The 72,089-nt window shown below is 40.9% G+C and overlaps 1 protein-coding gene across 1 annotated transcript; it reads right to left on the bottom strand.

Moving 5' to 3' along the window:
• Positions 1 to 34,760: 34,760 nt before the first annotated feature.
• Positions 34,761 to 71,290, bottom strand: Acbd3 (acyl-CoA binding domain containing 3). The gene is made up of 8 exons (XM_076831748.1): positions 70,960 to 71,290; positions 53,090 to 53,231; positions 52,354 to 52,494; positions 49,797 to 49,955; positions 47,833 to 48,007; positions 43,497 to 43,680; positions 40,796 to 41,080; positions 34,761 to 36,844 (listed from the first exon to the last, which is right to left on the bottom strand). Exons 1-8 carry the CDS (start codon positions 71,243 to 71,245, stop codon positions 36,633 to 36,635), a joined length of 1,584 nt encoding a protein of 527 aa, XP_076687863.1. The 5' UTR covers positions 71,246 to 71,290; the 3' UTR covers positions 34,761 to 36,632.
• Between the last annotated feature and the right edge of the window lie 799 nt (positions 71,291 to 72,089).

Genomic DNA, 72,089 nt, shown 5'->3' with positions numbered 1-72,089 from the left:
CCCTCGGGAGCGACGCGCTGGGGGAGACAAGTGGACACCCAGGCTGCGACGAACCTGAGAGGGGGGCAGCCAGCTCGGAGCTTCCCGCAGAGGGCAGAGGAGGCAGCCTTGTGGAGAGGGGCTTTCGGCCACCCCAGATGTCGGGGCGCGGGGAGGCAGGAAAGGTGCATCCCGGCGAGGAACGAGCATCCTGGGAGCAGCGGGGAAGGGTGAGGCCAGGCCCCTAAAGTCAGAACGCTGGTTCTGACCTTGCTCCAGCCACACAACCAAAGGGCGCTGCAACAGAAACTCGGCATTTGAAAGTTTGCTCCTTACCACCACCTTGCAAGGCTGATATATCTCCAAACGACAGAAGCGGGAAACGAAGCTCAGAGAAGTTAAGTAACCTACTCAGGTCATAGTGCTGCTACCCGACAAGTCACTCAGTTCTGACAAACATCCTGCAAGAAAGGGTCCCTTGGAAGAAAATGCAACTGTATTCATCTTGCAGTATCAGCCAAAAGAAGGATCCCCTGAGGGAAATCACAAAAACATATGGAATTGGAGACCTGGGAGCCTGCCAGAATTTCATAATCCCCTTCATTCCCCAGCAGAAGTGCCGGCTCAGGCTTTCTAGTCCAGTCACATCTGGAACATCAATCATTTTGCCAAAGCTCTTGCATTTTTCACACCCCTCAGGTGCATATTTTGATAAAGATATTTGAAGCAGTTGACATAGCCACATCTGGAATGTTGGCTCTTGACTAGGGTGCTTCAAACCATTACTGTCCCCAGGGTATAAATTGGAGTCATCACACACAGACACCTCACACTGTCTCTTCTCTAGTATTCTAGTTGATTGTAGACACTATGGCAACCTTCCTGCTCAGGATTATCAGCCCAACTCTGCTCAGGGACTCTGTCCAGCTCTGCATGGAGGTCATTGGCACCAGGTCACTGGCACCAGGTCACTGGCATCAAAGCCAAGACTTGGAAAGGAAAAGGAAAAGTTTGTCCCATAAACCTTCCCCTCTGGCCCCCAGGGTCCACTCCACTCTTGGCCCTTCCCCATTCTACCCTCTTACCCCTTCCCTAGGTACATGTGTTCCTCCCAGGAGACCTGCACCACACTGGCCAGTGGGCTAGAGGGAGGTTACGACAGAATCTGACATTTTAAGGTAGGATTTGCCAACTAGAAAGTCTACCCCAACACCATCTCCAGGGGGAAAATGCTCAAAGGAAAGTCCCTAAAGGACTGTGAGGAGAGCTGGCCAGGGCATGTCTGCCTGGGATGCCAGGCATGGCCATCTAGTGCAGGAATTTCAGCTTTCCACCAGCTACAGTCAGCAGGAGATGATTTTGAAGGCTTAAGTCTTCGAGCATGGCGACCTCCTCTGAGTTTTCCCAGTCTCTGAGCCTTACCCAAAGCACCCTGCTTCTGTTCACATTCACGCCCAGGAGGGTTCAGTGAGGGGGGTCCATGAAATAAATGCCTGCTGCTCCGCTTGGGTGGGCCAGGCCCTGCCAGCTGCCTTCACTTTTAGCTGCAGAAAGCCTGCCAGGCTGCAGTGTGCAAGGGCCTGGAACAATGACTGGTAGCATCAGCTATTTTAATGCAGAGTTAGGCACACAATCCTTGCTAAAAATAAATACAAAGGAAAACCCCAAAGTAGCTAAGCCTATTTTAATACCTTTTATTTTTCTTGTTCCTGGTTCTTTTGTCTTCTCCTTGCAACTTTGGAGCTGTGTTTCACACAGGGCCCACCCTGAGTGTTGTCAGGGCTCCCATCCATGTCCTGGTCATATAGCCCCATCTTGATCCTGGGCAGAAACCGAGTAATAGGGAATAAAAGGGGAAAGCCAATGACCATTTCTTTGAGTGTAATTTACATTAAATAGAATGCTGGCACCACTTCTGAGACAGGGCAACTAAAGGGGAGCTTAGAGACTAGGAGCCCTCTTCCACCCTCACCCGCCGGCCCCCCCCCCACTCTACACAGCCCCCTTGGGTGGGGAGGAATTTTGCAAAGCACCAGCTTAAGAAATGGCTATAGAATGATGCCTTCCTCCTGATAAGAGAGAAGAAATCTGAGTACCCTGGAGTTCCTGGGGCCATCATTGTTTGTCTTTTCAGAAACAAATAGGGGTGACAACTTTTGGGGATGTCTACCTAGACTGGAACCAATCTCTTCTGTGGGGACTGATCTATATCCATCAAAGTTCGAAGCGGTAGATTCCGCCTGGTATGGTATTTCAAATGTTCTCTGCTAAGTCCCACCCCACCTCCCCCACAGTTGATAAGATCAGGGACAGGCCCCTGGTCCAATCAGAGTCTCTTCCCAGGAAACTGGAACAGGAGAGAGTCAAAGTCCAACATGTAGCCCCCGACAGTGAGTTTCTACTGACTGCTTTTTTCCAGAGTATGGGCCACACTTTCCCATTTTGTTGTTGTTGTTGAAAATTGGGCATTTTAAATAATATCTCGTAGCACCTTTGATTCCCTCCCTGCTACATGGTTTTTGTTGTATTTTGCTTTTTCAGTGGCTTCCTTGAACAAATTCTATGGAGTCTGTCTCCCACTCCTCACAATGTACAGCTGCTCATAACCCTGCTCAGTTTTTATCCTTCTAGTGCTTATTTTTGTTTCTTTCTTTTCTTTTTCTTTTGGTTCCAGGAATGGAACCCAGGGGCGCTTAACCACTGAACCACATCCCCAGCCCTTTTTCTATTTTTATTCAGAGACAGGGTCTCACTGAGTTGCCTAGGGCCTCAGTAAATTGCTGAGGCTGGCTTTGAACTCACAATCCTCCTGCCTCAGCCTCCCAAACCGCTGGGATTACAGGCCTGTGTCACCACGCCCAGCTTCTAGTGTTTATTTTTAAACCTGCCTTTCTAGGAGCTGTCTCTGAGTCAGTGACTGGTTGGAAGTTGAGCAGAAACATTTTGAGCTAGTAAGGTCTGCACTCTTTGTGAATATGTCTGTGTGTAGATTGGGGGAAAATCTAGGCAGTTTTACAAGTGTGACCCAGCTTTTGCTTTCCGCTGGGCTCTTTTGTGTCTCCTCAGCAAGTGTGCAGGGCATGAGGATGCCTGCAGAGCCAGGGCCTTCTCTGTCTCTCCTGAGTGTGGTGCAGACTTGTGCATATGTGCAGCCCTCCAGACCCCTGAGGATGGGAAGGAGTTTAACTTCTCATAAACCTCTTATCACTGGCCAGAGAGCAAGGTCATTGATCACCAGTATGTGGTTCCTTATTATCAGGGCCAAGAAAGATGCCTGTGTTTGGACCTCAGGCACAGCCCAGGAACCTGAGCCCCACAGCTAAGGTACTGAGGGGAATGTGGAGGTCTTCCTGCTCCCAGGCCAATCCTACATAGCCTTCTTCCCACCCCATCCCCCCAAGTTACTTAAAAGTGCATTGGTATGGGACTGGGGAAAGGAGAAGAAAAGACTCAGTTCAAAACTGCAAGAACCAGGTAGGGGACAGGAGCCTGGTAGATGGTTAACTCTGGCAATATCCTAGCCACCCTGAGAAGGGCAGGAGGTTGATTGGGAACAGAGGCCTCAGTCAGGGGCAGGGATGATGGTGGACAGAGCCTGGGCCCTGAAGGATGGAGGCGCACCCCAGTTTTCCCTTGTGTGCCCCCCAATTCTGTCCCCCAGTGAAGCCAGTGGCGGGCTCACTGCGGAACCCCACCTGGACATTCACACGTTGGTCCTTTCATTGGTGGATTTTCTAAAAGATTTGTATGTTACTCTGTTGTGATTCCCCCCCCTTTATGTTTATAAAGCATTTTCTTAGGTATGTGTTGGGTAGAGGACATATTCACACGGGTCACATTTCTTTTTTTTTTTTTTTTTCTTTGTAGTTCTGGGAATGGAACCCAGGGTCACACATGCTGGGCAGGCACTCTACCCCCTGAGCTATATCCAAGGGGAGTCAGGCAGAGTGGTGCATCCCTATAGTCCCAGCTAGGTGAGAGGCGGAGGCAGGAGGATGACTTGAGCCTAGGAGTTCAAGGCCAGCCTAGGCAACACAGTGAGACCCTCTCTCCTAAGTAAATAAATAAAAGGGGAAAAGGGTATTCAAGGACAAAGGCCCTCCCCTCCGAGCCCCCAGCACTCTGACTCAGCTTGGTCTGTGGAGCCAGGTACTGTTCTGTGTTCCAGTTGAGCGGTTTTAACTCCCAGGTATGTGGCAGAATTTCCCTGAGGTGGGATAATGGGGCACCTCCATCCCCAGCCCTGGAGGCAGGATGTGCAGATGATAATAATGCCAAGGCCAGAGGAGAGCAGAGCCAGAGTGGGCCCAAGGGCCTGGGAGAGGCCAGGAACAAAGGGTGAGTCTCTTGGCTCTGGCTGAGCTGGTGGGACAGGTGTTTGCTGCTTCTTGCTCAACTGTCTCCCTGAGAGCAGAGAAACTGCTTGCCTTTCTTGGGCCTTGAGGGGTTTTGAACCTCATCCTGCAGGAGAGCCCCACAGCTCTGCTCAGCCTCCCCTCAGGGTGATCAGGCACCTCAGGTACTGGGAAATCTGCACTTGGTCTGACTCCCCCACCATGTAGGACCTGGACCTGTCCCGTGTTGTAGGGTCCTTTCTTGCCTTTTGGGTTGGGAGCAGTTGTACTATAGCACTGTTGGTGCGTGGGGGAATTAGGTCAGGAAGGGGAGTTGGGTGAGGATTCTCCCTTATTAGGTGACCTATTCCAGCAGACATATGTCCCTTCTTGAGGGTAGCAGCAGCTGTTAGCTACAAGATTCATTAAGGAAACCCCTGGCACTAATGGAGAGGTGAATCGTGGCAATGAATGTGGTTCAGTGAGCCAGATATCTCCTGGTGCAGTGCCTGATCCAGCTGCTTGCCTGGGGTGCCCTCTGTTCATTGGTTCAGTGGTTATGATTGCCCTGGCTATATAGGGTATTTGTGGTGTCCACCTCCCTTCTGACCTTGGGTGCTGTCCATTGGATGGAGGAGGAGAGGAGAAGAGGGAGGATGGAGAGGTAAAGAGTTGGATAATTGGCTTTTACTTAAAGGACAAAACATTTTTGGGGGGGTACTAGAGATTGAACCCAGGGGTACCACTGAGCTATATCCCCAATGCTTTTTATTTTTTATTTTGAGACAGGGTCTCACTAAGTTGCTGAGGTTCTTGCCAAGTTGCTGAGGCTGGCCTGCAACTCATGTTCCTTCTTTCGGAGTTGCTGAGATTATAGGCATGCACTGCTATACCCAGCCAAAGAGCCTGAGTCCCTGGCTACTGATTGAGCTACTTTGGTAGGTAGGTGGTCCAGGGGATGGGTATAGTTAGAGCCTCCTGGTGTGAAAGGGCATTTATGTAAGGCTTCCTGGGCATATTTCTAAAGGAGGAAATTTAGGACCTGGAGATAAAACATAGTAAGTTCTGCTGACTGCAAGGAAGTGTGAGGAGGCCTGAGACTCCTTCTAGAACAGGCCCTCATGTATGGGATGAGGAGGTAGCAGGGGAAAAGGCAGAGCCAGAATATAGATGGCGCCTCCTCCTTTGGGTGGCCAAGAGAGCTTCCTCCCCTCATGGGATATCTGTTCCTAGCCCAGAAAGGAGTCCTCAGTGGAGCCTCAATACTCAGTCAGTTACCAATCATGCAGGAACATGTGACATTGCCAGGCAGTGAGGAAGCCCAGAGCACTAAAAAGAGTCCCAGGTGGATGAGGGAGTGGAGGAGAGACCAACTGCTTCAGGGCAGAGGGTCTGCACTATCCCCATAGTCCCGTGAGTCTAAGTTATCTTTGGATTATGGTCAGAAAAAGTTCCCCTGGAATCCTTCTCAGCGTTATGGCCAAGAATTGCAGGGGAGATCTCTAGGTGAGTCACCCTTGGTCCCACTTCATAGATGAGGACACTGAATCTCAGAGAGGTTCAGCGACTTCCCTCAGTTCCCACAGCTCATACATGGTGAAGTCAGAGGAGTCTTTTACCCCACTATTAGGAAGTTAGAAGCACTATAAAAAAATCCTAGCTGGGAACAGTTGCAGGCATCCCTATAATTCTAGCTACTTGGGAGGCTGAGGCAGCAGGATCACAAGCTCAAGGCCAGCCTGGGCAACTTGGGGAACTCTGTCTCAAAAAATAAAAAGGGCTGGGGATGGAGCTTAGTTATGTAGAGCCCCTGAGTTCAATCCCCACTACCAAAAAATATAAGGTCCTATAAAATGTCACCAGCTGAACGTACCCCTACTGCACAACCTGATTCAAAATAAGTGTCAGGGACTATAGATGGAACAAATGAAAAATACATAGAAAACAATGAAGAAATATGTTGCATGAGGGCCTTTCTGCCCATGCGCACAGTGGATAGGATCCATCTCAATGTGCTCTGAGCCTCCCAGGTTGCCGGGATCTGGGGTGGTGGGGAGGACATGTGGGGACTTGAGTTGAAGACAGTTGGGTGGTTCCCCCTGAGGCCCCAGGGTTGGCAGCCCTCCTTACTGGCTTCCCAGGTTCTACCCCCACTGTCTTCCAGGTGGGCCTGGGCATCATTCCAGGGGAGGCTGGGGCACTGGGGAGGGGGAGCTGTCCTAAATGAGGGTGAAGAGGGCCCTGCCAAACGTCAACACTGACTTCTAACTCTTCTTCAGCCAAGACCAGGTAAGCCTGTGTATGTTTCGCTAGCTTTTTGGATTGAATGAAAAATTCACAAAATTTAGAGATTTAAAAGCAGTGAGTGAGCAGTAGTATGGACTAACAGATTCCTACCCAGTACCAAGGGACCCAGAGAAGGGCAAGGCTTGAGTGGTTATATTGGGCTCAGGCTGGTGAGCCAAGATGCCATCCAGATGTCCCATGGAATCCTGGAGCTAGAGATGTTATCTTATCTATCCCCCAGTGCCCAGAGAGATATTGTGCTGAATTCAGTAATGCCGTGAGCATGTGTGGGTGAGAGTAAGAAATGGGATGGTGTCCCCAAGCCAGGCAGGATGAGCAAAGCCAGAGCCCTCACGAGGAACACCCATTCTGGCCAGAGACAATCTGGAAGGCCCAGTACACCTAGGCTGTCCAACTGAAACGTGCAAAGCAGCCAAAGAATCCGCCTTAGGAGGTGGGGGGGGTGTAAGAGGGGAAACTGAGGCAGAAAGGGGCCCAGATGAAGGTCACCAGGCCTGAATCTGACTCTGTGCTGAGGTGGATGCAGAAGGAATGGGAAAGATCAAAGTTCAGAGGGTCTTTCCATACAGAATATTCTATGTACCTACCAGCTAAGTCTGGAGCAACCATGTCTACCCTTGACCCATGTGTTAGTCAGCCTTCCATTATTATAATAAATACCTAAAATAATCATCTTATTACAAAAAAGAGGTTTATTTTGGCTCATACTGTTAGAGGTTTCAGTCTAGATCCTTAGTCCCATTACTTGAGGTTTCTGCACCTCCCAGTGGGAAATCAAAAGAGAAAGAAAGTGGGGGTTGGGTCCCTCTTAAAGGACATATCCTCTTAAAGGACATTCCCCAGTCATCTAAGGTTCTCCCAGTAGGCCCCACCTCTTTTTGTTTGTTTTTGGTACTGGGAATTGCACCCAGGGGCCCTTTACCACTTTGAGTTATATTCCCAACTCTTTTTTTTTTTTTTTTTTTTGAGACAGGATCTCACTAAGTTGATGCTGGCATCCAGCTTGGAATCCTCCTGCCTCAGTTTCCTGAGTCCCTGGGATTACAGGCATGGGGTCATTGCCTCTGGCTACCTCCCACCTCTTAAAAGTTCCCCTACCTTTCTGTGGTCCCAAGCTGGGGACCAAGTGTTTAATACATGAGCCTTTAGGGGACCCTTAGACAAGTCATAGCAGCCCCATAGCCATTTTTTACCAAGGAAGAATTTATTTTACAAAAGGATTCATGTCCAAATCATCTGGCCTATTATAAATATTCTAGTTACAAAAGGGATTTGCCTACAACTTATTCATTGAGAAAAATCCCCTTTTCAAATTATCCTATTTTCACGTAGACCATCAGCTTCTGCATGTCTCCTGGGTGGAACAGATCTTTTACTGAAAGCTTAAAGGAAAGTTTTTCATGGTTGTTTCAAATAGTGACAAAAATCAATGTGGGGGAGACGTGCACCTGGGAATTCTAGGCTCTAAGTTTTACCCGGGCTTCCAAAGGTGGTAGAGCCGCTTTCTCCCTCGTCGCCAGCCCGAAGGGCGGGCGGGGAAGCCTCGGAATTTGACCCCTCGTACTGGAAGTGCTCACTGTCGGGACGATAGGCGGGAAACCGAGACAGGAGGAGGGCCACCAAATGCCCTAAAGTCATACAGTGTCCCAATTCGTTTTCCAGGCTGGTGGCCTGTTGACTCACGTCCTGAAGAGGGACGCACGACCGTTTACCTATCCTACCAGGGCAGCAGGTGACCCGCTGGCCGCTGACCTCCGCGTCTGACTTGGGTCCCGCGCTCTGCAGGGTAGCAGCGGGCTGGGGCGCGGGAGGGCCAAGGTGACGGCGCTCGCGCGCCCTCCGGTGGCCGCCGCGCGCGGCAGCCAGGAGCGCGAAATCTCTGGCCCCGCAGCGGGTGGGGGTGATCGCGGTTTGGGGACCCTGCGCGCTGGGGCTAGTGGGGCTCGCTGTCGCCTTTCCTTATTTACAAAAAGGAAGTGAATGTTTAGTAAAACCTAACTTCTGTGAAACCAGCAGGGACACCTGGCCCTTTGTGGGAGGGGCGCGCTCGTGGCCCGTGGCCCGGGCAGGAGCGGCTGGGGACAGCCGTGCGGAACGGAAATGGTGGCTATTGTTGTGGCGTCGTGTCGCGGTGCTCCCGAGGAGCTCGTGGGTTGGCAGCGCGGCCTCCGGATTCCACCAGCCTGAAGGGACGAGTACCGCCCCCTGGCCCCGGGCGCCGAGGCTCCCCAGCCCCGCGCGCCGCTTTGTTCAGCCGCCTCGCCCCGCCCGAGGGCCCTGGGGGAGCGCCCGGCCGCGACCCCGCGCAGCTTCGCAGGGTCGGTCCCCGCGGAGAATAGCGGCTGGCGCCAGTGGCCCAGGAGTTGAAGGAACTGGCTGAAAGTGACAGCAAGGACCCAACTCAGATCTGCTGGGCCCCAGCGGGCACCCCAGGCCTCTCCAGACCTCCCGGGCTTCCTGCGCCCTCCCGCAGCCTCCGCGCCGCTCCTGGGAAGGCCCAAGGCGGGAGGTCAGGGAAGAGCCAACCCAGTCGCTCCAAGCTCTGGCGGATGAACGCCCTGGTTTTTCAGATCGCCCTTGTTTATAAAATTCATCAGAGGCGCCGCTTCCTGGACTGTATAATCCGAAGACAGAGTCACTTGTAGTGCCCCTTCTTAGGTGTCCGTCCCAGCTCCTAGCTGTTGGCCAGGCACTTCTGTGCGGCCAGCGGCTCCCCAGAGGGAGGATTCGCGCAGGCGCACAGCTTGGGCCTTGCTCAGCAGACCAGACAGCAACTCTAGCGGGCAGCCGCAGGAAGTAGCTATAAAGGGTGCTGAGCAAATGCTCCTGGGAGACCTCACAGGTAGGGGAGCTGGCCCTGGCACTGAGGAGCCCTTAGCAGGGCCTGCACTCTCCAGAAGCTGGCACACGTAGGTACTCAGAAAATATCTTAAGTATCTTCTTGCGTGATGGAGAGGGACCTGACTGTGTAGGTGCTGGTGGGGCAGAGAGAATGAAAAAGATCCGATGGGATGGTTAGAGCCTTCAGGAGCTCAGAGGGTTACAGGGCAAGAGAACCTGCTGCAGGATCAGGGGCTCTGGATTTTGTGGTTGGAAAGGAAGTTGGCCGAATGGAGATGAAATTGAGGAGGACTTAAGGGCTGGCAGAGGGGCTGCCTTTGTTTGCGCTGTTGTAACAAAATGGGTAATTTATAAACAACAGAAATTTATTTTCACGGTTTTGGAGGCTGGTAAATCCAACATTAAGATATTGCGGGTTTAGTGTCTGGGAGAACCCATTTCCCACTTCCAAGGTGGCACTTTGTTGCTGCATGCAGAAGGGAGGAGTGCTGTGTCCTCGGGCTGGGGGTGTGGCCCAGGAGTAGAGCACTTGGGCCCTGGGTTTCATCCCCAGCAATGCAAAAAAACAAATAAATAAATAAACAATCGTATCCTACAATGTTGAAAGAAAGAAGGAAAGAAATTTCCCCTTTCAACCTAGAGCTCTTTTATGAAGTTGCTAATCCGTTCATTAGGACTCTCAAAAGCCTCACCTCTTAATCATTGCATTGGGGATTAAGTTTCCACATGAATTTTGGAGGAGACACCATCATTCAAAGCATAGCAGGGTCCCAGAAAGTGTAAGGACACCTGTAAAGTGGACCCTCTGAGGGTGGAGTAGAGAGAGGCTGGATGAAATAAGCACTGGTACTTACAGCTAAAAGTGACGGTCAACTGGGGGCCCATGGTTCACACCTGTAATCCCAGCAGCTCAGGAGGGTGAGGCAGCAAGTCTCAGCAAAAGCAAGCCACTAAGCAACTCAGTGAGACCCTGTCTCTAAATAAAAAATAAAACAGGGCTGAGGATGTGACTCGGTGGTCCAGTGCCCCTGAGTCCAATCCCTGGTATCCCCCCGCCAAATGAAAGGCCCACCTGGCTGGGATGATGATGTGGGGAGAGGCTGCAGAGAGCTGAGAAGGACACCCAAGGATGAGAGACAGCTTGGTGGGTGTGGGAGAAGACCAGGGTTGCTCATCCTTGAAGCATCTTCGAGAGCAACAGGGACTCAGATCTCAGATACTGGCAACAGAACTTGTTTATTTACCTTTGTCTTGATTTAAAAAGATATCATAAGGGGCTGGGGATGTGGCTCAAGCGGTAGCGCGCTCGCCTGGCATGCGTGCGGCCCGGGTTCGATCCTCAGCACCACATACAAACAAAGATGTTGTATCCGCCGATAACTAAAAAAAAATAAATATTAAAAATTCTCTCTCTCTCTCCTCTCTCACTCTCTCTTTAAAAAAAAAAAAGATATCGTAAGGGCATGTGAAATGATAGGCCTCCTTCACCCCTCCCCAGTTAAAAATTCTCTCTCTCTCTCCTCTCTCACTCTCTCTTTAAAAAAAAAAAGATATCGTAAGGGCATGTGAAATGATAGGCCTCCTTCACCCCTCCCCAGTTCACCCCCTAAGGAGTAACCATTATTAATTTGCCATGTGTTCTGGCCAGTCCTATTTCCACTCAACCCCTGTGGTTCTGAACCCAGGGATTCATGCATGCGAGAGACAAGCACTCTAACACTGAGGTGCACCCCCTACTCTACACTTTTTTTTTTTTTTTGTACCAAAGATTGAACACAGAGTAATTTACCACTGAGTCACATCCCCAACCCTTTTTTAATTTTTTATTTTGAGACAGGCTCTCACTAAATTGCTTAGGATCTTGCTAAATTGCTGAGGCTGGCTTTAAACTTGCAATCCTCATGCCTTGGCCTCCGGAGTCGCTGGGATTACAGGTGTGAACCACCCTCAGCTGCACTGTTCTTTTTTTTTTTTTTTTTTTTTTTTGGTATGAGGAATTGAACTCAGAGGCAGTGGACCACTGAGCCATATCCCCAGCTCTATTTTGTATTTTATTTAGAGACAGGGTCTCACTGAGTCACTTAGTGTCTCGCCTTTGCTTAGGCTGGCTTTGAACTCTCGATCCTCCTGCCTTAGCCTCCCTGGCCGCTGGGATTACAGGCGAGCGCCATGGCACCCGGCTGCACTGTTCTTTAATAGATGTGTTGCAGGTCTCCAGTCTAGCACCTCCTTTCACCCGTAGCACATTATTCCACAGAATACGTGCTCCCCATCTCCGTGGACTTCTGCTTTGTTTCTCTCTGCTCCATTATGACTGTCCACCTTTGCACATATATTTGAGTTCAGTGCTAGAATCTGAGGGGAAGTCTCAGTTTGAGGCCCTGTTGGCGTGAGCTTTAAGCGTGGTGACTTGGATGGGCAGGGAGCTGGCAGTGCACACTGAACAGGCGGGAAATGTGGGCTGGGGATTTGGGACTCAAAGTTCTAAAGGCACAAAGTGTTAAGTCCCTGGGTTTGTTTCTGGGCTATAGAAAAGGCTGAGATCATGTAGGCCCAGGTGAGTCCACTAGATGGCGCCAAAACCAGTAATATGAGGCTCTGGCTACCCAGGCTCAGACTCATTGCCGAAATGAATCCTGGGTGTGACCCCTTGGCTCCTAGAAGGCTGGTAAAGCTTCTCTCTTAAGCCACCACTGACTACCTGACCTGAATACTTGGGAGGTTGGGAGCGGAGAGTGGGTTAAACAGGTTATGCCCTGGGGCTGGAATTGAGGCTCTGGGATAGGCTGTGACAGCCCAGACAAGCTGCTTCTAATTTGCACAAGTTCTCCCAGTACAGATGGAGGTTAAAACATGGGGCCTGTACTGTGTATTGCTGGTACCTGCATAGGAGCCAGCAGCTGCAGATGGGGAGGGAGCTCCCTTTGCTGGAAGGTTTAATGATGATGCTAGGAGAGCCCGGGGCCCCCAGAGATGCTCCCTGTCACAGGGAAGAAACAGACACTGGACCACCCTTTGTGTTGTGGGGATTGCTCTAAACTCAATTTGGAATCAAACAGGACGATGAGAGGGAAACACCTAAATCCCTCACCCAGGTAAGGAGAGTTGTGGTTCTTGTCACCATTTATCCAGGAAAGCTTCAAAGCAGCAGCAGCAGCAGAAACTCTCCCTTCTTCCCTCCTGTCACTTTCCTACCTGGTCCCTGAGTTCAGACACTCATAACAGCCACCAGACCTTTCTTCCAGAGCTGCAAGCTGCTTAGGCTCCCAGTGCTAGAGCTCAGACTTTTATTTATTTTTAACTGGGGATTGAACCCAGGAAATTTCCACTGAGATACACCCCCACTCCTATCCCCCCCACTTTTAAGTTTGAGATAGGGTCTCACTAAGTTGCTGAGGCTGGCCTCAAACTTGTGATCCTCCTGCCTCAGCCTCCCCAAGTTACTGGAATTATAAGTATGAACCACCGCACCTGGCTTCAGATCTAAAAAATGGATGATTTATAGCTAGGGGCTATTAACCCCTAGCCCCAGGTCTAGCACAATAACTCCATGGAATAAGAAGAAGAAAGGGAGGAGAAAGAATCGTTTCTTATTGTGCTAGGGCAATAGCTAAGGTGTGGTTGAATGGATTTCCCAAAAATGGCACCACCATCTAGTAGTAAGCATCTCCCAACCACACATCCTTTTTGCAATGTGAGGTTAACAGTTGATCATGGACAGGGGGATCTGTTTCTTCTTTTGGGATCCAGATGCCGGTGACTGCTTTGGTAGTGATGTTCCATGATGGTAGAGCTTCCACCACCTGTCATTCTCTGTCTTGCGAATCTACCCAGCACCCATACTGGAGGTATTCCATAGAGCTTGAGATGCCTGAGACCAGTTTTTCTGTCTCCAGCTGGTTGAGTCATCTTAGAACAGAAGCCAGATGTGAAACTAAGCAAACCTTCCAATGATTCCACACCCAGACTTGGAGCCACATGCAGTGGAGCAGAGATGAGCTAGTCCTGTCCAAATAACAGATTCAGGAGCAAAACAATATTTAGTGGCTATATTTTGACAAGCGGTATTTTTTTTTCACCGTATTGAATAATGAAACACAAGACCTGAATGAAGCTAGGGGTGACCAAACCAATCCCATCCCAGTTTGCTTTCAGGACACAAGATTGAACAAGTCTGGGGATGTGAGTCAGTTGTGGAGTTCCTATCATGTATGATGACTCCTGCATCCCATCTCCAGCACCAGGAAAAAAACAACAACCACACAACTTTTGGTGCTAAAACTGACAGAGAGCTGGGTGCAGTGGCACCACCTATGATCCCAGCAACTTGGGAGGCTGAGACAGGAGGATTGCAAATTTGAGGCCAGCCTCAGCAATTTAGCAAGGCCCTAAGCCACTTACCCAGACTCTGTCTCAAAATAAAAATGATTGGGGATGCTGGGATGTAACTCAGTGGTAAAGCACTTGCCTAGCCTATGTGAGGTCCTGGGCTCAATCCCAGTCCTGCACCAGAAACACCTGGGAACTTATTAAAACACAGATGGCTGGGCCCCACCCTGTTTCCAAGTTAGTTGGTCAAGGGTGGAGTCCAGTACTTTGCATTTCTAAAGCTTCCTGATACTTCTGCTGTTGCTGCTAATTGGAGCCCAAACTTCCAGAAGGACGGGTCTGAATGAAGAGTCAGGGCTGGGACCTGCAAATCTGTTTATTGCATGTCTCAGTATCTTCTTCTCCTGTGTCTGGCCTAGCCATATGGCAGGAAATAGAGTGGTCAAGGTCTTCTTGCTGTCAAGCAGAAGAAACCCTGGGCCTTCCTGGCAGAGTGGTGCTATGGCAACAAGGCTCAGCCCAGAAGTTTCCCAGAAGGAACCTGAGCCCCAGGGAGCAATGAAGTGAACAAACAAACCCAGAGGGTAGAGCTCAGCCTCTGGGGGTGGGGATGGACCCCACCCCTCAGAGAACAGCCCTGAACACCTTGAGGACCCAGCCTTCTGGGAAAGGAAACAGTCATCTCCCAGGTCTTCAATTTTGTTTGTTTGCAGTGCTAGGGATGAAGAAACCCAGGGCTTTCTGCCTGCTAGGCCAGGGCTCTACCCCTGAGCCACGCCCCCAGCCCCAACCTCCTTTTCCAGCTGGGGAGGCAGCTGGCTGTGACAGGACTTGTCAACTTTGCCTATTGATAATGAGGTACCCCCAAGGTTCCCTCTCCCAACCACCTTCCCCATAGTCCTCCTTTCCATCTCAAACTCTGCCCCCCACCTCAGCCTGGGCTGCCCACAGTGCTTTTTTCACCATTCTTAACTCCACGTGGTTCCCTAAAGCTGTGAGCCCATGCTCCCCCTCCCTCAGCCATTTAGCATGTCCCCCTCATGAGCCCCTGTCATTTTGGATTTCTTGACCTACACCCACACCAGCAAACATGACCCACAGACCTTGGCAGGAAAAAGGTGCTGTGGCTGTCACCTGACATCCTCACCAAACAGTCATACCCATAGTCAGGGCTAACGTAGCTGATTCCCGGAACCCACAACCAGAGAGTTTTCAGACTTGGAGGATGGCACATTTTCAACAAAAGCCCAATGTGGCATTGCCTTCATGCTGAGAAAAGTCTCTCTAACATCATCTTGCACAGAAGGCCACCCAGGAAGAGGTGATGAAATGATAGAAACCCAACTCAAATGGGCATGGCAGGAAGGGGAAATGCATTGGTTCTAGACAATGGACAAGGAGAGCAAAGTTGTCACTGGCCTCATGCACAATGGCAGCGGAGACACGGAATGCCTTCTCCTGCATCTCCTGGCTGATCTCCCCGTCCAGCTGGAAAAATCACCCACAGGCTACAACTGCCAACAGAGAAGCATCTAAGATCCCAAATTTTAAAATCCCGAGGGGACTGATGACTTAGGTCAGGGGCTTCTCCCAGGACCAATGAACTATGATCTGCAGAGTGAGGTCCACACGGGCCCTGGGTTAGTGCCACTCAGGGTCTACGGGAAAAAAAGTGTGATAGAGAAGGAGAAAGCCCTGGATGTTTTTTCTTTTTAATTGAAAAATAAAAGTTGTTCATATTTATAGTGTACAAGGATGTTTTGACACGTGTACATTGTGGAATGGCTAAATCCAACTAATTAACAAATCCATTTTACATCTCCAGAATTTCTTTTTTTTAATTAATTCTGTCAGTTTTTTTAAAAATGCTTTTTAGTTAGTGATAGATCTTTATTTTATTTATTAATATGTGGTCCTGAGAATCGAACCCAGTGCCTCACACATGCCAGGCAAGTGCTCTACCGCTGAGTCCCAGCCCAAGTCCCTCCAGAATTTATTTCTAACTCAAGTTTTATATCTAACATCTCCCCAGTTCCCCCTTTATCTTTACTGGATTCTTGATTCCAATGTGTGGCGGTTGCTCCCAGTCACTGAGTCTCTGGGCTAGAGTCTTGATGTATAGCGGGCCTCCAAGATGGCCCCATGATGACTCCTGTTGTGTGTACCCCTTCCACACTGGGCAGGGTTGAACTGTGTAACTAGTAGGACATTGCAGAAGTGACAGTGTATCTTCCAAAGCCACAAAACATATTCCAGTTTCTTCCTTGCTCTCTCTCAGATCAACTAGCTCTAGGGGATACCAACTGCCATATTGTGGGGACAACTAAGCAGCCCTTGAGGAGGACTAGGATGACGCTGAGCAAAGCACTTACCTCACACCCAAATTTTTAGGGAAGCCAAGAAAATCAGTAATTGAACTAGATATTTTAAAAATAAAAAATGCAAATAAAATATCAAATTTTTAAATAAAGAATAACTCAGTCACAATACCAGCCTGAGGCATATTGGAGCTTGAAGCAATAGGAAAAATCAGTAATATTGATTCTGAAATTGGATAGTTTCTGTTTGGGAGGTCACAATCCTAGGACCAAGGTGACTCTTGCTCACTCCCCTAACATGTGACCAAACAAGAAGAATCATTACCTCCTGGCTCCAGTAAGGCAAATCCAGTCATGCTTCTGACTGAGGGCTCAGCCAATCAGGACAAGAAGAGTGTTGAGCTGGGTGTCCACTAAGCCCAGCTTCCTTCCAGAAGAAACTCAGGAGGCCAGTTCCAGTCTACAGTCCATCATGATCATAAATAATAGCCCAGTTCCAGAATGCTGATCACATGCCAGGCCCTCTGCCAAGCACCTGCTGGGTATTAACTCCTCACTCCTTAGAACAACTTTTAGAGTCCATTTTTAATTTTATTTAGTAGTAGTTGGACACGATACATTTTATTTATTATTATTATTATTTTTATGTGGTGCTGAGGATCAAACCCAGTGTCTCGCACATGCACATGCCAGACAAGTGCTTTACTGCTGAGCCTCAGCCCCAGCCCACTCTTAGAACAACTTTTGAGATAGGTCCTGTTGGTATCACCATTTTACAAATACAGAGCCTCAAGTAATTTGTCCAGGTTTCCTCAGTGATTGACTGAGGCTGAATAAAGATGAAGGAACAAAGGCTGCTGATGGGATACCGGCTAGTAGGGTGAAGGAACCACCTCTGCCCCTTCCTTCCCCAACATCCTGCCCAGATTCATATTAAGAGAGCAGCTTTGTGGGCACAGGCTGAGGGCACTGACCCTGCACCACTGGAGGGCAGGCCACAGGTGAGCGGGGAAGCTATTCCAGGTGGCTCCTGCTCCTGATCCATTGTAGTCAGCCCCTTCGACCACTGCTACCCAACACACCTTCTCAAGAGTCTGTCAAGGATCAGATTGGCCGTTTGCCTCCTTTCTTGAGAAGGGAATGGTGTTCACTTCATTATGTATCCCCATCACTGTGGCAGGAACTGTATGAGATCCAGATGAAGGCGGCATCCCTGCCCTCCGGGTCCTCTCTGTTCTTGGTGGAGGAGGGGCAGATAAGAATGACTGTGGTTCCAAAGTCAGGGTGACGGTGTGAGGCAGAGTGAAGACAGGGACAGAAGAGGGGGTTCTGAAGCTGTTATGGAGGGAGGACAGAGTTCTGAAGGTCAAGAGGAGTTAGCCAGGGGAGAGAGGCATTCCCTTAAGGAAAGGCCCAGAGGGTTTCTGGTGGACTCTGGGGGTACATCCTGGAGGCCAGTGGGGAGTAGTAAGAGAGGAGGCAGGAAGGAAGTGGAGCTGGATGTCGCTGAACTTTGGAATTAGCTCTGTTTGCCTTTGTCTAAAAATCTCTGAGGACCCAAAAGCCTTTAAACTGAGAAGGGACATGATTAGGCCAACCTATCGGGAAGCTCTCTGGCTGTGCTGCAGCATGGATAGGGGCCCAGGCAGCACCACAGCAGAGACACAGTAACCGGTAACTAGTGGTGCTCTGCAGAGGGAGAGGCTCATTTGAAGTTCCACAGGGCTGGCTTCAGACATCAGCACCAAGATGTGGGTGCAGATAAGGGAGAATCTAAAGAGAACAGAGGTCACCAACATGGGGGTTCAAGCTATTGAGATGTCAAATTGAGATGTCAGTGGAGCCTCCTCAACCACCAGCTTCACAGTGGAATCCAGGAGGAACCTGGACGTCTGAGTGTAACTGGGGCATCTGCCTTTACTTCTGTGAGCAAGAGTGGCAGTCCCCACCCCCATTATTTTTAAGGACCTCACTTAACCTCCTTCCCACTAGTGTCAGCAGTCTTCTTCCATATGACATGACTCCCAAACCTACTCAGTGTAAACAGTGGGTGTTGTAAAGGGTGCAGTCATCAGTCTCAAGCCCCAAAGGCCTTGCTAGCACAGCTCAGGCTCCCACATCAGTATGAATCATGGCCCTGTAGTCCTGACCATATTAGGACATCATGTCACCTGCCAGCTCTGACTCCAGAACGTATCCTACAACTCCCTTGTCTTACCACACCCCCTGTCCAAGCTACCATTGAGCCTCCTCAACCACCAGCTCAGCCTCCTAACAGGGCTCCTTGCTCTACTCTTACGCCCCCACTACCAGTATGGCAACCAGAAAAATCTCTTCAAGATACAAACCAGATCACTTCTCTGCCCTGTGAGCCCCCACTGCACCTGCAGTGGAATGGCTACTCCTTTCCCTAGTCAACAGAGTACCCTGCCTTCCCTGATCTCATCCTTTCCATTCTTCCAATGCCTACCTCTGCCTGTGGCCTTTCTTTACGCACCCAATTGCTTTCCTATCATATGGCCTTCGCACCAGCTGTTTTCTTCCTCAAAGGCTCTGACCTCCATCTTCTGACCTGGCACTCAACCTGACAAAATAGCCCCTTCTCAGAGAACCTGTCCTGAACTCGCAAGCTAAGGTGGGGACCCCTGTCTCAGTATTGCTTCACCTTTTACTCTCAACACTCATCATCTGACATCACTTTGACTTGATGGTCTCTGCGCAACAGGTATCAGTTATCTAACAGCAGGTCCCATGCTGGGCTCCCCCACATCCTGGTGTCTCACACTGGGACAGCAGGTGCTCAAGTGGTATGTGTTCAACAAACTGTTCTAGAATGCAGCAGAGAACTTGGTCCACAATGCTTCTAAACCCTGGCATTTGGACAGCTTGGTGACATCCTTGTCCCTGAGGCAGCACTTAGTGGGTGAGGAGGGAGTTGGTTTCTATTACACAGGCTGATTAGGATGCTGCAGCTCTGAGCACCCAGCTGACCTCCTCCCATGCAGCCCAATGCTAGGCCAGGCTATACTGTCACTGCCACCTCTGTGCCAAGCTTGGCCTTTTGCCAATGCCTTTCTCCTTACCCAGTGCCAAAGTCCATCCCACTTCCTGCTTTGGGGAAATGATTCTCTTTATAGGAGAACCACCCTCTCCTTAATCCTGTTTGAAGTTGGGCCTAGGAGCTGGTGGGAGTGGAGGAGGGGAGAGACCACGGAGTGTGCAAGCCAGCAACCTCTTTGTCTATAGTCCTTTGGGAACAGGTTGATCACTGAGAAAAAGCCCACATGTACACCCTGCATACAGGTTTCTAAGGGGTTGTAGGGTACATGACCCCCATCTATGGAGTCCAAAGGCCAAATGAGGTGCCCTCCTTCCCCCACTCTCTAAACTGCTCCGACTGTTTATTGCTCCCTGGTGTTTTACGCACAAGACCTTAATCCTGTAAGGTTTTGTAGGATGAGCTCTTATTTCCTGAGCACAAAAGAGGAAGCCCATAGACCAGAGAACCATGAGACATAGTGGAGGGAGAAGAGGGCTGTGTCAGAATCCCAGGACTCTGGCCTTTCTAGAGACAGATGGAGAAGTCAGAGCCAGGAAGAAGGTGGTTGAGAGCCCAGAGAAGCAGCAGGAAACCAAAAAGTTACTGGAAGCCAGTAGAGCAAAGACTTTCAAGGAGGAAGGAACAGCAGCCAGAGTCAAATACTGCACAGGCCCAGGATGTGAAGGTGTTCTTCCATAGAGACTGTTGGTGGTATTCGGGGGGCAGAAGCCAGCTTGAAGGACAGGCAAGAAGTCCAAGACTCCTTCTGAGTAGCCTGCATTGTGTGATGGAAAGATGGGGCAAACGCTGGTGGGCACCAGGCTCCAGAAACATTAGCATTTTTTCCAAGATGAAATTGGAACATGCTTATATGCTGAAGTCTGAAGGCAGCATACTAGGAGCAGGACTTAGGGCAGGGAGGACTCTGAGGGGGCATGGGATGGGACGTAAGGAAGCAAGGTAGGCCAAAAAAGCAAGAAGGCGTGGGGCAGGGTGGAGAGGAAGGCCTTCTCCCCTGTAGGTAGAGGCCAGCTTACTTGCTGGAGGGGCTGAAGGAGGTTACCAGGGAACCAGGGAGTGCAAGGCTGGTGAAGGGGACTGCAGAGCTCAACACAGCCCAGACCAACACCCCCTCATGCCCAAAAGAAAGTAGGAGACTTCCTCTAGAGCAGCCCTTGAAAACCCAAGTGTCCAAAGTGACTGCAGGGGTTTTCTCCTCCTAAAAATTCTCCTTTCTCAGAGGTAGCAGCTGTTCTAACCTTACTTTTTTGTTAATGGGACAGCTCTAAGATCAACAAGACACACCGATGGTGGGCATGTGTTATAGACAGGAAAACTGTCTATCACAGAGCTAGCAGACAAACAAAAAGTGGGGGTCACAGGCTATTATCTATAGGAAAAAATAGTTTAATCCCATGAAGGCACCTATTAAGGCCCCACAAAATGACTGGGAAAAATAATTAAAAAAAAGAGAAAAGTTTCTATGCAAGATGGCTTAAAATCTAGTAGTGCTGCAAATGATTACATGCTACCTATTAGGTAAATGTGGTAATTCATTTTTTTAAAAAAATTTATTAAAGAGGATGAAAACAAATAACTGCAGACTTCCTGGGTGTGAGGCTTTGAGCCTGAGAAGTTTCTGTAAGTCAGCAACCACTGGAATGGCCACAAGAGGCTCAGCCTGATGAGTCTGACCTTGACCCCAATGGTGGCAGTGAGCGTTCCTGGGTATGGCTGCCAAATTCTGGGGATTGTGATTGTTGCTACAGTTGGCTTTAGCAAGACACTCTTCCTTCAAATTTAACCTTGTCTCTGGAATTTGGGTCTGTTTTTGGCCAAGGTGGAGAATCTTCTTAGTAGGGGTACCAGAAGGAATGATGTCTTGCCCAGCATGTGAGAATGGCCTAGAGGAAGATACTGTCATAGACGCCTGAGAGATCAGTGCATCTGGTCACAGCAAAGAAACCCAAGTCTGGCCCAGACAAGTGGAGTGGCTTATCAGCCTCACAGTTGGTGTCAGTATGCACCCTACACATTAAGGGTTGGGGCAGGGGGATGTCTGTCCTAGGGGAATCTGAGAACAGAAGGAGGCAGCCTGTTCAGACACTAGCAATTGGTAGGTGATGCATGAAAGTATTACAGGAACTCTGTGGCACAACCTTTTGGGGCCAGAAGAAACAAAAATCTCCACTTTCATTTCACATAATCTTTCAGGATTGGCTGTCAGTATGTATACTCAAGATTTTCCCAAGACTCCAGATACAGGCCATAAAGAGATATTAACAGATGGAATATAGAGACAGCATTTGCCACAGGACTTTTATTATTTTAAAAGGATTTAATTATACCAAAGAGCTAAATAATTCTTTTGCAGAAAAGATTCTGTACTCCTCTCCCAGCCAGCTTACTGTGAAAGGTCTATGGAGATGGGAATCTGCCTCCAGAGACAACTAAGGCTTCCAGCTATTGCTGGCTATCTTATATAGCACAGTATGAACCCAGAGGAGTTCCTGGCAATCACTGTTAGGGACAATGCAGAACTATATCCCCCATATTCCAAACAATTCCTTGGTCTCCACATAGGTTTCAAGAAAAGGAGCGTTAAAGAAGAAAAGTATGTGTGGGGGGGCATATAGAACCCCAGAAGATTTAGGTAAATGGGGTCTCTGAGACCACCATGGAGACACCTCTGTGAATGCACACTTCAAGGTATAATAACTAACTGAATATGACAATACTTTGTCCTCACCAGACCCTGACTGTGAAGCAGATTCTCAGTATAATCCTGAAGCCCCAAGGGGTAAATATACAGAATATTATCCACCTTATTCTCTCTACCTCTAGCTCCTCCACATTTATTGTTTAACAAGCTCAGCAATCCTGCTCATGCTGCTAGGTAGAAAAGCAGCAGGCTTAAGAGGAAACAAAAACAGGGGCTGGGGATATAGCTCAGTTGGTAGAGTGCTTGCCTTGCGCGCACAAGGCCCTGGGTTCAATCCCCAGCACCATACGCAAAAATAAAAGAAGAAACAAAAACAGGGCTGGGAATGTAGCTCAGGGATACAGCACTTGCCTAGCATGGTTCCATCTCCAGAACCGCAAAACAAAAACAACAATCTATTCAACCTGTAAGAATGGAAGAAAAGATTTGCAAGTCATATTTCTGTTCAGGAAGTAATATTCAACATATACGAAAAACGAATAGATGCTCAACATCATTAAGGAAATGGAAACCCAAACCACAATACCACATCACACCCATTAGGATGGGATGCATGCACAGGGACACGCACAGAAGTGGAGGGATGTAGGGAGGTCTGAACACTTGTATACTCTTGAAGGAATGTAAAACCACAACACTGTGGAAAACAGCATGGGAGTTCCTTGAAAAATTAAAAATAGTACTATCGTATGATCCAGCAATCCCACTTCTAGGTATATCCAAAAAAACTTGGCTAGGGGTGAAGCTCAGTGGTAAAGTGCTTGCTTAGCTTATGCCAGGCCCTGGGTTCAATTCCCAGCAAAGTAAAAATAGAAGACAAAAATAAACCCCTGCAGGGTATACCTCTAATGTCAGTGACAAAAACAGAAAAACAAAACAAAACAAAAAACAACTGCAGGACACACCTGTAATCTCAGTAACTTAGAAAGCTGAGGCAAGAGGATCTCAAGTTCAAAGCCAGCCTCAGTAATTTGGTGAGGCCCTTGAGCAACTTATCGAGGGTCTGTCTCAAAATAAAAAAAAATTTTAAAAAGAGCTGAGGATGTGGCTCAGTGGTTAAGCACCCCTGGGTTCAATATCTGATTTAAAAAAAAAAAAGTGAAAAGCAACTTGTCATCAGATTGGTACAATTGATTTCACCATCATCATCACTAAATATTGCCAGGTGTCAATGCTAGTGTCAAAAGGTAAAATCCTTCCAGGATGGAATAATTTATTCTAAAATACCTAGGGGTAGAAGATCAATATGAAAAACAATTATCAACAAACTACAACACAAGGTATTTCATCTAGATCACACTTCTGCTTAAGTTGTAGAAAAGTGCAAGAGAATGTTGCTTCTCGATTAATGAAGAAAAAAAAAGCACACTATTCAAAATTATAACATTTCTTTGGCCCATCTGTGAGCTGTAGCAAAGCAACCAAACTGAATTCCATAGGGCAAAAATCCCATCTGAACAGGGAAGGGATGCACTGAGCATACCTTGTTACGATGGGCAAGGATGAAGAAGGATTCTGTTACTAGAGATATGGAAAAAAGGAGTGAAATTTTAATAAGTTCTTAAAGGCCAACTGTGTATTAGTGTGTCAGCTGAGAGGCCAGACAAGGTAAACTCATGCTCCCAAATTCTTTTCTAAAATGAACCTCCATAGGGAACAGGACAGGAGGCTGAAGAGATCCATGCTTGGCAGCACAGGACTGCAGGAGTCCCTGGGGAAAGGCATAAAAACCCAACTACTTCTCTGGAATGCTTCTCTCCTATAAAACAGAAACCTAAGTTGCTGGAGAGGAGAAGCAAAACTTCCACTTCCAAAGACTAGGTAAAAATATCTTTAGCCACTAGAGAGACAATGGAAAGTATAGTGTTGTAATGTTTTCAAACTGTACATCAAATGGCATAATATATTTGAAAGCAGTCTACACTGATAGGACTGTACATTGTGAATCCCAACACAACCACTAAACAAACAAAACCCTGAAAATAATAATAACTAATAAGTCAATGGTAGAGATAAAACGGAATAAAAAATATTCAATTAAAAGAAAGGAGTAGGGCTGGGGTTGTGGTCAGTGGTAGAGTACTTGCCTAGCATGTGTGGTGAGGCACTGGGTTCGATTCTCAGCACCACATATAAATATTTGAATAAAATAAAGGTCGATCAATATCTAAAAAGTAAATTTAAAAAAAAAGGAGTAAAATGGGGGGATATCCCAAAGAACAGATGGGTCAGAGAAAATAGGAAGCTGTATACTGAATCCAACCCTACTAAAAAGTCCAATAAATAAATGCAAACTGTGTAAACACACTAATAAAGAAAGAAATCCACTAATACATAGACATAAACGAGCCCTGAGCAGGGTGGCACATGCCTGTAAGCCTGCCATCATGGGAGGCTGAGGCAGGAGGTTTGCAGCAGAATCACAGGTTTGAAGCCAGCCTCAGCAATTTAATGAGGCCTCAAGAAACTTAATCAAGAAAGTGTCTCAAATTTTTTAAAATTAAAAGGGATGGAGATGTAGCTCAGTGGTAAAGTATCCCTGGGTTCAATCCCTGATACCAAAGGAGGGGGGTAAGAGGGAGAAAGACACAAATGGGCTAAAGCAAAAAGAATGTGATATACCATGTAAACTTTAATAAAAAGAAAGCTGGAGGCTGAGGATACAGCTCAGTGGTAGAGCACTAGACTAGCAGGCACATGGCCCTGGGTTACATCCCCAGTTTACCTCCCGACAAAAAAAGCTGAAGTGGTGATATTAATAACAAATGAAATAAGTCAGGCATGGTGGTACGTGCCTCTAAATGAATCCCAGCAATTCCAGTGGATTTCCTTTTATTTTTCTTTTAAACAAAGGTCTGATTTATGAGAAAGCAGAGGCACATTCAAGAAAGAATGTGGGCTATCTTAAGAGTAAGAAGCTTTTGGGGGGTAAAACAAGAAATAAACAAGGGGCAGTAGAGGCCATCTCCAGAAAAAGAGAGCCAGAAGAGAGTAAACTTCTGATAGCAAAACCGAACTAAGGTATTACGGGAAAACAAAACTACATACTGATTGATCTCTGTTATGAATGAACACGTAAAAATCCTTAATAAGATATTAACAAGCAAAATCTAGCATATGTAAAAAGGATCATTATCAGGGATTTATCTGTGAAATGTGAAGTCAGTTCAACATCAGAAAACCAACTTATGTCATTCACCATATCACAAACCAGAGCAGGGTGTGCTGGTGTTCCCAGCTACTGAGGAGGTTGAGGCAGGACCACTGGAGTCCAGGAATTTAAGGCTAGCCTGGGCAATACAGTAAGACCCTGTTTCAAAAACTCAGCAAATTTAGAAGAGAATTTCCTCAAGCTGACAAAAGGCATTTATAAAAAACCTATACCTATTATTATCACTCTTAATAGATAATGTCTTTACACTCTTTTTAAGAAGAAATAAAATACAAATGTCCTCTCTCTCTCTCTCTCTCTTTTGCATTGCTGAGGATCAAATTCAGACACACCCCCAGGCCTTGCTGATGTCCACTCTTACTACTCTTTTTAACACTGCACTAGAGGGCCTACCCAGTGTGATAAGGCAACAAAGAGAAATGAAAAGCATACAAATTGGAAAAGAAAAAATTAATAGGGGTCTGGGGATGTGGCTCAAGCAGTAGCGCGCTCCCCTGGCACGCGCAGGGTGCTGGGTTCGATCCTCAGCACCACATAAAAATTAAAAAAAAATAAAGATGTTGTGTCCACCGAAAACTAAAAAATAAATATTAAAAAATTAAAAAAAAATTAACAGGACATGACCTTCTACATAGATAATCTTAAAGACTACAAAAAAGCCATTCCAAGTAACAAAAGTTTAGCACATTTTCAAGTACAAATTCCATATTTAAAAAAGTCAACCCAGCAACTGTAAATTGGGAGTTTTTAAAAAGTACCATTTATAATACAAAAAACCCACAGTGCCTGTGAATAAATCTAAAAAAAAATATGGATAAGATTTTACAGTGCAAACTATAAAACATGGCTGAGAAGAATTAGACTTAAAAAATGGAAGTATATACTTTGTTCACACATTGGAAGACCCATTATTGTTAGTCAACTTTCCACTAATTAATCCATACATTCAATGCAATCCACATACTGGATTATGGGTGCACACCCACAACACTTGGCAATTTTATCTGTTTCTGCAGATAACAAGTAGTTTGCTGAGGAATGTAACATCTTATCAACTTAAGCCAGGCAGGGCTGCAGGAAAAAGATTTTTTTTTTTTTTTTTTAAGAAAGCACATAAGCATCAGCACAGTAAACCGGTATATAGAATTATTCCCTTAACCTCATGTTCCTACCATTCACATTTGTCTGCTCCCTATCATGGACTCCAATGGGACAAGAAAAAAGTTTCTTGCATGATGACATCTAGCAATACATCTAAAAAGGGTGCACTCACTGTATATAATTTATACCTCAATAAACCTGACACTTGAAAAGTAAAAATGCAGACAAGTGTGGTGGTGCACACCTGTAAACTCACTGACTCAGAAGGCTGAGGCAGGAGGACTGTTAACTACAAGGCCAGACTCAGAAACCTAGTGAAACCCTGTCTTAAAATAAAAAGAACTGGGGATGGATGCAGCTCAGTAGTAAAGCACTCCTGGGTTTAATTCCCAGTGCCAAAAAAACAGGAGAAAAAAAATTACATGGTGGCACACACATGTAATCTCATCAATTTGGAGGTTGGGGAAGGATTGTAAGTTTGAAGCCAGCCTGGGCAACTCAGTAAGACCCTATCTCAAAAAAGTTTAAAATAAATACATAAAAAATGTCTTAAAAAATCTTTAAAGCATAAACATATCAGACTTAAAAGATATCCAATGTTATGAACCTACACTGAGATGTATATGCAAAATGATATAGGTACATAATAATTTGTCACAAATTCTAGCAGCAAAATACTGGAAACACCTATGTATTGTAAGCAGTAAAATCCACTGGTCCAAGAAAAGGAGATTGAGGTAAAGAATAAACATCTATGTTTTACATATATATATATATGTAACATATATGTTTTGTACCAAAAATTGAACCCAGGGGCATTTAACATTTAACCACTGAGCCACATCCCCAGTCCCTTTCTTATTTTGTGGCAGGATCTTGCTAAGTTACTGATGGTCTTGCTATACTGCTGAGGCTGGCATCAAACTTGATATCCTCCTACCTCAGCCTCTTGAGTTGCTGGGATTCCAGGCATGCACTATCATGTCCACCCTATTGGCTTGGCAAGGATGCCAAGACCATTCAATGCAGAACAGTCTCTTCAACAGTGTTGGGACAAATGGCTAACTATATACAAAAGAATAAAGTTGGATCCTTAGGAGGCTAGCCTGGGAGGAAGGAGATAGGGGAAAAAAAGAATAAGAAACTGGGAAGAATCTCATGAAAATAGGTAGGCCAATGGAAGAAGGGATCAAGGGGGGGAGGGCATGGGGAAGTACTGGGGAATGAAATTACCTGAAGTACCTTGTACAAATTTGCCACAATGAGGTCCTATATGTATCTAATTATAACTAATTAAAATAACAATAGAAGAGATCAGAAGAACAGAGCAAGCAGAACTGGGAAGTAAAATAGGGAAAGGGAAAATACTGAGGAATGAGATGGTTCAAACTGTTATGTGCATGCACAAATGAGATATAATGAATCCCATTATTATGTGTAATTACAATGCACCAATAAAAAAAGGAAAAAAATTGAATACACTTAAAAATAAGGGAGACATTTGCACTTAAAAAAAAAAAAAAAAAAAGAAATGAAGTTGGATCCCTACCTCACTCCAAATACAATGTGAACTCAAAATGGATCAATTATCTAAATACAAATGCTAAAATGATAATACTATTAAAAATGAACATAACACCTTAGATTTGGCAGATGGATTCTGAGATTTAATAACAAAAGCACAAGGAACAAAAGTAAAGTGGACTTCATACAAATAGAAAACCTGTGCAGCAACAGACATTAACAAGAATGTGAAAAGACTGCCTACCACATAGAAGAAATAGTTACTAATCACATATCTAACAAGGATTTCATGTCCAGAATATAAAAAGAACTCTTAACTCAATAAAAAAGACAAACCAACTTAATTTAAAAATGAGAAATGAACTTGAATACATAATTCTCCAAAGAAAATACAAATATGACCAATACATGGAAAGTTGTTCAAGATCACTGGGTATTAAGGAAATACAAATCAAAATCACAACAGTAAGGCATGAATGTGAGGGTAGGGGAAGCATATGACTATAATTCCAGCTACTTGGGAAGCTGAGGAAGGATTTCAAGTTGAAGGCTAGCCTGGGCAACTTAGTGAGACCTTCTCTCAAAATAAATATTTTTAAAAAATTTAAAAAGGGCTGGGGCTGTGGCTCAGCGGTAGAACGCTCGCCTAGTGCATGTGAGGTGCTGGGTTTGATCATCAGCATCACATAAAAATAAATAAACAAAATAAAGGTATTGTGTCCAACTACAGCTAAAAATTAAAAAAAAAATTAAAAGGACTGGGGATAGTGCTTGCCTAGTATGCACTAGGCTCTGAGTTCAATACCCTGCCCGTCTCATAAAAAACAAAACACAGAAATACTACCTCGCACTACTACAGTGGCCATTAAAAATAGGAATCTTCACACAATGCTGGTGAAAATGTAAATTGTATGAATGTAAAAATGTTCACAGCCACTGTGAACAAGTTTGATTTCCTCAAAAAGCTAAATGTATGATTACCATATCACCCAACAATTCTATTCCCATTTATAGACCCAAAAGAAATGAAAAATGGGGATTCATGAACAGCCTCAGCAACAATTCTTACAACAGCCAGAGGGGGAACAATCTGAATGTGTATCAATAGATGAATAAATAGTGGTAGATACATACATTGGATTATGACACAGCCATAAAAAGCAATTCAGTACTGATATACACTACAACTTGAATGAACCTTGAAAACATTAAGTGAAAGAAAGATGACACAAAATATTTTTGTATAAGAAGTGTCTAGAATGGAAAAATCCAGAGACAGAAATCGAATTAGTAGTTGCCAAGGGAAAGTAAGAATGGGAAATGATCCCTACTCCCATGGATTGGTGTGTTCTGCTAGAGCTATGAAGTTTTTGAAAACTAGAGAGGTGGTGACTACACAGCTTTGTGAAAACACCAAATGCCACTGAATTGTACACTTTTAAAACACTTGCCTGGGGCTGGGGCTCAGTGGCAGGGCACTCGCTTAGCACATGAGAGGCACTGGGTTCGATCCTCAGCACCACATAAAAAAATAAAGGTTTCATATCCATCTACAACTTAAAAAGTAATAATCTCAGCAATTCAGGGGGTGGCAGCAGGAGGATTAAGAGTTCAAAGCTAGCCTCAGCAATTTAGCTAGACTCCCTCTCAAAATAAAACATAAAAAGGGACTGGGGATGTGGCTCAGTGGTTAAGTGAGGTTGAATTCCTGGTACCCCTCCCCACCAAAAAAAAAAAAAAAAAAAAAAAAAAAAAAAAAAAAAAAAAAAGAAAAGAAAGAAAGAAAGAAAGGGAAAAATTCCATGGGCTGGAGGTATAGCTCAGTGGTGGATTGCTTACTTACCACTGGTGAGGCCCTGGGTTCCATTCCCAGCACCTCAAAAAACAAACCAAAAATAAATAAATAAATAGAATAAAGATAAAACTCATGATATTCTCAGGGTTGGGCAAAACACTTCAGAATCAAATAAAGATTCAGAAAGCACAAACTATGAAGACTTAATATATTTAAAATTTAAAAAACCAATAAGACATATCAGAGGAAAAAGACAATCTGAAGTGTGGAACCAGTTATTTATAATGCATGTTGCCCCCTCCCCCACCAATAATTATAGTACTCAGAATAAAGTACAAATTTAAAAAATGCCCAATAGAACAATGAACAAAGGATATAAAACATGCAACAAAGGCAGTGACATATGAAAAGATGTTTATCCTTGCTGGTTAAGAAAATGCAAATTAAACCACAGATGCACTTGTTTTATAACCATCAAACTGGCAAAATTCCCAAATCTGACAACTGTTGACAAAGATGTGGTTCACAGGGATTCTTTGTTGTTTTCTGTAGTGCTAGAGATTGAACCCAGGGTGTTGTGCATGCTAGGCAGGTGCTCTACCATTGAGCTATGCCCCCAGCCCACACAGGGACTCTTGTATACTGCTATTGGGAATTTAAATTGGCACAATCTTCGAAGTGCCATTTTGCATTGACGTTCCATGTAGATTATGACTTAACACTTCTACTTCCTTAAAATTCTTGTACAGGAGTGTAAGTAGGCTCAAGTAAGACGTTTATAAAGGTAGAAACTTGGGAAAAGACCCTAACTGTCTAACAGCAGAATGATTACACTGTGATATATGTATTCATATGGTATCGAGTACCATTTTAAATACAAAGCTATATAAATCTAATCATTAAAAACAATGTAGATCAGAACAAAAATCATACAACTGCATAAAATTTTATCTAAAATTTTAAAACATTCTGTAAAACCACACTGTCTACTTTTTCTGGCAACTTACATTTGTGATAAACACTATATAGGATGATAAGAATCAAAATTAGGAAAATGATTATCTTTGGAAGAAATGGGACTAGTAATAGGAGAAAGTACACAGAGCTCAAACTCTTTCATTAATGTTTTACTTAGATAAGACCAGAAGCAAAATGGGCAAACTGCAAATGTGACCAATGTGGCTGGTACCTAAGCACTTACGTTATGCTCTATTCTTTTCTACATGCTCAAATTATGAGATATTTGAAAGTTAGGGGGAAAAAAACACCAGAAAAATTTCCAAAATAATAACTATTTCTTCTTACTTACAGGCTTATAATTTTATTTATTCTTATCACCTATGTGAATCGCTTTTTTCTTTCTTTTGTCACCAGGGTGTAAACCCAGGGGCACTTAACCACTGCACCACATCCCCAGTCCTTTATTTTTTTTATTTTTTTATTTTTGTAACAGGGTCTCACTAAGTTGCTTAGGGCCTCACTAAATCGCTGAGGCTGGCCTCGAACTTGTGATCCTGCTGCCTCAGCCTCCTAAGTTGCAGGGATTACAGGCATACACCACTATACCCAGCTCGTATACTGCTTTTATAGTGAGGGGGAAAAAAAAATCAATGTAAGTTATATATTTTAAAACTCACCTGATAAAGGCAGTCTGTCTGCTAACTCTGCATTAGAGTCCACTTTTTCATATTTGACACTTGCCTCTGAGTCAGTTGGAGTTGGACAAGGAACTAATTACTTATTAAGAAGTACTGGAACTAATGCCATGTGATTAAATACTTGCTAATGGAAATGTGAACAGAAGTCAAATTTTCGTTTTAAAACTGGGCAGGCACACCTGCACTCTTCATTCCCTGAAAGGTTTGGAATAGGAAATGTGATACTAGCAAGGCAGCTTCTAACCATGCATACGGACACAACACTGTCCTTTAGGATGGAGAGCAACAATAGAAAAGCAATTTGAGGCTGTAAACCACTTCCTGAACCACTGGAGCCCACCAGTCCAGCAGCATTTGCTTCATTTGTCCTGTGTATGAAAGCAAACAATCTTATACAAACTCCTTTTAGTCTCTATTGCCCCAAATTGTCCAGTGTCTTAACTAAAAGAAAGACCTCTTAAGGGCAGTACCTTCCATCTCTTTCTGCTGAAGATAACCATTTAAGAACAAAGAAAACTAAAAGGCAATCTAAACTCACATTAAAAATCAGCTACTGGGGCTGGGGATGTGGCTCAAGCGGTAGCGCGCTCACCTGGCATGCTTGCGGCCCGGGTTCGATCCTCAGCACCACATACAAACAAAGATGTTGTGTCCGCCAAAAAAAATAAATATTTAAAAAAAAAAAATCAGCTACTGAAGCCAGGTGTGGTGGCACACACCTGTAATCCCAGCAACTCAGGAGGCTAAAGGGGAAGGATTCCAAGTTCAAAGCCAGCCTCAGCAATTTAGCAAGGCCCTAATCAACTCAGTGACACCCTGTCTCTAAATAAAATACAAAACAGGGCTGGGGTTGTGGCTCAGTGGTAGAGTGCTTGCATGTGTGACACACTGGGTTCAATTCTCAGCATCACATAAAAAATAAATAAAAAATAAATACACACACATATAAATAAAAGACTAGCAATAAACTGGGAGAAAATACAGAAATAGAGAAAAAAAGTTGGAAATGGATAAAGGATTCAAACAGGCAATTTTTAGGAAAGGGAATCCAAATCCAAATCCAAAAGTGATAACTAGTAGTCTTGTTACTATTTATCAGGGAAAAACAGATTAAGTGAAACTTCATTTTCATCTAACAAGCTGACCGAAACTTGTCTTGATAACATCAAGTGTTAATATTTTATTTAGGAAAAAGAAGTATTTTCACATACTACGGTGGGAGTAGTTTTCAGCCATCCTGAGAGACAATTTAATGTTGTCTATTAAAATTAAAAATGAATAGAACTTATGAAATGGCCATCTACTTATCAGTATCTGCTTTTGAAAAACTCATGCAGATTTGCAGAGACATATAATTGAAATATCACTTGTAATAATACCAATCCCAGAGGTTACCTAAATGTTCAATAAAAAAAAAAAAAAGACAAAGAATAACAGAATAACACACAGATTAACAGAATACAACAGACCAATACAGATTGAGCATCATTAATCCAAAAAGACTAATGCTTTTTGAAAACAATATGAAACCAAAAGTGGAAAATTCTATGCCTGACCACATGTTGGACAGGTGTAATAAAATACTCAGACACACTAAAGATATTTTATACACATTTAGCCTATGTGTATTAAACAAATTTCATGCTTAGAGTCCCAATCCCAAGATATTTTAATAAGTCTATGCAAATAATTTAAAATCCAAGAGAAAATCCTTAAAACTGGAAATGCTTCTGAGTCAAGCATTTAGGATATTGATACTCAACATGTACTTATTAAGAAAAGTCCTCCAAAAAACCTAGAATACAAAAAGTTGCCAAATATAGACCTTATAAAAAATATGTTCACATTTCTGCCAAATAAAAATATCTCCAACTGGAGATATTTAAGTTAATGATTTGGGGAAAGGATAAAAATGAGTATTATATAGATATACTATTAAAGTAAAAAAAAAAATCAGCATTTGCAATCTAACGCGTCCTTGGCTCTTTCAAGAAATAAACTTGTGAATTATCAATTTATCACACGTTTCACTGAGCAATCACACAAATTTTTATTGTAGCTGAAAGAAATGAATTAACTGCTTCAATTTATATTTCTAACCCATCACCAATGTCAATTATAGAAAAGTCAGCCACTAAGTTTCCTGGTACGAATTAAGTACCCAATATTACAAACCACAACTTGGAAATCACATGTAACTAGTAAAATGGAGGTAGTGTGTCTGCCTTTCATCATAAAAGAAACCAAGTAAAATAATAAGCACGTGAAATAATGAATTGAAGGACAGTAATCCATTTTTTTTTTTTTTTTTTTTGGTACCAGGGATTGAACCCAGTGGAGTTCAATCAAGCCACATCCCCAACCCTTTTTAATATTTTATTTAGAGACAAAGAGTCTCACTGAATTGCTTTAGGGCCTCACTAAGTTGCTAAAGGCTGGCTTTGAACTCACAATCCTCCTTCATCAGCCTCCTGAGCCACTGAGATTACAGGCATGCACCACTCACACCTGGCTCCACTCAGTCTTTTTTTCTTTTGGCAGTGCTGGGAATTGAATCCAGGGCCTTGTGCATGCCAGGCAAGCACTCTACCAACTGAGCTATATCCCCAGCCCTCCAGTCTTAAAAAAATGTCCAAAGAAAGTTGAATCCTAGGTAAATATATGAGATAAAAATTCAATAATTGATTCAAACCCATTTAGAAAAGTTAGTGAATGATAATGAAGTTATACCCCAAGTAGATATATATACAGGCACACATATTTTAGGTTGCTGACATAACTGATGAACTGAGAAAAAGCTTGGGAATGAAGCAACAATGCTTTAGGTTGTAGGCTGTTACGCTCTAAGCCCAGTGAATCATTAACATTTATTATTTTGAACTGATTGCTTCTCCTTTTCCATATGAAAGTTGGTGAAAACGCCACAGCATGATTCACAAGGGGTATTGACATCAACAGCTCTCCTTTAAAAAAAGTTTAAAACCAAAAACGTTGACATGAATATGTGACAGAAGAACTGCTATGTAAAGTAACATACACTGCTCCCAAGAACAAATAATACCTAGTTTCAGGTATTCCTTTAAACTAATATTCTGTAATCATGAACCCTGAGCAAGGGCTATTCCTCAGTAGACAATTTTAAACAGATTGTCTCCATGTATATCACAGAACCCAGTCTGTTACTATAGGGAAACATTTTATAGCCTTACTTACTTTCTTTTTGGTACTGGGAACTGAACCCAGTTGTGCTTAACCACTGAGCCACATCCCCAGCGCTTTTTATTTTTAGACATGGTCTAAGTTGCTTACGGCAGTGCTAAGTTACCAAGGCTAGCTTTGAACTTGTGATCCTCCTGCCTCAGCCTCCTGAGCCACTGGGATTATAGGCATGTGCCACCCACTCAGCTTAGCCCAGTTACTTTCACTAAGAAAAGTCGGTACTTCCCCTCTTTGCATCAAGTCTAGAAAATTTTAAATCTATTTTAACTCAGCAAGGTAACTCACAGCAAAAACTAATCAGCCAGTTTTTCCCTCAACTTGATAAAGTGAAAAGATCATTTAAAACATTTATTCTTGTTCTACCCCAATGATACTGTACTAATGTTTCAAAGAGTAACTGTATTAATGAAACATCAACAAGTTACAGATAAACATTTTAATTGATTAAATATATTACTTTCAAGATCTTTTTGAAATCGCACTTGTACTGTACTAATCAACAGCCAAAGGCAATAAAAAAGTTTAAAACCAAAAATGTTGACATGAATATGTGACAGAAAAACTGCTATGTAAAGTAACATACACTGCTCCCAAGAACAAAATTTTTAGAAGATACTTCATCTTAATATGTGCAAGGACAAATTTGTAATCAAAGGCTGGAAGAAATATATATTAGTGCCTGCTTTTTAAAAGTTTATTTTACATTTTAAATACAGTATTTTTCTCATTAAAAAAAAAAAAAAAAAAGCCAGGAAGTGCCTAACTCCATGGTTTTTATACCTATGTACATGAGAACTGTGGGACAGCCTAACAAATGCTCTGGATGTAACAGTATGGACACTGGAACTCTTGAATCAAACCTGAAAAACAAATTAAGCACTGCTTATGAGAAAATAATCCAGTTTCTGAACAAACAAAAGAGTACGAAGTTAGATACGTACAAAACTGGGTATTAAAAAACAAAGAAATGCAGTACAGAAAAACTCAAACAGCCTGTATGTAGTGAACTGTATTACTGCAGCTAATCAATGGAATCCCTCCTGTAAGAAGTGATTTATGACCTGAAATTTTAAAAATCTAACTCTTTCAGTAACAACATATAATAATAACATTAAGTGTCTATTGCCATCTTGTCAGTTTCTGTCTATTCCACCATTCCTTATGAAAACAAGAATCTCTACATTTATCACTTATACAAATTTGAAGCAATTAATTCATATTTGTTTTCAGTAAGAAAAACAAAGATGTGCCTCTTCTCATCAATAAAGACATAATACAGATTAAAGTTAAAAAATTTAAGCATGGGTATTTCCAATTCCAATAAGTAATTTCAAATGGGAATCGTGTAGGATTTGTGCCTTAGTAACAAATGAAAAGAAAATGGACTGTATCTGGCAGTGACTTCCATATTAGTGCAATGGTATTCCCCAAATGCTGAATATTATTTAAATGACTTTATAAATTTTAATTCAGTAGGTTGCCAATTTGAGATTACAAAATCCCTAACTGTATGTTTTGTGCAGAAAAGTTTTGAGATGCTCTATTAAGCCAAATCAAGAGAAAATCGAGTTTTGGCTTTGCTACTGGTGTATGAATACCAAATGAAAAGAAAACGCCTGAGAGTTTGCGGAGACTCACTAAGAAGGATGTTTGAAGCGTTCTATCTATGTATCCTGATACTTCAATTATCTATTGGGTTTGAATATTCTAAATTTATGATTATCTCAGAAAATAATTCTCTGTAATATAACTCTGGAACTAAACAATCTGGGTAATTCAGAATAAGATCTAATGGACACAATTTCTTTTCTTACTAAAATCTGTGAGGTCTTGAGTTTTTAAATTTTAAAAAGAGCGACCTTCAATCAAAACCAGCTGCATTTGATGCAGACTATTAACATAAGCATTTCAAATCAGAGGATACTGTTAAGTATGGGCTTCAAAAAAACACATGGAGTAGGCAGCAATGGACTAACCATCAGCCAGGTGGGGTCAACGGTGGGATGTTTTATTTTGAAGACTTTGAATATTTAACACGTAGCTCATGTAACTTCAGCATCCACTAGTGACTCTGCTGGTCAGCACCCAAGGGCTAGATGAGTCTGAGGAATCCCTTTTAACCCCAAAGTATTAAAGCTAAAGAGTCTCAAGGAAATCCCTTATTCCCAGCAAGAGTTCACAAATCATTAGACCAAAATCAATAGGGTAAACAACGACTCCAAAGCTCCACAAATGTCAAAAGAAATTCAATGCCATCTTCTGCCAACCCTAGATCCCAGACACTGTAACATTTTTATCTAGTATAATAGACTCTGTAGTAGACTGATTTTGACCTCCACAAAGAATAGGAGTTATCAAACTTGAGGAGATAGACTCCTCTCCCTGGATACTGGTGGCTGCCAGCATACACTTCCTCATGACAGTCCCGCCGGTACACAGGCACAATTTCATCCAGTAGAGGCTTATTGGAATTCTTTTTGGCTTTCTCTTCACAAGTGATGTTTTCTGTGAGAAAGAACAGGTAGGAACAAGTCAAAGAACAGATCCAGGAAAATCGTCTTTGCATCAAGCAATTAAATTCTATCCTTTCTTTGAGATATTGCTCGTTAGGAATACTCTTGAACAATTCTACAACTTATGCGCATGTGAGCATGTATTATTCATTCATTCATTCGTTCAAATACGAGTAACCTGCTATGTACCAAGTACTGTTCTGGAACTTGGGAGCCCAGTGATTGAACTTCGAGTAGCAATAACAACCTGCATGCTATCCTTCTGTCTTACCACTGCTCCCATTTCTGGGCCCCATTTTTTACCCTTCCATATCCATTCAATTCCAAATTCCTCCCCAATAGAAGGAACCCCGATCTTCTGAGTAAGACCAAAGAAATGTTGCTCTGATTTAATCCTTTCCCACAATATAAGAGTCCTCCCCACTTTAAGGAGAAAGTAGTTTATGAGGACTATTACTTTCTGTATGTCCTAAATAGGAAAGGTAAAATTTCTAAAAACCATAATGAAGTGGTAGGCATTCTGAGATGCTCTACAAATTATTATTTTCAGTAGGCTTACTTAACCCAGAGATGATTCAAGTGGCAAAAAAATGAGTTTTGATCATTGGTTTCTCCAGTGAAGTTCTCTGAACTGTAATGACATGAGGTCAGGAATTCACAGGAATGAGAAAATTATGCCAGCTTAAGTCTCAGTTGAGTATATTAAAATAAATGGCCTGAAGGAAAATAGATGAAGGGAATATTCCTAATAGAAGATTTAAAAAAAGTCTTTCAGGGTTATAACATGGCAGAGTGAGTTCTGGTGACATGAGTTAACTGGGTGATACTTGCCAATGTTCACTATCAGGAATTTAAAACAAGGAAAGTCTGAGAAACTTTCAGTCTAAAGAAATTTAAGGAAATGAAACTATAATGTGGCATCCTGGATTGGATCCTGGAACATTTAGGAAAGAACTAAAGATATCTGAATAAATATAGGCTTTAGATAATGGTAATATATCAATACTGGAATATAAAATAAATATACCATGGTACAAGGTAAGATGTTAACAACAGGGGAAACTGGAAGCAGAATATACAGATGATATACAGCTGCTCTTTGTGCTACCTTTGCAAATTTTCTGTAAATGTAAAACTATTCTAAAATTAAAAGTTTTATTTAAAAAAACTAGATGGAACTCATATAAAAGTAGGTGCAAATCAAATTTGCTTTACCATAAAATACCTACAATCAAACATCTTTCAAGAGCAAAGGCGAAATACAAAATTCCTCAAAATGGTGTTATACTATTGGCTGTAAGGAGATTAAGGCAACAAATTGGTCCATTAATTCAAAATCCAATTTTGTTCAAATTCTGCAAAATAAAGATTACTGGGATAGATGAACAATGTACCTTTCACCAAAACCTTGGGACCTAGAAACAGTATAAGAAAAAGGAGAATTGCCCAAAGGATGGGTAACTATCCATGCTTCCTCACAGAAAATAAATTATCTACCTTTAAGACTTAACCAAACCAACCAATCATCAAATAAAAACTGGGCTCATTTTCTACTGAAATCAAGCCAAAAGAACTCTAAATGCACGTTATGAACAAGACACAGTTCAGCCTAAGGCATATGTACAAATGCAGTTCATGAGCTGAATCTTCAAATGGGGAAGTTATGCCCATTCCTAGTGAACAATTCTTGGGAGCAATAAACTCTCAATGTTGTTCTTGTTAATATAGAGGTTCTGATGGGTGATATTAATTGCAAATTATTTTATGAATAAGAATGGCACAAGGGTAGGTAATGCCATCTCCCCTGGGAGGGACTTATATTAAAGCTAGAGCTGAAGATATCAAAGTCCTCACCTTTGGAAGTGATCTCTTTTTAGAAGCTCCCTACAGGCAGGACAGGAGAAATGCATTACCTTAACCTTAAAACTTCTAAATAGAGCTTTTTTTTTTTTTTTTTTTCCCCAGTGCTGGGAATTGAACCCATGTCCTCCCACATACAAAGCATGAGTTCTACTACTGAGCCACACCCTCCTCACCTCTTTTTTTTTTTTTTTTTTTCACTTTTGTATATTTGTTCTTTTTGGCCAGTTGGCAGTATTTATAGGCAACACTTTACCTTGCTAGTGGTACTTAGGAATAAAGGGTGGTGAGAACAAAATGCCATGTAAGGCAAAGCAGCACATGAGTCCACACTTATCAGCCCAAATATGGACCTGTGATGTAATAAAGGATTTCACATCTGTTTCTAGGAAGAGAATCAATTTGCAAGATATACCCTAATTCTGGGGACACTAATGGTACATACAGACAATGGTACGGAATAAAAATTCTTTGGAGCTAAAATACTGATTACTATTAAATACTAACTGTGAAACTGAATGTTAAACCTAATTTCAAGAAATGCTATGGCATACACGCTGTGTGTTTCACGACCGTTACATGACCTCAGGGGCTCCAGAGTGCAGCATGGTGTGGCTATATGATTAAATAATAATCTACCGGGGCTGGGGATATGGCTCAAGTGGTAGCACACTCGCCTGGCATGCATGTGGCCCAGGTTCGATCCTCAGCACCACATACAAAAAAAACAAAGATGTTGTGTCTGCCGAAAACTAAAAAATAAATATTAAAAAAAAAAATTCTCTCTCTAAAAAATAAATAAATAAATAAATAAATAAATAAATCATCATTATCATCATCATCATCATCATCTACCGCTAAAGCTGACTGAACTTCATGGTCACTCCATGTACTTCCAGGAATCTCTTTAAATTTATCCCAATATAATTCCTGTCAAACATGACCAACTCTCTTCAAGAACAAGCACTCTGTTTACAGTCACCTAAGGTCATTTACTCCTAGAGGACTGAGACATGATGCTTTTCCATCCTGACAGTTTGAATACCCTTCTGGATCACTCCCAATCAAATCAAAAAATAAATAAGCCTTTACTAAGTATGTATAAAAGCCTCAAGCTCAATTTTTTTTTTTTTTTTTTTTTGTGGTACCTGGGATTGAACCCAGGGGTGCATAACCATTGAGCCACCTCCAGCCCTTTTCATGTTTTATTTTGAGACAGGGGTTCACTGAGTTGCTTAGAGCATTGCTAAACTGCTGAAGTTGGCTTTGATCTCATGATTCTCCTGCCTCAGCCTCCCAAACCACCGGGATTAGAGGTGTGAGCCTCTGTACCCAGCTCAAGCTCAAACTTTTATAGGTAACAAAATTAAGAAGACCATCTTCTCAAAATACAATACACTGTATAATCTGCTTCCTACAACAAGGTAGGTTAGACAGCCCTTAAAAACACCTGATTTTGTCTATATACTCAGATAGTTATGCTCTAGTAAATTAGTGGTTTCCAAAGGGAAGAACAATTGAAAAAATTTTTTAGATAAGATGTTCTAGAGAATTTCTGAATTCTCATTAAAAAAATTTAGAATAATGACCTAAAAACCTATTAACAAAAATATATATTTTTACTTGCCCCTTTCAAATTTTTCAAACTGGAGGTCAGTGGTGTATATCTGCAGCCCCAGCTAAATAGGAGGCTGAGCCCAGGAGTTTAAGATCAGCCTGGGCAACACAGCAAGACCACCATCTTAAAAAATAAATAATTTTTAATAATGCTCAAAGTTATCTCACATCTTTTGCTTTTCAACACACAAGGCTACAAGTAAAACAGTATCTAAAAAGCAGTAAAACAGCTAACTGCCAAACAGACATTCCTGTCATTTAGAAAAACTTATGTTCAGACCCTGATCTCCTATAAAAGGATGGCATCTCTCATAGCCTCTTAGTCAAGGTACCACTAACAAAGAGATTGTTTCCTGACCATGAAGTATTAATCATGAAACATAAGGTTGACAGATATAGGAATATGTACCATTTTTGCCAACAAACAAATGGCAGCTACTGAATATGGACCAATGGCTCTACCAACCTTCTTCCTCCTCATCATCATCGCTGGACTCGCTGACATGCACGCTGACAGCAGTGTTTGGAGAGTCTGTCCATTCAAAATACACCCCAAACCCAATGTCATAATTGTCTGTAGCAAATTCCCAAAAGAGATATGATCCTTCTTCATGGGTGGGGACTCGAACAGTGACAACTTCTCCTCGGCCCACTGTAATCACAGAATCTGCATCCTGCCGAATCTTCTCTTTAAAGTCTTTGATCTGGGGTCGGGTCCACATGGATGGAGCTGCTATTACTGGAAGAGATTCTAAAGGCAACAGGAATTACAAAAGCTAAAGAGAAAAAGGCTTCACCCTGCAGGTAGCAATATTTGCATAGAGCTGCCTAAGGCACTCAGGCACCTAGTACAGTATGGTATAGCTTAGACCAAGGGTGGAGGGGAATATAAAAGCCTCTTCATGGAAGTCTCTCCCCAAGTTAATTATTACATTCATTTAACAAGGTCACAAATACTCAGAGGTCAACATACTACTTCAAATAACAAATGGAATCCACAATCTTGGAAGTGATTTTTTTTTAACCCTCTAATTACATAGAAGGACTTAAAAAAACTTTTGGAAACTTCTTAACTGGACCTACAGGAAAAATCTAGCAAGGAAGAAAGATCTGGAACTTGGAATAAATTATGACTTCAGTCATCTCTTGAAAAAAGCACTGATCTGACCCAAAATCGGAGGGGCTTTTCTGAAGGCGTTCAAAGGAATAAAAAATGTGGACAAAAATAGAACCACTGGATGGGGCTGGGGATGTGGCTCAAGCGGTAGCACGCTTGCCTGGCATGCGTGGGGCACTGGGTTCGATCCTTAGCACCACATAAAAAATAAAATAAAATAAAGATGTTGTGTTCACCAAAAACTAAAAAATAAATATTAAAAAATCCTCTCTCTCTCTCTTAAATAGAACCACTGAGGATTGAGAAAAGGTACAAAGTCTTATTACTGAGAAGTATGTATGTACACTAGACCACTCAGCAGGTTTTCCAGAATTAGTCACTGGCATAAACTCTTGATAAGAAAAAAAGTGAGGGAAGGGTAAACCAAACACCTCAAGGTACTTTTTTAAAAAAAATATTTATTTTTTTAGTTTTAAGTGGACACAATATCTTTATTTTACATTTATGTGGTGCTGAGGATCGAACTTAGTGCTTCCAGCGTGCTAGGTGAGCACTCTATCATTGAGCCACAACCCCAGCCCCTCAAGGTACTTTCTAAAGCTTCTTAGGAACCACACCATCACCCCCAACCCACTGAAACACTCTTCCTTCTTACTTAACTCCTATCCTTGCTTCAGATCTGTCAGCCTAATTGTCCCTTCCTCAGGAAAGCCTCTAGTGAGGTCAAAAAGAGCACTAAAATGCACCTCTTTCTCCTTCGTATCACTTATTACAGTTACAATTTACATTTTATGTATGTTGTCACACCACTTTTCTCCTAGCACTCAGAGAACCTTCAACCAATTGCTGAATGAATGAACAAGCTGCCCATGGAAAGCTGGTATAGTTTTGAAAATGCTGTTTAAAATGTTGTAATAGGGGCTGGGGATGTGGCTCAAGCGGTAGCGCACTCGCCTGGCATGCATGCGGCCCGGGTTCGATACTCAGCACCACATACAAACAAAGATGTTGTGTCCGCAAATAATACTAAATACTAAATAAATACTAAAAAATAAATATTAAAAATTAAAATGTTGTAATATACAGTAGCCAGCCTCTAAATGGCCCTTAGTGATCCTCATCTGATTTTTCATGCACTTTCAAGGTCTCCACCTCTATACACATTAGGGGTGGCAAGTGTGGCCAACAAAATATGGTTATAGTACTGATACATCGCTTCCAAAGTCAGAGCATAAAAGACCCTGCCACTTCTTATTTTCTTTTAAATAATGTACTTTGGGAGAAGTCAGTCACTGTGCTGAGGACACTAAAGAGGCTTCCTGGGGCCAGGAACTGAGACCTCCTGCCAATAGCTAGCAACAACTTGCCAGCCATGTGTGAAAAGCATTTCTGAAACAGATTCTCTGGTCCAAGGCAAGTCTTCGCATGACAGACCTAGCCAACATCTTGACTACATACAACCTCTTGACAGACAGAGGGCCAGAACCATTCAGATGAACTGCTCCTGAATTCCTGACCCCCAGAAACTGTGCCACATAAGAACTATTTACTGTTACTTTTCTTTCTTTTAGTACTGAGGTACTTCTGAATCCAGGAGTGTTTTCCACAAAGCCACATCTTCAGTCCTTTTTATTTTTTTGAGACAGGGTCTCTCTCTCACTTATTTGCTTAGGGTCTCACTAAGCTGCCTCAAACTTGTGATCCTCTTGCCTCAGCCTCCTGAGTTGTCAGGACTGCAGGCATGTGCCACACAGGCTGGCTGTTTATTGTTATTTTAAGCTCTAAATTTGGGTGCAATGTGTTACATAGCATTAAATACTTGACATTAACTGTCCAAAACACATTTGATTTGCTCTTCTACACTACTCTAAGGATCACCAGAAGCATCAATTCAAACGCACAAGAGTGAAAAAGTGCCCCGCTCTCAAAATATGTAATTGCTCTCAAAAGCTTGTTAGCATGTCTTCCTCATTTTTCCTTTTCATGGGATCTGAATTAGGACACCTGAATTAGAACACATGGGTGAAGGAATGCACATGGTGAACCATACCTTTTGGTCCATTCTCCAAGGCTTCTTCTGCAGCTTCTGGCTCAAGTTCTTTTTCAGAGTTGTCAGTATGAGTTTTAGCCTGTCCATTAACTGACATCATATCACTTGGAACAGATGCATTCACTTTTGATGATGTAGATAATGCAGCTCCAGCTACTACTTCCTGTTGTTTCTGTAATGCTGCCTATGAATTAAGAGAAAGTAAAGATACACTGACCAGGAAGGCTAATAAATGGAATATCTGCCCTGGCGTATATTCTCCATGCTTGTGCCCTACCAAAGCATTCTAACCCCAAGAAATTACCAATAAACTTTTATCAGTTTTTATCCTATCTGTAAAGAATATTAGTTGTATAATACCAACTGATAGCTAAAAATGATAAAAATGATCATGGACAAAACACTATAACTGAGGATCACATTTCCTGATCTGAGCATCATTAGAAAAATTAACAAGGAAAAATTGAAATAGGTAGAAACAATCAACCCAAAATAAAACTATTCCAGCTAAAAATTGAAAAGAATAACTTTCTTGTGTTTGTGTGTGGTATCAGGGATTGAATACAGGGATGCTCTACCACTAAGCTATACCCCATCCCTTATTATTTTTCTTGAGACAGAGTCTTGTGAAGGTGCCCAGGCTGGCCTCAAACTTCAATCCTCCTGCCTCAGTCTCCAGAGTTGATGGGATTACAGGTGTGTGCTACTACTAGGCCTGGCTCAGTAACATGTCTTCTTAAAATTGATTTAAAAAAATCTTTTTGTAAAATTCAATTACATAAAATTTGAATTAGAAAAATTATACCATATAGAAACTAGTGGTCACAGGAGAAAATTCACAAAGAAATTCTAACTGGTAAAATCTGATGCAAGCCCCTAATGTAACCAATAATCTATAAGGACTATTTTGATATGGATAAAACATCAGTAAATTGTATCTTCATGGAAAAACTGATATCCTTAAATTTAAAACTGTTATGTTGTAAAAATTATATTGACCTAAGAATTAAACAGGTTTATAAATGGAAGTTTGAAGTAAAAATATTTTCAATGAAAACTTGGCAATTTTCATAATTAGGATAAAAAATGTATAAAATACAAAATCAAAATGTTCTCTGAATGAAAATGGGAGAATAAGAAGTAACTTTTGCCCAGATGACAATTAAGGGACATTTCTCTTCTAAATCAAGATGGAGTAATATTACTTGGGAGATGGAGACAGGAGAATGACAAGTCTGAGGCCAGTCTTCGAAACACCACAAGACCTTATTTCAAAATGAAAAATAAAAAGGGCGGGAATGGTAACTAAGTAGTAGAGCACTTGCCTAACACATGTGAGACCCTGGGTTCAATTCCCAGTACTACAAAAAATAAATTAACAACAACAATAGTGCTATTGAAATATCTATGTAATTATCTAACAACTTTTGGGGAACTTTAAACTGAATTTACATAGAAAAGTGCACAGATAATAAATTATACAGCTCAATCAATCTTCACAAATCAAACATATTCATGCAACCAACACCCAGATCAAGACATTATTTGCATCTTAGAATCCTTCCTGGTTCCCTTTTTCCAGATACCTTTTCCAAAGACCAACAACTATTTTGACTTACAATACTTAATTTGCTTTGTCTGTTTTTAAACTTTATATAATTATATCTGTTTTTCACTCAACATTACTTCTGTTAAGGTTCAGCTATAAAGTCATAAATACTTGTAAATTGTTGTTTGCATTGCTCTAGGATAGTTCACTGTGAAAATATACAATTTATTTACCCTTCCTACTGCTGATGAGCACTTGGGCATGTAAGTACTTTTCAAACTAAAAAACTAAGTCACAAGTAAGCATAGTGTGTTCACTGCAATTAAAATATTATATAAGTATACACAAACATATATACACACAGGTGTGTGTATGTATGTATATATTTATATATGAGAGAACTTTATAATGCCATGGTTTAGGGATAACATTTAATTTATACATATTTCAAATAATGTATCATTTACAAGCCAATTATTTAAAGGGACAGCAACATCTTTCTCTGTTTCTAGCACTGGTAGGCTAGTAATACACTGAGGGTTTTAATTTAAAACACCCCTTCCCAAGACCTGGATTCTCGATAATCTCCATGTTAGTCTTTCAGAAAGAGTACCAGCATCCAGAAAAAGTATATACAACCAAAACAAGTCAGTATGCTCAGAACATTGACTGCATGACAGGAAAGCAAAAACAAACAAACAAATAAATAAATATATTTTAAGGTCCTGTGCAAATATCCCCCTTTTATGACTCTTTTATATACTCAGAAGTTTAAAAAAGCATAGAAAGATAAAGGAAAAGGGCTGGGGTTGTGGCTCCATGGTAGAGCACTTGCCTACAAGTGTGAGGCACTGGGTTCGATCCTCAGCACCACATAAATAAATAAATAAATAAGAAAGATGTAGCAAGACACCCATTTATGTAACCATACCTGAAGGTTAACAAGTGTTCCCATCCTGTCATTTTGCTTGATGTTATATAAGGATTACTACTTTACACGAGCAAAGTTCCCTTTGTTTCTTCCCCTCATGCAAAATTTATTGGAAGGTTGGATAAAGTGATGCACAGCTCTAATCCAGCAACTTGGGAGGCTGAGGCAGAAGGATCTCAAGTTCAAGGCCAGCCTGGACAACTTACCAAGACTTACATCTTGTCTCAAAATAAAAAATATAAAGGGTTGGGGATGTGGTGGCTCAGTGGTAGAATACCCCAGGGTTCTCAGGGGATAGGTGGGGTGGGTGTTTTAACTGACAACTCTTAAAAAAGAACTTGGGTAGCAATGAAACTGAAAACCTCCTTTAAGGCTCAATTCTGGCCCTATTTATCATAACTGTTCCCAGAGGCAACCAATCAATTTGATAAACTGAGTGTGATCATTCTAATTCCAATTGTGACTTTCTGTTTCCAAGACTGCCCTTGGATTTGCCTAGACTGCATTTCTCCTAATTGACAGCAACCTATAAAGAGTATAGCGTATATGAGTTACCCTACTAAATACTATCTCAATGTCTATCCAAGAAGCAGAAAAAGGGAAGCAATATGCTAAAGCAGAAACAGGCTATAAAAGACAAAACATTCCTCAAAAACATTGCTTATTATCTTGAGCTCTGGTTTAGTATCTTTTTCCTCCTCTTATGGATTATTCAAAACAGGGGTGGGGGTGCAGTTTTTTAGATAACATACATCTTCAAGGAATTTAAAAACAGCCTGTCAAAAACAACAAAAATGGGCTGGGATTGTGGCTCAGCGGTAGAGCACTCGCCTAGCTCGGGCGAGACCAGGGTTCGATCCTCAGCACCACATAAAAATAGAGGCATTGTGTGGTGTCCATCTACACCTAAAAAATAAATATTAAATTAAAAAAAAATTACCTCATGTAATAAGAAATGCCACGTACCTATAATCTACCGCTTTTCTTCATTCAGTTTTTTTGACAGGTGGTAAGTACTTTATAAGTGAAAATTAAATACACTAACACAGTTAAGTTTAAGGAAGCATTTTATGCCTCTGCAAAGGTAAAAAATCACCATCTTCCATACACACAAAATAACTATTTTCTCACTTTATTTCTCTTATAGCCCTGAGAGATTGGTAGGATAGGAAACTTGATTCTGTTTTCTATTTTTATAGAGTAGGATAAAAGGCAGAAAATCAGAGCAATAATAACATGTCTGATAACAAGATGAAGACAAAGACAGGATAAGAATCCAAGTGTTACCAGACACCCCCTAGGCCTACATTCTTTTACCTAAACCACTTTCCTCCACTTTCCTCCGTGTTAAAACAAAATACTTAGGGGTAGGGAGTTGGAGGAAGCACACAAATGTGTTGTCATGAGCACTACTGTGGATTTAATATAGCTATACAGATACAGCCTATGGCCCTAAGGGAATCCTCTTTCTGGAAGTTTCTGGCCTCTGGCAGTGCTCTTCCTGAAGGATGTCCTTGAATTAAGGCTAGCTACCAGGTCCTTATGGTTTCAGGACAACTATTAGGGTCTACACCAGATTCATTTTAATAACACTTGGTCCATACAACTCCCAAATACCCTTATGACATTATAATAGTGGTCTCATCATTTGTTGCTTCAAAATCATTTATTTTCTCTCATAATTGCCAGTGCAATGCTGAAGTCTGACTAAAAGATCACCTAAAAGTTATTTTATACCTTAGAGGCTAACTAATGCAAAAAATTCATTGGTATCTGTTTAAAAAAAAAAAAGAAATTTGGTTCCAATGAAATTAAATATCTTCTCTAAGGCTGAATTCTGGGGTTGTCTATCGTACCTGTTGCTGTGCAAGCTGGACTTGATACAACTGCTGCATATACTGCTGATAGTGTTGCTCCTGCAACTGGCGGATGAGAATTTGCTGTTGTTCGTAGTTCCCTGGATACTGTTGGGCTGCATACTGCTGGAACTGCACGGCAGTCTGGGAGTTTAAAGCTGCCATTATCTGCTGCCTAAAAACATTAAAAAATATAGACTAGTCTGACTACAGGAGATTTTGTTCATGACAAAAATAAAAATGTCATTATTATTTATTTTTTAGTTCATAACTCTTAAAAGTGACTAAGCTAGTAATGTATATCAATCACCAAATATCCCAGCCCCAGAAGAAATATTTAAGAAAATAAATCTGGTCTCTCATTTTTCACCTAAGATTTTTCATGGCAAATTTGGGATGGAGAAGTACATCATCACCATCACCATCACCATAATTATACTAACATTTACTGTGCCCTTACTATGTGCCACGTAGTGTTCAAAGCACTTAGATGTACTAATCCATTTAGTTCTCATAACAACCCTAGGAGAATGTTAGGTAACTTGACTGAGATTCTATTGCAGGTAGATGCCAGAGCCAGGATTCAAATCCAGACAGTCTGGCTCCAGAGACTATACTAATTCACCATTATGCTGTAATTTAATGGACTATCACTTGGGCAGAGATGCTGGATATGACTTCTCTACCTAAAAACATGACAAATAATAGTACAAAGGCAGAAGAATAGTTGAAAGATGTTATTTACCCCTGACAAGGATAAATTTAAAAATCTGAGGGTCTGTAGTATTTAACTTAAAGCTGCCTTTATTAAAGGAAAAACACTAATAATAGTATCAGGGCATACTTGGTCTATAGATACCAACTTCTATAAACTCTTACAATTCTATTTTCTTTCATAGAGAAATCACATGCTTTATAACTAGGTTATGTGATCATTTAACAGAATACCTTAAAGCCATTCATTGAGAAACAGATAAACAGGGGATGGGGCTGTGGCTCAGTGGTATAGCGCTTGCCTAGCACTGGGTTCGATCTTCAGGTCACAAAAAAATAAATAAAGATACTGTGTCCATCTACAACTTAAAAAAAAAAAGAAGAAGAAGAAGGAGAGAGAAAGAAAGACTAACAAAACAAAAATCTCATAGAAACTTAAATAGAGCATAACACTGGCCAACCTAGAGCACTCTACCCCATCCCCCAAAAGAGCAGCATTTAATCTCTCTCCAAAGTAGAATGAGGCCCTGGATCAGTCTGAGACTAGCACTGAAGTTTTTTCTGACAAACTACCTGGTAATAATAGGGAAAAAGTAATGGACCCTTATGTTATCTGGTTTGACCTATATACCATGCCAGCCCTGGAACCTTAGGCCTTCTCCCACAGTGTTTAAAATGTACTAATCACTTCCTTCTTGTACTTACATCTCCCTTTTGAAGAATGATTCCTTCTGAGATAATCGCCCTCACAGCTCTTACTGAATACGAAAGAGTTTCAGCCTCCAAGTCCTGTAATAGTAACTAGGGATAGACCCCAGATACATACAGTGGATCAACTAGTGTCTGTCCTCAGAATTTTTACTGGGTATCACAGTTTACAGTCAGTCTATTAGACACAGGGAAAAATTAATCACAAAAATCCAAGTTGGGATAACCTTGCATATGCCAGAGCAGAGTGACACTTTGCATGTATCAGGAAGAATAAAACAGAGACACAAGCTGAGAAGTAGACAAGAGGTCATGTGGATCCAGAGATGAAAAGAGCAACCAGGCAACCTCAAGTTCCTACGTCTAGTCTCTGGGTTTTGCAAGCTAATAACAAATCCTTCCAATATATTCTCTGATAAATAGCTAGTATCAGTCACACAAATTGCAGAATTATTCTAAGACACATAATGGTAAAAACTCAGGTAACAACAGTATGGTAGCCCATTTTTCATTTTTAAATATAAGCTATACAACAAGCTTACTTTTGCTGCTCTAACCGAAGCCTTTCTTCTTCTATTCGCCTCCTTTCTTCTTCTTCCCGTCTAAGCCTTTCCTCTTCTTCTCGCCTACGTTTTTCTTCCTCTTTTTGTAGACGCTCTCTTTCTTCCTCTTCACGGCGCCTTCGCTCCTCCTCCTCCTTCCTAAAAGACCAGAGAGAATGAACCCCACATAATGAGTCTTGCTTAAAAATCAATGAAATTTAATCTCTCAGTAAAAATTGACACAACCTACCTATCTACCCATCCTTTCATCCATTTTTGGAGTAGAAATTGAACCCAGATGTGCTCTCTCATTGAGTTACATCCCTAGCCCTTTTTATTCTGATATAGGTCCCATCCAACCTGGCCTCAAACTTGAGGATCCTCCTGCCTCAATCTCCCAATCACTGGGATTTCAGGCACATACCACCTAAGCCGAGTGAAACAATCTCTTTAGAGAATGATGTAACAATCCCCATCAAAATATAAATCACATACACTTCCCTAGTAGAATCTTACATTATGAAATGAATCTAACAATATACAAGATAACATCAAGAATAATTATTGCTGCCAGGTATGGTGGCGCATGCCTATAATCCCAGAGATTCAGGAGACACAAAAGGATCATAAATTCAAGGACAGCCTTAACAACTTAGTAAGACCCTGTATCAAAATTAAAACTTAGAACAGGATGGGGATATAACTCAGTGGTAAAACACCTTTGGGTTCAATCCCCAGTACTGTGGAGGGTGAGAGGGGAGATTAGAAAGAGAGGTGTCCATCAATAAGGTACTACTTAAATGATGACATATCTATATCCTAAAGGATCCCCTTTGATATATACTATTAGTACTAAACGCTTTTCCTTCATAATTCTTGCTGTAGTTGTAATGAAACTTGTATGACAAATTTAGCAATACTTCTGATTTACCTATTAAAATATATATTCCACAAGGATGAGGATGTAGCCCAGTGGTAGAGTTCTTGCCTAGCACATACAAAGCTCTGAACTTAGCTTCCAGTACAAAAATATATTCATGCTCCATAAGGACAAAGACTACCTATCTTACACCACTACATCCTTGGGGCTCAGCACAATGCTGGAAAGCACTCAACAAACTCATATATACCATGTGTGAGGCCCTGGGTTCAATCCTCAGCACTACAAAAAACAAATGTATATCTCTGAAATCTACCCAAATGTTAACATGAATAAATAACTTTTGACAATACTTAAGAGATATACTATAATTATTATTAAAGCAAAGCATATATATTTTCAAGGACACTGTAGCTATACCTCACTGATCCAACATTACTACACAATGGACTTGTAGTACATCAATCAATTTTCCAGTTAAAGCAATCTTATTCCATTCTCGTAAGAATAGAAACTTTTCTTTTGGATTAAAAAGTTATATCATACTTTGCATAAGTAGCTTTTGAAATTGTAATTAAGCTCTTAAACAGGAATAAATTACATCTGATGCTCTGCCTCTTGATAACTCTGGGTTATGACTACAAACATGAAAGTAGTACTGTGTCACAATTTTTATTTATTTATTTTTTAATTTCAGCGGACACAACAACATCTTTGTATGTGGTGCTGAGGATCGAACCCGGGCCACACACTTCAGGCAAGCGCGCTACCGCTTGAGCCACATCCCCAGCCCCTGTGTCACAATTTTTGATAGAAAAATTCACCTTGATATTAAATATCCTCTGACTGGCAAGCTTTTGTAATTCTTTTGTCTATTTTCATTTTTTCCCCCTTACTTTTAGGCTATTTCCTCCTGTTATTTCTAGTTCAGGTTAAGGTAGGAAACCAGAAAATCAATTGTTTCTAAAGTATAATGTAATCTGGCTTCACCGAATAATCTTAATTATCTAGAATTTTAAAAAGTCAAAGTTGTTGTAAAAATAGAACTTCTAGGGGCTGGGGCTGTAGCTCAGTGGTAGAGCACTTGCCTTGCAGGTGTGGGGCCCTGGGTTCCATCCTCAGCACCACATATAAATAAATAAACAAACAAACATTTTTAAAAAATAGAACTTTTAGATAAGCAAGGTGCTAATTATAATTGTAATTTACAACACAGAATCCCTAAAACATAAACAGCACATTCTGCAGCTCCTTCTCCAAACCCTGGAAATAATTAATAAGCCATCTTGGAGACAAAGCCAATATATATGATTACATAAAGTCTAGCATGTAGCAGTTGAAGAACATGAAATGGAATATAAATATTCTAAAAGCTCATGGAAGACAGTAGCAAAGGGTATATAGACCTAAGGTTAAGGAGAAAGTCGTGGTTGAGTTTATGACGGACTTTATAGTTTAAAAAGACAAAAGAAACGTTGTCATGATGGATGGGAAGTAACTTAAAAGGTATAGCCAGAAGGAAGCAGCACCCTTCAAAACTCAGGCATAAAGAAGTTTGAACAACTACCATTAAAATTGGGACTGACGGGAAGACACTCGGAAAGATACTCCATAAAACAAAAGTATCAGTGTATTGGCTATATTGGGTAAAATACATTCCATGCTCTCAAATGTCACCTTTTTTTTTCTTGCTCTTCCTTCTCTATTTTGTGGGATGCAACATACGTTGAAAAGAGATGGCAACACCTATTTAAGAGCTTGACAAACTCTACCATGGCATCCTCTTTAGACATGTTTCCCAGGGCCGCCCATTCTCTCCTATAAAGAATAATAAGAAAAGTTACCTCCCCTTAACAGAATAAGAACTTGATTTAATTTAAACCGCAATGTGAAAAATTTTCAATTATAACTAAAAGAATGATTCTAACATAAGCAAAGGGTTCAAAACTCCCAAGTTTCAACAATCATGTATTGACTTAATAAATTATGCCACAATCTAAAATTTAACTTCAGTGCTGTTAATTCCCATATGACGAAAAGTTGTCTATATTTTGTTTTCCTTATATCGTATTTTAGTCTTAACTGAACAAAATACTTTGTGTATTCTTTTCTGGCACAACTCAATAAAGGAATCAATTACTATGTATTATAAAGAACTGTTTTTAATATTTAGGAAGAGGCAAATGAAATTGTACTTGTCTTATGTTCATAATCAGATAAGAAAACATTAATATTTAGCCATAAACATCTCTAAGCCAAAAAGTAGAATTAATATCTGAAGACTCCAGAAGCTGCAAGCAAATGGCTTCAGGTCTTAAACTAAAGACCAATTATTTACATCTTAAACAATTTACATTGTATTCTTTCCCAGCTTTGTTCTTACTACATTTATTATACAACAAAACACTGTTACCTCCTGTCATTCCCCAACACATCAAAGAATCCAACTTCAGGACAAGTGTCTGGATTATATGGGCCCATAAGAACCTGTTTATGCAGTGCCACAAGCTTCAGTTTTTCTTCGTAAGTTGGATGAAAGGCCTTGCCATCCTTTTCTATAACAAAAAAGAAATACAATGGAAACAATTAGCACTGACAAAATACATAATTCCCAGTATTATATGTTGAAGCTTTGCTATAAGGTATGTCACGAATTGCCTTTAATAGATGTGAAAACTATTAAATCCTTCATAAAATGTGAATTATTTCTTTAAAGACAACTGGCAATATTTACTATAGAGAAATGCATCTGTCAAACTGTAGTGGCGTACACATAAATAAATGTACCACTTAACAATTTTTTTTAACACATATTAAAAACAATGTGCACTGGGTGAGGTGGTGTACATCTATAATCCCAGGGGCCCTTGAGGCTGAGACCGGAGGACGGTAAGTTCAGTCAGCCTCAGCAAAGGCGAGGCAATAAACAACTCAGTAAAGACCCTGTCTCTAAATAAAACACAAAATAGGGTTGGGGATGTGGCTCAGTGGTCAAGTGCCCCTGAGTTCAATACCTAGCACCCCCACCCCACAAAAAAACCAGTGTGCAAGTCACGCATGGTGGCACAGCCTATAATTCCAGCAACTCAGGAAGCTGAGGCCCTAAGTAATTTACTGAGACCCTATCTCAAAATAAAAAATAAAAAAGGCTTGGAAAGTGGCTCAGTGGTTAAGAACCCCTGGGGTTTAATCCCTGGTACCAAAAAACAAACAAAACAAAACAAAAAAAAACAATGTGCAACAATCTTTTTTTGTCAGTTTTGGTACTGAGGATTGAAACCAGGGGCACTCTACCACTGATCTACATCCCCAACCCCTTTTTTAATTTTTAATTTTGAGACGGAATCATGCTAAGATACTGAGCATAGACTCAAACTTGTGATTCTCCTACCTCAGCCATCTGACTTGTTGGGATTATAGGAATGTGCCACCACACTTACCTGCAACAATCATTTTTTTTTTTTTTTTTTGGAGAGAGAGAGAGAGAGAGAGAGAGAGAGAAATTATTTATTTATTTATTTATTTTAGTTTTTTGGTGGACACAACATCTTTCTTTGTATGTGGTGCTGAGGATCGAACCCGGGCCACACGCATGCCAGGCGAGCGTACTACCGCTTGAGCCATATCCCCAGCCCAACAATCATTTTTTAAGAGTTTTTTTAGTTGTAGTTCGTACAATCTTCATTTATTTATTTTTATGTGGGGCTGAAGATTGAACCCAGTACCTCACATGTACTCACAAGTGCTCTACCACTGAGCTACAGCCCCAGCCCCTAAAACGGTTTTTAAAAAATAAGTTTACATCAACTACTTTTAATATTATTAAGCAACCAGCATACATACAGTTTAAAGGGCTATATTCAAAACATATCCAACTACTGAGACAGACATGATATAATACAAGGAACTCTACAATCAGATAGGTTAGATAATTTTAAATCTCATTTCACATGTCCACGAGATTTCAGTTAACCTCTCAGTTTGTTCATCAAGAAAGTGAGGGTCATACTGCTGCTTTCAAGATACTAGGACATTATTATTAATAATAACTATTACATATTTTGCCTTCCTTCAATATTATTGTTATCTATGGCAGACTTCCAAGAGAATCAAGATTGAAGCCAGCACTAGGTACAGTAGCACACACCTGTAATCCCAAGACTTGGAAGGTTGAAGGCAGAGGACTACCTACAAGTTTTAAGTTCAGCCTCTGCAACTTAGTTAAGAACTTGTCTGGAAGAGCATCCTTGGGTTCAATCCCCAGCACCAATCAATCAATCAATCAATCAATCAGAAAAAGAGTGAAGCCAGTTTGACTTGGGAAGATTTAACCTCCACCAACATTCGGAAACTGTACAAAACTGGGGCTGGAAAAATGAGAAATCTTTATTTTGGAGGGCGGGGGGTGGGGTGGGGTACCAGGGATTGAACTCATGGGCACTTGACCACTAAGCCAGCCCTTTTGTATTTTATGTAGAGACAGGGTCTCACTGAGTTGCTTAGTGCCTTGCTTTTCCCGAGGCTGGCTTTGAGATCCTTCTGCCTCAGTCTCCTGAGCTGCTGGAATTAGTGTACACAACCAAGCCTGACTAAAATGGGAAGTCTTTGAAGAATACTGCTTCTTTGATAAATGGAAACATTAATTATTAGTTGATTCCAATAAGAACAGACTACCAAATTTCAATAAAGGTAAAGTAGTATATACGAACTACACATTTAATTCAATTATATAGGAATGACCATAATAAAACCACTAAGTAGTAAGAAAAATAAGAGTGCTAAGATATGAACAGGGAATTTGAAAAAAAATACAAAAGTTGATAATAAATATGCAAAAGGATATTCAATTTCACTAGTTCAGGAAATGGAACTTTAAATTATGAGATACCAAGACTCCCTCCTCTCATTAGATAAAAAAAGTTAGGTAACATCCAGAGTTGGTAAGGGGACAAATAAGGACCCACTCTCTCGTATACTAATGCTGAAAATATAAACTGTTTTTAAGTTATCTAGATCAACTGTATTTAAGTTATTGTTGATGTTGTTGTTGATGTTACATGTTGTAAACATGTATGCTTTCCACATAAAAGTAAATAAATAAAGGCATGCTGTCCATCTACAACTACAAAAAAATAATTTTTAAAAAATGTACATGCCGGGCTGGGGATGTGGCTCAAGCAGTAGCACACTCGCCTGGCATGCGTGCAGCCCAGGTTCGATCCTCAGCACCACATACAAACAAAGATGTTGTGTCTGCTGATAACTAAAAAATATTAAAAATTCTCTCTCTCTTTAAAAAAAAAGTATACACATTAATGTTTGAAATAGAATACATCATTCACATGTAATTTATAAAAATGTACATGCCCTATGATATAGTAATTTCAATTTTTATTACATAGCCTTGATAAGACTCCCAAATATACAGAAAGAAACAGATATCAGAACTCACTGCAGCACTGTTACTAGAAACAAATTAAAAGTTCATCAATAAAAGCCCAGTGAAATAATGTGGTTTATTCAGACCGTGGTATAAGTGAAGCAGTTTCGATTATTAAGTGAAGAAAGGCAAGCAGCAGAAAACTATACATAATCATAGCACAAATGTATTTGATCAATTCTAAGCAACCCAACCCATCCCTTAACATCTCTAAAGTGAGATTAGATTTTTTTTTAAGTTATAGATGGACAAATACGTTTATTTTTTTTATGTGGTGCCGAGGATCGAACCCAGGGCCCTGCACATGCTAGGCAAGCGATCTACCGCAGAGCCACAACCTCAACCCCGAGATTAGATTTTACAATATATATTTTACAGTTCTGACAGTTTTGTTTTCTTTTCTCCTTCCTGTCCCCTGCTCCCCATGGCAGTGCTGGGGCTCAAACTGAGAGAATTCAGGACCTAGCATGTGCTAGGCAAGTGCTCTCTGCTAAGCCACAGGCCCAGCCAGTTTTTCTTTTGTAATGGCCCCTAAAGTAAGTCTTAGAATTGATGAGCCTGTTACACACACCTAACATTAGTGTAAATGCAAAGAAAAAGATCTAGAAGGAGCCACACTAAGGAGATGAGAACAAAGTGGGAGAAAGCAAGAATTAGAAGTGGTCAGAGAGAATTTAAGTCTTCCTTACAATATTTAATCTTTCAAAGAAAAATATCTAGAAGGACAAACTAAACAGTTAAGAAGTACTGTCTCTGGAAAGTGACTGGCAACACTGAAGGGTGGGAACTGAACAAGTTTCCCCATTAAATAATACATGAAGGGCTGGGGCTGGGGCTGATCGGTAACACACTTGCCTGTCATGTGTGAGGCACTGGGTTCAATTCTCAGCACCACATATAAGTAAATAAAATAAAGGTCTATCAACAACTAAAAAAATGTTTTTAAAAATACTACATGAAAAAAATTCTTAAGCCTCAGCTTCCCAAGCCATGGGGTTATAGGTATGCACCACACCTGACAACCTGACAGTTTGGTCATTTTAAAAATATTTTTTTAGGGCTGGGATTGTAGTTCAGATGTAGAACACTCGCCTAGCATGTGTGAGGCACTGGGTTCAATCCTCAGCACCACATAAAATAAAGATGATGTGTCCACCTATAAGTAAAAAAATTAATATTTAAAAAAATACATACATGTATATAAATATCTCCCAGAGCTGGGCGTGATGGCACATGCCTGTAATCCCAGCTGCTCAGGAGGTGAGTCAGGAGATCTTGAATTCAAAGCCAGTCTCAGCAATGGTGAGGCACTTAGCAACTCAGTGAGACCCTGTCTCTATATAAAAAACAAAAATAGGAAATAGGGCTAGGGATGTGACTCAATGGTTGAGTGCCCCTGAGTTCAATCCCCAGTAACCCCTGCCCCCCAATTTTTTTTTCAAGCTAGGGGTATTGTCTATCCATCTATACACACAATATTTTTTGCCACATTAAGGACTAAGCCCAAGGGCAGTCTGTCACTGACAACATCCCTAGCCTTATTTATTATTTATTTTTTTAAGTTTGAGATAGCGTCTCACTAAATTGCCCAGGCTGGTCTCAAACTTGTAATCCTCCTGTATCAGCCTCCTGATATGCTGGGATTACAGATGTGTATCACCACACCTAGTTCTGTGTGTGTGTGTGTGTGTGTGTCTGTGTGTGTATCTGACAAAATTATAGTGACATAAAGGAAAGATTTTAAGAGTTTACTTCTGACCTAAAAAAAAAAAAAAAGGGTTATACGTAATAAAGTACACTTATTATAACTCATTAGGTTAGGACAGTAGTTCTGTTAAATTCCACACAGTACAGGGTAAAAAACAAAATAGATTATACACCTTGATGTTATCTTTCATGCTAAAACCAACAAGCCTAAAAAACTGTTCTTTATTTCTCTTCCCAATGAAATCTTTCTGAAATATAGCCTTCAATTTTATATCAAGAAAAATGGTGTTATCACTGTTCGCTACATTCATTAATTAAAAAGAAAAAAGACCCATTCAACAATAATGCAATGCTTGAATTATATTAATCCACTGAACAGACTATAGAGCTATTAAAATTATTATTAAAATAGGCAATTTAGTGAGACCCTATTAAAATCTTATAATTGGCCTTGAAGAACACTTTGATGATGTAATAATTAAGTAGAATGGAAAATTATGTGCTACACTTTCAACAATGTAAAATGCCTACAATGTGACCATATACCCAGAGAAAATATAGAAAGATAAAATTTTTAGAAATTGGGACGCTATACTTACAGATCATTTTTTAAAAATTGCAATATTTTTCTTACAAAATTAGCTATAGAGAATTCTATTCTAAGATGTTGTTGGGTTGTTAAAATACGTAAAGCAATAGTGGTTACTAATTATATTATTTACTAAAAAGCCTATCTTCAATTTCAAAAACATTCATTCCATCCATCTCAATTTTAGACATATTGAATGACCAAAAGTTTTCTTTTTTCTTTTTTTTGGGGGGAGTGTGGGGGGGGTAGTAGGAATTGAACGCAGGGGCACTCAACCACTAAGCTACATCCCCAGCCCTATTCTGTATTTTATTTAGAGATAGGATCTCACCGAATTGCTTAGCACCTCATTTTTGCTGAGGCTGACTTTGAACTCCTGATTCTTCTGCCTTAGCTTCCTGAGCCACAGGGATTATAGGCATGTGCCACCATGCAGAGCTTCTTTCTGTCTTTCTTTCTTTAAAGTTCTGGGGATTGAACTCCAAGGTGCTCTGCCACAGAGCTACATCTCTAGCCCTTTTTATTTTGAGAGAGGCTCTAAATTGCCCAGGCTGGCCTTGAACTTGCCATCCTTTGATTTAATCTCCAGAGTGGCTGGGATTATAGGCATGTGCCATTGGTGCCTGCCTTAGGTTTTTGTTTTTTTTAAATAAAAAAGGCCTCAGTTTATATCATTTTATCTTGAGCTTTATATAAGAAAAAAGTGCTTGCTAGTGATTCAAGAAAAAAAGATGTAGTGAGCCTGAAAATCACGAGTGTACAGTATTTTCACCTTTTCTTAAAAAGAAAAAAAAAAGATATAAATTTGATGAAAATGGCTGTATTAACCTAAATTATTGTCAATAAATATAAAATCAGACCTGTGAATGTGGCTCAGTGGTAGAGTGCTTGGCCCAGGTTCAATCCCCAAGCAATGCAAAAAGAAAAAATAAACAACATATAAATAAGATAAAATCAGATGGAATCTTCTCTGGAAGGCTAATCACTTTTCAGATTGGTCAAATAATGGCAATTTTCAAACATACACACATTCTTTTTGTGGTAGGGAGATGATCTGAGATGGACTAGTGGGTGTGAAAAGTTTTTCTTAATCTACAACCATCATAAAAGTTATTTGTAAAACAGCTTTTTTAGTATTATACAATAACTTATAATATTCATAGGTTAGAGTCATATTTTTTGATAAGTAGTATAAATATAAATGGTAGTCAGGGCTGTAGGAGAGAGAGTATCCTTTTCCCACTAGAAGATAAATTTACTTCATTTTAAGCATCTGGTAGTTCCAACTATATGCAGTGGATTATGGGAAATGGAACATTAAACAAGGAAACTACCCATCATTTAGCAAAGTGTCAGTTTAACCCCGAGTACCAATAGGATACCTGGGTAAGAGCTAGGTCTTGGGAATGTTATATTAACATAAGCCCATTTTTATGACTGTCAGAATTAAGGACATGTTACAAATTAGAAAAATATTTTTTTTAAATACATTTTCAGTGTTAGCCCTGGTCAAGTATTCTCCTGAGGATTACACAAAACAGATTTGTCTACCACCATGATACCGCCCCCTACCCCCGTGCTCAGCTACATGTTTTGCTCACATGCATTAACCACCAAACCAAGCCCAACAAATCTCACTAAAGAAATCAACTTCAGCAGGGCATGGTGGCACACACCAATTCTAGTGAAAGACTGAGACAGGAGGCCAGCCTCAGCAACTTACCAGGGCCCTAAGCAACTTAGCAAGACTTTGTCTCAAAATACAAAATAAAAACATCTGTGGAGGGCTGGGGATGTGGCTCAAGTGGTAGCACGCTAGCCTGGCATGCGCGGGGCGCTGGGTTCAATCCTCAGCACCACATACAAATAAAATAAAGATGTTGTGTCCACTGAAAACTAAAAAATAAAATTTAAAAGTTTCTCTCTCTTTAAAAAAAAAAAAAAGATCTGTGGATGTGGCTCAGTGGGTAAGGACCCCAGGGTTCAAAAAAAGAAAGAAAGAAAAGAGAAGAGGCGGAAGAAGAAAAATCAACTTTATGGGTCAATTTTTGTGACAACAAGCAAAACTGTACCTCCACTCTTGTGAATTTCACTGGCATTTTCACTGAATCTTTTATATACATTAACTATTTTTAAGAATCGATCTATAATCATTCCTTTATACCTTGTTACTGAATCTTCAAATTAATCATTATTTTCTTTTTCTTTTTTTTTAACATATACACCCTTATATTTTTTAATATTTATTTTATTTTTTTAGTTTTTGGCGGACACAACATCTTTGTTTGTATGTGGTGCTGAGGATCGAACCTGGGCCGCACGCATGCCAGGCGAGCACGTTACCGCTTGAGCCACATCCCCAGCCCCAAATTAATCATTATTTTCTATTAGGAAAAAAATTTGTCTCAAAAAAAATTAAGAAAAAGAAAACATGACAGATGTTAATACCAATAATTATTTTGGAAAGACTGGATTATAGATTAATTGTATTTTCTCTATTCATTTTTTATTTTCCCAAATTTTCTTCAATAAGCATATATATTCCCCGCCCCTTTTAAACAAAAGCTTTTTTCCTTTTTCAATGCACTTTTAAAAAGTCAAAGCATGGCTCATTGGAAGAGTGTATACTTAGCATGTACAAGGACCTGCGTCCAATTCCCAGGAACAAAAAAAATAAAAAGTCAAATCAATGTTATCTTCAACCTTTGGGGCAAAGCGAAAGGATAAATTATTCTCCTGTGGAATAAACAAAACCCAGGAGGCTACGCTAATCCTAACTACCTTTAATATAGCATATGCTACCGATGTTCTAAACTTCAAAGAAACAGAAAAATAAAAATGCTTTTTACCATTTTGGACTGGGTTGTGGTTCAGTAGTACAACACTTGCCTAGCTCTACCACTGAAGCACCGGGTTCTATTCTCAGCATCATATAAAAAAATAAATAAAATAATTGTATTCTGTTCACCAACAACTAAAAAAACAAAATAAGAAAAAGAAAATGCTTTACCATCTAAATTTCTTGGCAAATTATTAGTATTACAAAAAGAAAAAAGGCTTCTCTCTTTTCAGATGACTCCAGTTCACATATCACAAGTGTTTGTTTAGTCTTTTTTAATTAGGTAAGATAGTTAATCACTGCAAAGTTATTTAGTTCTATAGCAACCAAAACTAAACACAAAAATATGTTTGTAAAGAAGTTACAGAGCTATTTTTCAGATGCAAGTGTGAAAAGATCCTTATTCTGATCAATGAGAAAGAAGTACTTCTGTTACCTTAAGAAGCATGACTGCTAAGCTAGCCCTTCTCAACTGAACTAAGATCACTAGCTGACGTTTATCTAGCAACAACCATAAAAAAGTTCCTTTCCATTTCTATAAAACTGAAAAGCAATAGGTTAAAAATCTATTTTACCTAAAGGAGACTGACTAAAGTCCCTAGAGGCTGGTGAACTAGAACAACTCCTCCCACAGCTCCCGTTCCCCATGCTGGGGATCAAAGCCAGAATCACACATTAGACAAATGCTCTATCACTGAACTGCATCCCCAGTCCCCAACAGCTAATTTTTTATGAAGCCTACAAGTTAAAAACGATTTTTACCTTTTTAAAAGGGTTACAAATAATGAAGAGCAAAAATATAAAACAAAGCATATGCAACACTCACTATATATGATCCTTAAACCCTAAAGTATTTACTATCTAGCCTGTTATAGGAAAAGCTTGGTAACCCTAGACTACAGGAAGAAGTAAATTCAAAGGGCCCAAATGATTTCCAGGAAGTTTTAAAAACGCAAATATAAATAAAAAGTTAGAAAACATACAAATAAAACATCCAGTTAACATAATAGCCTGAACACACACATTTATCTCCAATCATCAATGAAATCCCACCAAAAGAAATAAGCCAATTTACAGAACTCTGAAGAAGTTCAGAAACCAAAGGCATCAGATTCTTAATAAACAGGAATTTGTTTTAAAGTCTATATAAGAAGCATACAGCCACTCTCTATCCCATTTTGTATAATAACCCCAAACAGGCAGATGGTTACTTTGCTCCTATTTCAGCAGAGGGCTTTATCTTTGCTATAGAAAATAAATCGTTCCCAGTCTAAACTTAGGTGCCCAAATAATTGTGATAGTAAAATACAAATTTTTAGAAAGGCATGGTTTCAAAAACTGTAATCCTCATGCACTCTCTTCTCAAGAAGCTACTGTGAGGGGCTGGGGATGTGGCTCAAGTGGTAGCGCGCTCGCCTGGCTATGCGTGCGGCCGGGGTTCGATTCTCAGCACCACATATCAACAAAGATGTTGTGTCCGCCGAGAACTAAAAAATAAATATTAAAAAAATTAAAAAAAAAAAAAGAAGCTACTGTGGGTATGCATTTCCAGTGTATGTGTAGTAAATAGCAAAACAAAGGAAAACAAATGATTGGGGTAAAAAGGAATATGACAGAACAGAAGGTAAAAGTAATCAACTTCCAGGATGCCACATGGGCAGAAGAAAACTAAGACTGAATCAAGAATTTAAGGGCAAAAAAGACATGACTTTTCTTTTTCTAAAAGATCTTAATTGGTTTTTTGGGGAGTACTGGGATCGAACAGGGGCACTTAACCACTGAGCCACATCCCCAGCACTATTTTTTTTAAATTAATTTTTATTGTTGGTTGTTCAAAACATTACATAGTTCTTGATATATCATATTTCCCACTTTGATTCAAGTGGGATATGAACTCCCATTTTTACCCCGTATACAGATTGCAGAATCACATCAGTTGCACATTTTGTATTTTATTTAGAGACAGGGTCTCACTGAGTTGCTTAGCATGTACTTTTGCTGAGGCTAGCTTTGAACTTGCGATCCTCCAGCCTCAGCCTCCAGAGCAAACTGGGATTATTATTATTTGTGTGCGGGGGGCTGGGGATTGTATGTGTGAGGCAAGCACTCCACCAACTGAGCTATATTCCCCAGACTGGCTGGCTTTATTTTTGATTCTAGAGTTGGAAGTATGTCCTGATGTTAAAAAAAAAAAGGAAAAAGGGTAAGTTAACCTGAGGATGAAGAAAACAAATAATTGCCTCTACATGAAAGACAAAAATTTGTTCAAGAACCAAAATACATGTTCTGTTCCAATTATAAATAATATAAACAGCCAACACTAATTCGATCATAATCAATTACAGTCCTATAAAATTGCTGAGGATGACCTCAAATTTTTTATCCTCCTGCCTCAGCCTCCTAAATTGCTAGGATTACAGGTTTGCACAACCATACCCGGTAGAAAACAGACTTCAAATAAAACCCATCCTTTATTAAAATAAATCCCTATTAAAATTAAAAACATGGAGCTGGGGTTGTGGCTCAGTGACAGAGTGCTTGCTTTACATGTGTGAGGCACTGGGTTCAATTCTCAGCATTACACAGAAATAAATAAAGGTCCATCAACTAAAAAAATATTTTAAAAAAATTAAAAACACATCTTCACATTTTTTAATTAAGAAAAAGTGTAATTCACAAATTCTTATACTATTTAAAAGAAAAGACTAATATAGTGCAGAATGCCTGACTCAAGGAATATGAAACACTTAGAAAATTACTTAGCACGTACTAAATAATAAAAGTTTCAAGACTTCCTCCCCATTAATTCAACACACCCACAATCAATTTTTGGCAATTCCTCCTTTTTACAACAAATGCAGCTGCCAGTTGTCAGGTACTGTTTAGAGAATGTGTTGTGTATATATGTATAATTTTTATAATTCTTACAACAACCATTTGAGAAATGAAAGCACAAAATGTTTAAACAATTAAACAGCGGAGGGAGAAAAAACAACCCAGAAGTATTGACTCCAGTGCTCACCTTCTAAATACTGAGCCACTGTGGCTCTCAACTTAGTTAAGTGATAAAAGTAAACATCTTTCTGGGTGTTGGCTACATGATTGTGTTCACTTTATGAAAACTCAAGAAGCTATACACTTGGAATCTATGCATTCTTCTGTGCAACACAGGAGAGGCCTCAAGCAAATTTTAAAATCATTTACATTAAAAAAATACACGGGGGTGTGGGGGGGGGTGCTGGGGTTGTGGCTCAGCAGTAGAGCTTGCCTAACGAGTAAGTGGCCCTGGGTTCAATTCTCAGCACCACATAAAAATAAACAAAATAAAGGTGTTGTGTCCAACTACAACTAAAAAATAAACATTTTTTAAAAAATACACATAGGGGCTGGGAATGTGGCTCAAGCAGTAGTGCACTTGCCTGGTGTGTGTGGGGCACTGGGTTCAATCCTCAGCACCACATAAAAATAAAATAAAGATGTTGTGTCCACCGAAAACTAAAAAATAAATATTAAAAAATTTTCTCTCTCTCTCTTAAAAAAAAAATACACACAGGGCTGAGGTTGTAGCTCAGTGATAGAGTGCTTGCCTTGCAAGCAAGAGGCACTGGGTTTGATCCTCAGCACCACATAAAAATAAAATAAAGGTACTGTGTCCACTTACAAATGAAAAATAAATATTAAAAAAAATCTTAAAATGATACTACACTGCTGGGTATGGTGGTGCATGCCTGTAATCCCAGTGTCTTGGGAGGTTGAGACAAAAGGACTATAAATTCGAGGCCAGCCTCAGCAACTTAGCAAGACCCTTTCTCAAAATAAAATCTAAAAAGGTTTGAGTGTGTGGCTCAGTGGTTAAGCGCCCCTGAGTTCAATCCCTGGGACAACAAAAAAAAGGCACAACATATACACCTGTAATCCCAGCTACCTGGGAAATTGAGGCAGGAAGATTCCAAGTTCTAGGACAGCCTCAGCAACTTGACAAGACCCTGTCTCAAAATAAAAATGAAAAAGGGTTGGGGATGTAGTTCAAAGAAAGGGCACTTGCCTACCATGCATGAGGCATAGTTCAATATCCAGTACTGCAAATAAAAAATAAGGTACAATTTACTCCTTGCCCAAAATAGTATAATTTGAGCATCAATAAGAATTATCAATAAGAAAAAAATGAATAAAAATCACATGTGTAAAGGCATGAGTACTTCATGATATAAAAAAAAAAGTGTAACTTTTTTTGGCTGCTAGGGAGAAAATTCATTATTTTGAAAACTAGTAAATAACAAGAAACAAATATTTATCTTTCCTATTTGAACTCCACCCTAAACCAACGAGTACATAAGGAAAAGTATTTCAGTAAAGGACAAAGAAAATATCACCATTTAAAAATCCTTAATAGGTTGGGGACATGGCTCAGGCAGTAGCACGCTAGCCTGGCATGCCTGCGGCCCGGGTTCAATCCTCAGCACCACATACAAACAAAGATGTTGTGTCTGCTGAAAAACTAAAAAATAAATATTAAAAAATTAAAAAAAAAAATCCTTAATAAATTAACAGATCCAGACATTATCAATGGCCTTAACATCACAAAAGGATATACAACTTAATATTATCTGCCTCATGAAGAATGCACACAATACAAAGTAGTCTTGCCAGAAAACCAGAACTTGAATCTAAACTATCCAACTTTAGGAAATACACAGATGGGGGAAGGAAAAAAAAAACATTTTAAGCTGCCTGGATGCAATCAACAAAATCTAATGAACCACCCAATTTCTTTTTCTTTCTGTTTTCAGGGACTATGGACTGAACCCAGTGGTACTTTACCACTGAGCTACATCCCCAATCCTACATTTTTTTAAAAAAATTTTGGTAGTTGTAGATGAACAGAATGTTTTTATTTTATTTGTTTTATTTTTATGTGGTGCTGAGGATCAAACCCAGTGCCTCACACATGCAAGGCAAGCGCTCTGCCACTTAACTATAGCCCCAGCCCTCCCAGTCCTATATTATGAGACAGGATCTCGCTAAGTTGCTGAGGGTCTTGCTAAATTGCTGAGGCTGGCCTCAAATTTGTGACCCTCCTGCCTCAGCCTCCCAAATCCCTGGATGACAGGCATGCACCATGAACACCCAATTTCTTCAACAAACAAAATGTAAAGGAACTAAGGGATGGATGTGTAGATCTTAACTGAATCATCATTTAAATAAACTATTTAACAAATTGTTATGAAACTGAAAATTTTATTCCCTTGGCTAGACATTTGATACGAAAGAATTATAAATTTAAAATTTTTTCTATGTGTGATAATGGAATTGTAGTCAATTTTTTAAAAGGAGTCTTTGCCAGGCTTTGAGGCAAGAGGATTTCAAGTTCAAGGCCAGCCTAAGCAACTTAGCAAGATCTTGTTTCAAAATAAAAAGGAATCTTCATCTTTTAAAGATAATTAAATATTTAGATAGCTTGAAAAGTCTGGAGCAGGTCTGACTGGGTAATGGGTACAAGGGGAATCAATGCACTATTCTACCTCTTTTTGTGTATGTTTGAAATTCTCCATAGTAAAAAGTTAAGATTTAAATTTAAAAAATTAAAAATGTTACATCTACTTTTAGTTTACAACAGTAAAATCATCATCATCATTACATTAGCTAAATGTAGGCCTCCCAAAAGGTCTAATATATTAGTAGAAATGGAATTTAGCAATAAAAGAACTCACTTTTTTTTTTTTTTTTTTTTTTTTTGTGAGGGGAGGGAGATGCCAGGGATTGAACCCAGGCCCTTCCTTGCTCAAGCTAAGTGTATGCTCTACCACTAAGCTACAATTTGTTAAACAGTTTATTTAAATAAGGTTTCAAATAAGATCTACACATCTTTCCCACCCCTTTTTTCCTATACATGTTGTTCATTAAGGAAACTGGGTGCCCATGGTACCTTCCTTCCCAATAACTTGGGAGGCTGTGGCAGGACTCATTTCTGATGGGCACATTTACTTAAGTCCATTAGGAGTCTCCCTCAATGCATTCAGATTTTCAAAGCCAAAAGCAATATTATTTAGGAATTCTCTCACACTTATTTTACAGACATTTGGGACTTTCTAGAACATGATCATGTTTAGAAAACCAACTTGGATCTTTCCATTAGCCTTTTATATTTTCATGTAAATATAATGAAAAAGTTCAATGTGATAAGGCAACTAGCTAGGTTGCTTTGAATATTCTCTTCAGCATATCACCAGAAAACAGAGATCCTATTTGTTTTTATGTCCTGGGGTGTAAAGAACTATATTTGGAATCAGACAGACTGAGAACCAATCTCACCTCTTACAAATAAAAACTGAGCCTGGTGCGGTGGCACATGCCTGTTATCTCAGGTAGTAGGGAGACTGAGACAGGAGGATAACAAGTTTGAGGACAGCCTCAGTAATTTGGGAAAAAAGCCCACAGCAACTTAGGGAGACACTCTCAAAATTAAATAAGGGGGCTTAAAAGGGCTGGGGATATACATCCCCAGTAGTATATCCTTGGGTTTAATCCCCAGTACCCCCCCCCCCGCCAAAAAAATTTGAATTAAAATTTTAAAAAGGCTTGGAGACGTAGCTCAGAGGTAAAAGACCCTGGGTTCAATCCCAGTGCCAAAATAACAACCGACTGGCTCAGGCAGATTCCTCACCAGAGAAATGAGAATTACACCTTTACAAATGGGCTCATAGAAAGATTAAACAAATCTTGTATACAGCTTTCACAATAGTACCTGACATTTAGTGAACATCTGCTCAACATATTGGCAATCATTAGTTTGGAATTTTAAGTTAATGTAACCAATCTAACAACTTAATGTAATGTGGCAATAAAGTATTAGAGACAGAAAAATCCACCCCCTTCATAAGAACTCTAAAAACCAAAAATTTACTTCTTCAGGTCAACTTCATCCAAGAAGCATAAAACCTATATGCTCTGGGTCCCTTCAGTTCTCTAACAACAACAAAAAAAAAAAAAAAAAAAAAAAAAAAACCACCACCACAACAAAATACTTAATTTTGCTAAAATTGAATTAGGCCAACTTTGCTCCATCCTTTAAAAACCTTTAATGAGGGGGCTGAGGCTGTAGTTTAATGGTAAAGTGCTTGCCTCGCATGTGTGAGGCATTGGGTTCAATCCTCAGCACCACATAAAAATATATAAAGATACTGTGTGTTCATCTACAACTAAATAAATATTAAAAAAAAAAAACCTTCAATGATTTTTCACCAATATTCTGACAAAAACAACCAATTATTTACAATAGCTTTCAACTCTTACGAGGATCTGAATTAAACCTTTAAAGCCATCTCTCTCCACCAAACTACTTCCTACTTGTCACTTCCCAGACATATGACTTGGCCATTCGGGTTCCTGACCTTCCCAATTTAATGAAAGGCACCACTACCTCAATCTTTCATACTACTGTCACTGGGTCTTTAACTCCTCTTTAGGACTTATAGGAACTAATAGATTCTAATGAGCTATTCACTTGCAGTGGAAAACTAATTTAAAATATTAACCATAATTAAGGATGCAATAATGCCTAAAATTTAGATGGTAAAACATTAACTTACATTTACCTGTATTTCCACCTATTATTTTTTTTATTTATTTCTGTGCAGTGCTGGGGATGGAACCCAGGTCCTCACACATGCTAGGCAAATGCACTGAGTTACACACCCCAGACTATATTATTTAACTTTTACCTTCACAAAATTAAGAGGGTAGTTGACATATAGGCTCAATCATTGGCCTATGACTACTGTGACAAGATTACTTTTACATTCTTCCTTTTTCTTTTTTAAACAGTTATTGTATATGTCTCATATGCTGCTAGTATCTTCATTGATATCTCATGTAATGTTCCATGCAGAAAGGTAGCTTTTAATTGCTAAACTATTACTTCTCTTGTTTAAGTATTTGGATATCGCTTTGAAAACTTAAGAAATGAATGAACCATACCTACCAAAGAAGTTTTTGTTATTAAGGTGACTGTAACTAGGCTCCCCAAATTATGGATTTCCTCTAGGATTTCTCCCACTCAATAAAATAATGTTAGGTTTAGATCACTAAAGCTTAAATCTGAGATATCAAAGAACTAGAATCCAGAGGTTCCTGACTTTCAAGGCAATGCTATACTCCACCTTATACAGTACTTTAATCTTTCAAAGTAGATGTTACTACTATTTTCAAATAAGACAAACTAAAAAGATGAAACTACCCATTTTGCTTTTAGTCATGTGGCAAAATCAAGAATTAAAACTTGATTCCTTTCTACTCTTAGTATCTACTATAATATACTTGATTGGAAAAATAAATTCCAAGAATAAAATTTTAAGGTAGAACATAGTTTCCCGAAGTGTACAGAAATTACTAGATTTGCATGTGTGTTAATATATCATACCACAGCAAACTCTAAATTCAAGCCAGTGACCTCAGAGGTCAAGTGATCCAAAATCCATTAGCCATTATTAATTCCCCAAGCTAGCAAGTATACAAGGGCTGAATTCATTGTGTAATGACAAAGAATATTTCAAGGGTAAGCTTTTTAATAAAAAACGCAATGAATGCGGAATGCTCAAATGTTCTGTATAATTTACAAAAGAGAAAGCTTCACTAGTTTGCACAATTAAAGTTATTTTGAGAGAAAACATTCATTAACATGTATCACTAAGCTGAATTACTCAACTTCAGCCAGTAAAAATGTGTACTTTAAAAGGTACTCCTTCTGGGAAAACTGTCATAAATATGCTATTCTGGAATGTACATGGAACCTAGCAACCACTTTTAAAAAGTTTCATTTGTGGATGTCTCTCCTTGCCCTCCGCCCAAGAAAGACATAAATATCTTTAAGAATCAAACTAACGGTCATCAGTCTTTCCTATTTACAAAACCATGTGACTGGTCTCTCCACCATTTGACTAAGTGAATCACCCACTTTAAAGAAAATAAATAAATAAAACACTTAGAACAATATTGTTCTAAGAGAAGAGACATTTCAATTAATTATGCGAGGGCACAGAGGGTACTTTTAAGCTTTACTCTGAGAATTAATTCTTCCACATTAGTTACTAGATAAAATTTTAACCATTCAGAAGCTACTAGAACATTGTGGACATCTCTTCAGAATTTGACAAGGTGGAAAGCATAAATGAGTTTAACACTTTACTTTTTTCTCTTCCACATCAATACTGCCAGGGGACCATGTCCTATAGTTCCCCAGAATGGCTGGAATGGGTATGTATGTGGAACCTATTGAAAAATTTCTTCCACTGTAGGAAAAGGGTAAAAATCGGTGGAATCCTAAGTGGCAAACCATGGGAAAGAGGAAGAGGAAAAGGAAAACATCGGTAAAGAAAAAAAAGCAATCCCAGGATAGGATCCTCTGGGAGAAAGGTTTCATTCTTCCATCCTGGCTCACGGAAAAAGGAGAAGCTAAATCAGGTAAAATGCCCTGGTAACCTAGGGGAGGCGGGACTCGACTGCTAAAGCAAGCTTCCAGGCCCCTCAGGGGTGTGACCTAGTCCAAGCTAATAGTGACAAACTTCGGGTACCCCCAAGGAGGGAGCCCTACTCTGGTCACCGGGCCTACCATGGGCGGTAGGAATGAGACTCGTCCGGTCACCCTAGGGACCACAGCCCTGGCTCCCGGTGCCGAGCAGAGGCGGCGGGAGTGGGGGCGGCGCGGCTCACCTCGGAAGAAGCGCAGAGCCAGGCCGTACAGCTCTTCCAGGCCAAATCCCCAGCGCTGCTCCAGCCGCCGCGCCTCCTCCGCCGCGCCCCCAGCCGCCGCCTCCCCGGACTCCGGCTGCTCCCCTGCGGCGCCCGGGCTCCGGCCGGAACCAGGAGGAGAGGGCGGCGGCAGTGGCGGCGGCAGCAGCGGGGCGCCCTCTGCGCTGGGCCGCTCCTCCGGATCCGGACTTAGCGTGAGGCCGTCGACCGATACCTCAAGGCGCTCGGCGTTCAGCACCGCCGCCATCTCCGGGTGCTGCGCCTCCTCGGCGGGGACAGGCGGCGGCCACGTATCGACTTCCTGCTGACCTCTGACCTCCGCTTGCCGACACCGGAACTTCCGCTGCTAAGGAGGATCCTGGGCCCCCCAGAAGGGCTGAGGCCTGGTGCCCCGCCTCCTCCGGAACCGTCGATGACGCCTCCTCCGCGACCCCCGCCGTCTCTTCCTCTAAAGCTGGTCTCCACCGCCTCTACCAGTCATCACCCGGCACTCTGTGATGCCAGTTCTTGCTCTGAGCGGCTGCTACGCCCCCAAACCCCCCGCCCACGTCCCCCAGTTGGGTTCAGCGGCTATTCAGAGATCGTCAGGGGCGGGGTCAGAGGAGACCCGCGCGAGGGTTAGTGCCCCGAGCGTGGCTGTGTAGACTGACAGGCGGACCCACCCACCCACCCACCCGCCCGGGCAGAGACCCTTCACTTTTTGTAGAGGATTATGTGGTTGGAGGAGCTCTTTTTGCCCACCAGTTTTGTTGGTATTTATAGAAACTTTGAGGAAATGAAAGGCAAATACTTTTTTTTTTTTTTTTAAGAGGAAACTGAGGACTGCTGAGAAATTAAGTGGCTTCTCTGTGTTGGTTGGAGATTGATAGAACTTCTGGTTTTGCAGGAACTGAACCTCACGTAATTTAGGGACTCTTACTGGGGAAAAAATGTACAAAACAATAGAAGCAGGAGAGTAGGAAAGTGAATATATTTAGAACGAGAAAGAATTCACAAATGACCTTTTTAATAACAAGACCCACAGATCTCACACACATAACCATAATATTTTTACTGCCTCATACAAGGTGTCCAAGAACCCCCAAATAATC

Source organism: Callospermophilus lateralis, chromosome 13 (assembly GCF_048772815.1).
Source record: "Callospermophilus lateralis isolate mCalLat2 chromosome 13, mCalLat2.hap1, whole genome shotgun sequence".
Taxonomy (NCBI): Eukaryota; Metazoa; Chordata; class Mammalia; order Rodentia; family Sciuridae; genus Callospermophilus; species Callospermophilus lateralis.
The sequence above is the reverse complement of the archived record's forward strand: the minus strand, read 5'-3'. Positions and strand labels throughout refer to the sequence as shown.

What these genes read in the sequence shown, in the direction of transcription:
- Acbd3 (XM_076831748.1), bottom strand. Translation starts at nt 71,245, where the DNA reads ATGGCGGCGGTGCTGAACGCCGAGCGCCTTGAGGTATCGGTCGACGGC. An exon ending in GGCTCTGCGCTTCTTCCGAG is followed by an intron (nt 53,232 to 70,959) that starts GTGAGCCGCGCC and finishes TTTTTGTTATAG; the next exon opens with AAAAGGATGGCAAGGCCTTT. An exon ending in TCCAGCTTGCACAGCAACAG is followed by an intron (nt 43,681 to 47,832) that starts GTACGATAGACA and finishes CTTAATTCATAG; the next exon opens with GCAGCATTACAGAAACAACA.